Source organism: Fundulus heteroclitus, chromosome 13, assembly GCF_011125445.2.
Source record: "Fundulus heteroclitus isolate FHET01 chromosome 13, MU-UCD_Fhet_4.1, whole genome shotgun sequence".
NCBI lineage: Eukaryota > Metazoa > Chordata > Actinopteri > Cyprinodontiformes > Fundulidae > Fundulus > Fundulus heteroclitus.
In genome coordinates this window covers 8,680,992-8,734,384 of record NC_046373.1, presented here as the reverse complement: position 1 = coordinate 8,734,384, position 53,393 = coordinate 8,680,992, and the positions used below count along the sequence as shown (strand labels likewise).

Below are 53,393 nucleotides of genomic sequence, written 5' to 3'. Positions count from 1 at the left end.
CTGTTTTCTGACTTGGAAATCCAAACTTATTTAATCTTCAGGATTTTATCAAGAATGTCCCAGTGCATTTCCTCAGTCATCCTTCAGCTCTATGAGGTCTGCCAGTAACTGTAAACTGGAAGACGCCCCACACTTGCAAACGTAACTTTTCGTCACAGTGTTTTATGGTGGACACCTTTTTCCTTTTCAACAGGATGTGAGTTCCATTTTGGCCCAATCTGACCAGACTCCTGGCAGCACACTGCCTTGCTCAAACCTGCAGAAAACCTTGAACAAGCTGCAACGTGCTTTTTCTTCAGCAGTGGAGTCTTGCGCAGTGAAGGGTAGGCCATTGGGGTTGAGTGCATTACTTATTGTTGTCATAGAACTAATTGTAGTCGCCCCCGCACAGTAAGCAAGCATAGAAAATGGATGGACGGAAGTTGTAGCTGCTATTTCCAGGTCTTTCTGAAGTGGTCTGCAGACAACTGGGAGTTTTCCTGGTGGCCCAGATGGTGTTCTGGCCCAGAACGCTCAGTGATCGCAAAGGTTTAAGTCGCTCCTAACAAAAAACAACGATACCATTCATGGGGCTAGCTGTGGTATCTAACTGACTGAAATTCCCACTGATTGGAGTCGCGATAGGGAAAAGAAAGACTCCCCCTTTCATTTTCTGAAGCTTTGTCACCTTTCAGACCGCCTGCTCTAGCGATTCATTTTAATTTATTTCCAAAAAAGCTCCAATCCTTCTCCAGTTATACTTGAGAGAGCCATGAGCCCCTTACCACTTGCCCAAGCGCTATAGTCAGGTTCACAGACAACTGCTGCCGCCTCGTCCTGCCAACCCCACCTGCAGTCAGAGCAAAGAGAGCAGAGAGGAAAGCTATCAACTCCTCTCCCTTTGCACTTTGCAAATGTATCAGTTGTAGACCACGTAAAAGGGAGCAAGAAAGTTCAAAAAAGAAAGAGAGAGCAGAGAGGGAGAGATTAAAGAGGAAAAAGAGCACTGGCTGCAGCAAAGAGCACTAAATTGATGTTTTTTCATAAGAGAACAGGTAAGATGTGAACATTAGTGGCAAACAGTGAAAACGTTAACAGCCTATCCTGCGCAATAGTTTAGTAAGGGGGTCAGTTTGACTTTGAGGAGTCGAAACAGACTCAATAAAACAAAAGTTTTAAAGTATTGAACATTTTTAAATGTGGTTAACAAAGAGCATAAGGAAAAATATTCAATGCTAAAACATCCAGGATTTCAGATTTAGTGTACCCTTCATAACCTCCACTACTAAATTGTATAAATATGTAAATTATTGTTGTATTACTGTATTTAACTTTGTTTAGCCTGGTAAAATTCCATAGAGATTAGGAAACTATTTGCTGTCATACAGAATATAGTACAGTATGCATAGCAGTCAATTAGTAACTTTGAATGGACAGATTTTGAATCAGTCTGTTAGAAAGGTGGTGAAGCTAGCAGTGTGAGTTCAGCGCAGCAGCAGTTCTGCAACAGCTCCTGCTGGCATAGAGGTGGTGCACAGCGGCAACAAGGAGTCAGAGCAGGAACCTGCAGGTACAATATAAGAGCACAAAACCCACCTGCAGGTTAGAGTGTCGTGCTGGAGATGACGTGGACTGGGATGGTATAAAATTCCCGGCCTGAATGATTGTCCTGCTCCGCCCCTGCTCCTGGGTCTCATGTTCCTTCTGCTTCCAGATCACAGCTCTAATGTTGCTCACTGGAATATTCCTAAGTTTAGAACTGCAGATGCAATCATAGCCATTGGTAGATTTTGCAAGAGTACGAGTTTTTTTATTTATTATTTTTGTAAAGGCATCTTTGCTTTTACCAAACACATCACCCAGTTTCTTACTTTGGTGATCACAATATATCAGTTGATTATCATGTAACAATATTGAAAACTCTTACATATTTCAGCTGGTATCTTGGCTGCCTCTTTTATGCACATCTTTTTCTTCATGTGTCTAATACAGGGGTCTGCAACCTTTACAGTCTAAAGAGCCACTTTACCTCCAGTCCACTTGAATTAAACTCGTTCAGAGCCTCAAATGTTGTGATCTATATCTGTGATAAAGATCTGCTGTAGGAAATATGATGTCATCATTAAAGAAACGTCCTTTTGTGTTTATTTTGAGGTTTAAATAACGAGGATGGATAGGATGTTGATATTTGTGGATAATGATGTAGAAAAAATTCATAGTTTCCAACATAATGAAAAAATATTGATTTAAAATTTTATATTACTGGCACTTTTAGCATCATTCTGTTATGAAAATTAAAAGCAATCACTCCAAGAAAAACTGCTAAAACTTGCATTTATAATCATTATTACGTTTAAATAGCGTAATAAAAATATAATTTGTAGTTATTAAGAGCCGCTGTGGAAGGTCCAAAGAGCCATTTGCGGCTCCAGAGCCACAGGTTGCAGACCCCTGGTCTAATACTTAATCCCTCCTTAATTCCAGTACAAAAAACTTCATTTGTGGACAACATTAATAATAATAATAATAATAATAATAATAATAATAATAATAATAATAATAATAATAATAATAATAATAATAATAATAATAATAATAATAAATGCAATTCTGTCCTCTGGTCATTTTTCCACTAAGTGAAAAAACAACAATAGCTAAAAAAAAAAAAAACGTGATCCATGATGGCATCAAAGTAGAATAGAATGTACCGAGCCGTGTGAGAAGTGCTTTCAGTACAACTAATGAGTTGCGGTTTTTGTGTGAACTTCAGTTCTTAGAGCGTACGTACGTGTAGTCTCCAAATTGCTTTTCATTCTTCTGTGAGAAGGGTGTGATAGAGGCCGCAGCTCTGAGGAAGAAATTGTTACAGGTTGTGCTAACAGCTGGTCGGATGGCAGCGGTTCAAACGGGGGAAAAGGGTGTGTGTGTGTGTGTGTGTGTGTGTGTGTGTGTGTGTGTCTTTCTCTGTTGTGCCGTCTGCATATTACAGAAACCTGCTGGCAGACACTGTCCAGGATGAGAAGCATCCACTCCGTGATAGGTCTTTTTTGTTTCAGGTGTATTATAGCTCGTGTACATGGCAGCTCGGGACAGTTTCATCAGTTTGAAGAAAGGTTCTGGTTTGGTCTATCCTCCGATTTGCTGGTCATCTTCTACTCTGACATTCCTCAGCCTGTCGCTGGTTCGTTCGTCACCGTGTTGTCGGGCTCATCCACCAAACAGGACAGATCTAGGCCGCGAAGAACAATGAGGTCTGCGGACGGGGCCATCGGCGCTGACCTTCCCTCCCTCCAGGACTTTTACAGGTCCAGGGTCAAAGAAAAGGGCAGCCAACATCTCTTCAGACCTGCACGCAAACCGTTTAGATTTGTGGTTTTGCTTTTGGCCTGAGCCGCAGAGCGCTGCGTGCTGAAACCAGCCACTACAGAGACAGAGACAGGCTCTGATGAACGCAATGAACCCCTCACAGACAGAATAAGCATATGTGCAGGATCACAACCTCCCTTTTTTTCCCCTTTCTCTTTGCATAAAGAAAATACATGCATATAAATACTGCTGCTCACATATTTATGCCTAATGTCAGTATGCTGCGGGCGCTGTAACTAAAGTCAGGTTCCTTGATTGAGCACAAGATCTGGGATCGAAGCCTGAAGGTTCTCTTAGTCGTATTTTCATTAAAAGACGTTCTTTTCCCTTCAAAAGTATTCATACTCAGAACATTTTGTATATTTCATCAAGTTACAGCCACCACAATCAATGTGATTTATTGGGATTTTTAATGCCACATACAGGACGTTCTGCATAATTGTGTAGTGCGAGCAAAAAGATACATGGCTTTCAATGTGGCATGTATTTTTATTTAGTACTTTATAATAGCGCTGGGCGATATAGAATAACTAGCATATCGATAAAATAGAAATCATATTGATCGATAATTATCAACTAATTCAAAACATAGATTTTAAGTGCAGCGCTGGCCATTTTATGCTGGTGCTTAGCGACTTATTTTTAGATACAGGACACACAAACACTGAATTCAAACTCAATCGGTTATAAAAAAAACAAACAAATTTTGACCAAAGCTGCAAGTTTTTTAAAAAAAAGAAAAAGAAAAAGAACACATGCTCTTTAAACTCTTTGAAGGGGGCGGAGCTTGATGATGATGAAGTTGTTTAATGAGTGTAAATCTCATGGGGCTTAACACACAGCCCTTTGAGATGCCTTTAGTGATTAGCTTTTGAGCCGTATTTGTCAGTTATGACTTTTTGTTACTGACTTATTTGCATCTCTATGACTCATAAATAAAAAAAAAGATTTTTCGCACCGCAGATGCTCTTGCACCTGTTCAGTGCTGGATCCAGAATTTGAGCCAATATTAGAAAATAATAACACTGCTTTTGTCCTTACTTCACACATCAGTGTGACATTTTTTTTCCAGAAGAAACAGCATACATATAAAATTGTTTCAGGCCTTTTGACACTGAAAAAATAGAAATCTAGTATTCATTGAAAGATTTCATGATAAAGGCTGAATCATTTCGTCTCAGTTACTAGTTTTCCAATTGTGTTTTCCTATTGTAAGCAAACTCTTTGTTTTTTATCATGTATGCTACGAGGCAGGATTTCAAACCACTCCCTTTGACAGGAACTGAAACCACATTTTTCCTATTTTCCACCCTTTGTTTGAGACTGGTTTTCCCACATGACTGTGTGCATCTACCAAGGGGGAAAAAAAAAAAGTTTTGGTGCGTGTCGCTTTGCTTTGACAGAAAAACAACTGTTTCCAGGTACAGAAACAAATACACATGGAGGAAGTACCTTTCGAAATTCAAGGCTCTGTTTCAAAATCTCTCCCCGGGATCGCCAAGCTTTCGGCACACATTCTCCACATGCTTCTGTGTTTTACAGAGGACTCTCTTTTAAAAGTGTCCCTTTATACAGGGGAAATTGGTTCAAAGCAAGATGTGGTATTGTCATAAGGAGGCGATGTTTACTGTGCAGATCCTTATCTATAAATCCTTGCATTGATATTATCTCTGTGCGGTGTAGCTGAAGTTAATGATCAATCTTAAGTTAAACTAACTGCAGTGTTTTGCAGAATAAAAGAGATTAGGTGATATGGGATGGAGCTTTGAAGCAGCAACATTTCAAAGTGTTACATTTTGATGATAGTAAAAAGATTTCAGCGTTGTTTGGAGAAAAACAATCTTAATTTTAGACCGATTGAAAATGCAAACCTAGGAAAACGACTATTTTTTTTAATAATACAAAAATGTAACATCAACTCTAAATAATTCTACAAGATATTCAAAGGCACTGAAAAAAAGAAATCTATCAATTCTCTCAGTATCATTTGCCTTCATAGCTAAAATGGGAGAGCTTGAGGGGAATCCGTGCCTACCTTTGTCTGCATGAAGGACGAAGGAAGCACGGAGTAACAGAGAGCGACGCTGCAGAGTTTCGGCCGGGATGACAGATGGGAGGGAGTCCCCCAGGTATGCAGGCCACCACCTGTCACAGGAGAGCAACGGTGATGGCACACATTCCTGGTGCCAAAGAAATAAATTGCACTCTCACTTCATGGGAGAGAGAGAGAGAGAGAGAGAGAGAGAGAGAGAGACAAAAATGGAGTCCCGGTCTGCCCCCCCCCCCCTCCCTCTCTCTTGTCTGGGTTTCTCCTGGTTGTCCCTGTTGGCTGCAACCCAAACAGACAGAAACTGCTCAGCGATTCCAAGGTCAACAGCTTTGTTTTTTTCTCGGTGTAACCCGACTTCTGGGGATTTAATCTCCTTAAAGTAAAACACTTTAACGAGAGAGTTTGAGGGATATTATACCAGGCGCTGAGGAACAGGCAAGAAACGCCATCGTTTTAGGAGGGACTAAACATTCTGCTGTGAGAATCTACGAAGTTTCAACTACAAAACTGGACATGTCTCGTTAATCCAGCTCCGTTTATCTTTCCACACGATAAACAGAAATATGCTGTGTGATTGGTGTTACATTATTTAAGATTTTTTTTTCAGAGCATTGTATGCAACGCTGCATTATGCTAGACAGTTAAATAAAGTCGAAACGTCTGGGTTTGGCTTTTTGCTATTTTGATCTGTAAGGTACAAGTCTGTTGAAAGATAAAGATAAAGATAAAAGAGACCTTTATTGTCATTGTAGCAAGCTAATGTGTAGTAGTAAAACGAAACCAGTCTACTGACCCATGTACAGAGGGTAGGGAAACTCTGTACCAAAAACTAAACGGTGCACAATTAGTGCAATACACTAAGAGTGTATTGCACTAATACACTCAGAAGAGTAACAGTTGCACTTGTGCATTGCACATGCCCTACTTTAATAAGGCGACGTATTGACTAGAGTTGCAGCGCTATAATGAAAGCTGTCCCTCTACCTACTCTGTATCTGCGACCCGAGGGCGGTATCATCAGCAAACGTGAGGATGCTTGATGTTAGGACCAGTTGTGATCAACCCCCCCTTTCTTCACTACTCTCTTTCTATTCCACCAGAACAATATTCCTGCCGCTCTCCCCGAGGTCTCTGATCTTAGTCACTGAGCTCTGTAGCAAATGTGGACACAAAGGACTGTGACAGATCATCCGAGAGCTTGAATGCATGGTCCCCAGGATATTAGAGCTTTTAAATGTTGCATCCAAGTCGTGCTTTGCAATTATGATACTGCACAATGATACTGCCATGACTCCTGCAATCCCACTTATTGTGCTTCTCTAGTTTAGATCATATTGAATTCTTCTTAAGAAGCCTGAAAACGGACAAAAAAGGAACTTCGTCCATCCTTATCTGGATGCAACAACAAAGAACATCGTAAATGTATTAAAACCCATTTCTGTCACAGAATGAGCTTTGAAAACGCTTAACTTACTTAATTTTCATATACTTTTTCAAAGTATACAGAAAAAACATGCAAACACCATGTAGAAAGAACCCAGGCTGGGACTCGAACCCAGGATCTTTTTTTTTTTTTTTGCTGCAAGGCACCAGTCCTACCAACTGTGCAGCCATAATTAGATCATTAAAAATGTTTTTGCCAACAAACTTGTGATGGACGGTCTCCACGTTCAGAAGTTACCCGACATCTTGTCCTTTGACTCTGGATATCATCGATGGGTTTAGACAAGTTGATGCATTTATTTAAGGAGATGTAAAATGTAAGAAATTAAATCTAGCATAAAATATAATTATTGGAATCATGAAATATCTTAGGACTGCACGGTGACGCAGTTGTCAAACCTGGTGCCTTGCAGCAAGAAGGTCCATGGGTTCGAGTCCCAGCCTGGGATCTTTCTGCATGCTCGGGTTCTCTCCAGGTACTTTTTCCCTCTAAAGTCCAAAAACATGACTGCTAGGTTAATTGCCCTTAGGTATGGTTGCCACTCCTATGTGTCTCTGTGGTGCCCTGTGATGCACTGGCAACCTGTCCACGGTTATACCCTGCTTCTCACCCACTGGCGGCTGGAGATAGCCACCCCCCGCTTACAATAGACAATAGATGGATGGGATGAATTATTTCAAACATTAAACCGCTGAAACACCTGTATCAGGCGGGAGTCTGAGGAACAGTGCTATTGCTGCTTTTATGAGTTTACAACTGCGCCTGCAATCATTGTGAAGCAGTGCTTTTCCAGACCTTAGATAAGATAGCAGCAGATAACTTAACGATGCTGTAGACTGCTTATCACTGCCACGAATGAGCGCTTCCAGGGCCACTTGTCATACAGAGAGAGAGAGAGAGAGACAGGGGATTGGAGAATAAAATAAAATATGGCAGCCCAATAAATTGATCCCGCGGCAGGACTAGAGCGCAACGAAAGTACTTGGGAACGGCAGAGAGATAAAAGTGCTATCAGGTCCATCTAGTTCCTCTTTAGGATAGCAGGGCTGCAATGGCACCTCCCTTTAATGATTTTTTTTTTTAATGCCTGTTGGTTGCGCTCCAGTTTACTGAGTTTCACCTGTTATCATGAATGGCGGCTTATATAACCCCCTGGACAAGAAAGAATAAAGTCCTCGCCACTCTGCTCCACTCCTTTTGTGTGACAAGCGGCAGCCTAGACATAATTTGGCTCCCCGGCTAGGGTTGGGTAAACCTGATACAAAGGACTCCTTTTTTTAGTGTGTGCGCGTTATCTGCGGCGGAAGAGGCGCGAGCTCCCACGGGGTATGTTGCCAGGCAACCGTAAGCCCCACCCCAGCAGCCGTTCTGGACTCACCTGGGCCGCTGTCACGTGACGCGCTGGGTTCAGCCAATCGGGAGCGAGAACAGGTGCTGCCAGCCGAAGTTTCGGCCGGAAAACCTACTGGTTGAGCGGAGGTTAAGCCGCTCCTTATAAATATGTAAGCCCATTTCCTTCAAGACCTGTGCGAGAGTGGAACCATTTAAACAGGAGCGACAGTAAAGGCCACACGAGCCGGGGTTTTTCTTTATTAGTGCATTTTGAGGAGTCTTTAAAATGGAGAGCTCGTCGACCCTCTGAAGGATTGTTCTCACCGCTAAACCAAGTTCTGCGCTTCGACGAGGAGCAGATACCGAGCGCCAAACGCTTTGGAGTCACCTTTGCACTGACAGAATAAAATTCACCCAGCGAAGTTTTTTTTTTTTTTTTTTTTTTTTTGGGCCCCTTTAACTGTCCCCGTCGTGTTCTGCATCTCAGGTAAGAAGAGGCCGCCCGGGCACATTTCTTTTCTCTCCTCTGCGCGTTCTCCGCATGTGAGTCACACTGTGATTTTCGCTTCGGTTCCCAAAGACTCATTGAACCAGTTTTACAGAGAGAGAGAGAGAGAGAGAGAGAGAGAGGCTAAATATGGTTCCGCGGGTTATTCGTGGGATTAGAAGGTGAAACTTGGTTCCCAGGAATAGAAAGCATCCCAAAATGTAAGACGACGGCGAGTGATGGCCTTCGCTCGAGATGCGATTTAGCAGACTTTTTCCAAAGCTCTGGTTTTTACAGAGGTGCACCGATCATCAAGCGGCCAGACATCGGAATTGGCCGGTTTTTCCGGTCAAGAAGTGATGTCTAAAAAAAAAAATATCTATTTACTAATTGAATAGAAACTATGAACCGCCACCATGTGTTGCCTGTAAATAACCCAATGTTGATGAATAGAGATAATGGATCTTTTAAAGGTAAATGAGTGCACAAGGTTGGCTGTCACTCTGTGCAGAGTCACAAAGCCGCTGCTTAGTTACAGGCCCCCAAAACCATCAGTGGCCATAAAAGCTTACCTTTTAACACAGGCCATAAATCTAAAAAAAAGACTTCTCTTTACATATTGAGAATGAGAATGCTATTACCTTTGGTTTCAAGTGCCTTAGCAACGTTAAACTGGAGGATCTAAAATTGTTTTAAAATGCACATTTAAGATGAAAGGAATTGGCAAATAATAATCTTCGCTTTTGGACTCGTGTGTTAACGTGGTTGCAGTCTGATGCTGCGGGTTTAGCCCTTACTTTGCGTTTAAGTTTGATTTGCTCCACAAGGGCATCCCAGCAAATTGTTTTTTTTTTAAATTTGAAGGTGGGCCTGTTAAACTTGATTCCGATAGACCTGCGTCGAAACGCTGTTAGACGTGCCGACGTCCTTAACAGGAAAAGAGGCTCCTGATAGAATCCTGCTTGAGGCCCAATGCAACACTGGGCCGGCCCTGCCTCAAAGCTAGATATATTTAGTATCAGTGAGGTGTTTAGGAAGCTACTTTACAATATAAAACTGTACTTTCTGCATGTCGAGACATGAAGGTGCACGTTCTAGGTTTATTACTAGGGCTGCAGGAGAGCAGGTGACAGCAGGGCTGAAGAGAGTACAGCAAAGTTGCTGTGGTTTATCGTTTCGAGTGTTTCAACCTCTTTCCATTTTAAGAAATATCAGATAAAGACTAGGGACATGTGCTTTGTTGCATAAATGGGGACGATGTTATGACTCTTTCATTTTCAGTTTGATTCAAAACTGCTACTTCTATTTGTATTGGCTAGAAATAGCCACATCAGTTCATTATTATTATTATTATTATTATTATTATTATTATTATTATTATTATTATTGTTATTATTATTATTATTATAACTTGTATGTCTGATATGCCTGCAAATTGCCCTTATGTGTGAGTGTGTGCACATGATTGTTTGTCCTCTGAGTCTCAATGTTGCTCTGTTGCAAACCCATTAGGGTAAGCAGGTTTAGCTAATGGATGGATGGCCTGATATCTCAGTAATGACTTAAATTTTTTTTTTCTATAAGGGCTATAGTGCAACTTACCAGCAATAAAGCTGGAAATCTGTGTCGGCCAGGAAAAGCCTGATCAGAACCTCTAAGGTTGTAAACATTATTGTTTTTTTAAAATCAGTTATTTCCCAGTACCTGGTTTTCTATGAGATCCACTGTGGTGAATCTGATCAGATATTTTTTTTTCTGAGGACAATAACATATGGAAAAGGGAAATAAATATCCTCCAGGTGCTTTTATAGGATTAGAGGCTTTGAATCCAACACAAAACAATTGTTTTTCTATTTTTTCTTAAAATCTTAGAAGAAGTGCATCAAAGTGCATACTGTAGCTTGATGGAGGCTGAAAACAGTGGAAGTTCTTTGTGGTGCATTGAAAATCCTATTTTGAACTAGCGTTACTCATGTAAATTAGCGATAAAGTAAAAGTGATTCAATCTTTTTTACAGGTCCAGCCACCCATTCAAGATGACAGAGAGGGCCCCGTGGTGGAAGGTGTTCATCCCAAAGAAAAAGGGGGACCTCAAGGAACCGTCGCCCTTTGGCCCAAACTTCGACCCTTTTGGAGCGCCAGAGAGGCCCAAAGATCCATCTTCCGCCTCCAAGACCACCGACCAGACGGTCCCCGCGCAGGGCTCCAACCTCCTCAGCGACGAAACGTTCGACGACTCCAAACTGGATTCGGTGTTCAACGAGCAGACGTGCCGCAGGAACATGAAGGTGTCCCGTTCGGGCCGCTTCAAGGAGAAGAGGAGGCCGCGCTCGACCCTTCCCATCGAGGGGAGCGGGAGGGAGGACATACGGTGACCCCCCCTGACAAGAAGGGTCGTGTGTATCAAATGACTCGTAATATTGCTTTAAAAGAAGGAATGGGATTTAAATAGCCGACGGAACTTCAGTGTCACGAGGCGTTTGCATTGTACTGTACAGAATGTTGGTGATGATGTTCGTGTGGGGTTTATCCCAACTAAGCAGGATTCTGAATATGAACTCAAATGTATTTCTAAGATGATCGGCCGTTTGGAAGGGCTACGTTTACAAATGTTTCATGGCTGTTGAACCATCTTGCACGTGGAATGTCACAAGCGTAACTCAAAGGACAAACGTGAGCAGTGATGGAGCACTTATAGCTTGTCTTGCACGGGCCGGTGCCACATCCCCCCCCCTATGAAAATAGTCTGTAAAGGTATCACGGCATTAACGTGCAAATGTAAAACAGAAAGGTGATGGCATCGAATGGTGGATTCGTCCAGGGTTTACCCCCGCCTCTCGCCCTCTGCTCTTTTCTGTAAGCGTAAAAGACGTAGATGCCTGCTTTTTTTTTTTTCCCAGCGAGCTGACCAGCAGTGGAGAACATGCGCTGCAGGAGGGGTGCACTAACACAACGCACAACCTGCCTGATTAAGCAGATGTTGAACAGTTGAATCTGGTATGATGGGAAACATTTTAGCGGTTTTGAGACCACACACTTTTAAAGCCTCAATTTAACCTTGATGCCCTTAACCGACCCATGCCTATAGTCCTGATTCCCCTTTCTCTGATTACAGCTCATCAAAATCATAATAACTCTTTTTTATTTTAAAAAGTGTTTTTTCTCTATAAAATGAGTGGAATAACCCCTCGGGATACCATAATTGCCAATATTTCTATAAAATTTAATGCAAAGATTTTACTGATGATATATCTATATAAATATATGTAAATATATTTTTAAGATGAAGGATAGTGCCACTTTTTGCAAGGCTTTTTGCAAGGCTTTTTGCAAAGCGCTTGACTCTAAGGGGTCTGAAGGATTCCAATGAAGGTGAATCGGATGCACAACACTTACCAGCAGAAAGCAGAAGCTATTTTTATGAAGGATTCAAATAAATCGGGCATATTTTTTTTAAGGTTTGTTGCAAAGCTGCCAGTACTGAAAAATAATTTGCTTTTGATATCCAGATGAAGATATAAGATGTGGGGATCTTGTTTAAAAAAAGGAAAAAGAAACAAAAAGAGCTGTGTAGTTTTAATCATCTGTGAATGCTTTATGTGAAGGCCAGATGAGAAATAAATGTGCGACAGCTTCCTGTACCACTGTGTGTCTGTTTGTGCTTCAATAACCTTCTTAAGATGAACATTTAAAGCTAAAGTTGGTTTTGGTTTTGCCCCCTCACCTGGACAGAGCGTCGCTCGGTGCTCTTTGGACGGGAAAAAATAAATACGCTTGAGAACAAAAGCTGAAGGTTAGCCGGAAATTCTGTCTTTTTGTCAGCTGTTGATGCCTTATGACTCACTTATGAAAGCACCCAAGTTAAGTAAGTGTTTATACACAGAGCCTGCGGCGTGCGTCAGTCCCATACGCGGATCTTACCTGTGCCGCGGCATTCCTTCGCACCTGCTAAAGCTTTGGGTGTGACTGCATGAAATACGCGTAAGGGTTATGAAGCATTGTTTCTTTAAAATCACATTAGCATTTTTTTGGTTTTGTTTTGCTTGATCTGCAACAGTTGTCTCACGGTAATCAAGGCACAACAGGTCAGACAAGAGCTGGATTGTGAAAACAAAACGTGCGTAAAGGAGGGGATGTAACGGCGCGCTTTCGACACAAGAGGGCGAGCTTGTGTCAACCTTCTGTCGTTGAGAGGCTGAGGGGACGCGACCACAGGTTAAAGCGTCGGTCTAGATCTACGTGTTGATTTCCACTGACTCGGTTGGATCGTAAAACGATTGAAGCGTCTAGTTTACAGTCGCAGGTCCCGCTCTCTCGCCATTGGCCCCTGCGCTCACAAGGTGGGGCTTGGCACGGAGCGCCTCCTGCGGAGCGCCTTTGCTGTGGCTGATCTGGACCAGCGCTGCACAAACTGAGCGCATTTCGCCGTGGAAATACATATAGACGTGAGATAAAGAAGAAAAAAAAATTCTGTGAGAGTTTCTTTGAAGGTGTTTACAGGACCCACGGATTGAACGTTTGATCCGCGGCGTCCGTATTTGCCTCATTAGACTAAAAATAACTTTGTCACGGCTCCGTTATATGAGGCGAGCACCATGAGGACGCTGCTGTGCCGAGCTCTGTAGTACCAAAGCTGTCTCTGCGCAGCTAGGTCGTTATTTCAAGGTAAGGGACGTTTATTTTAATTATTGCACACTTTTGTGCTACAAGTGGATTTTTTGTTGTTGTTGTTGTTTCTGCAAACCCCTAAAGTGCAGGAACAGTTACAAAGTATTCACTCCCCTTGCTCTTATCCCATTTTGCCACGAACTTTAATACAATGTGAGAGGGGGTATAATGTCATAGGTCAACGCAAACTTGTAAAGTGAAAAAAAGATATGATTTAATTTATTTATTAAAAAGATATCATTTTATTTATTTATTGTTTTTATTAATGCAAAGAGTGTGCTGCATTTGCATTAAGCCGTCCAGTTTCCCTTCAGTTCCTGCAGCAAGTATTTTATGGATGGGACTCGAACAGCTAGTGCTTTAATCAGCGCACATCCTCCTTTGCAAAGTATGTCAAACTCAGTCAGATTGGATATAAGCTGTATGGGAATATTAGGTAGTTTTCAAAGCTCGCCTAAGTATCTGCACTGGAATGAGGCCTGGGCTTTGACTGGGCCGTTATGACATATAAACCAGCATTGATCTTGCTGCTCTGTCTGACTGTTTACGGTTGTCGTCATGTGAAAGGAGAACCTTTGCCCCCGTCTCAAATTCCTCGCAGCGCCCCACAGGTTCCAGTCATGGTCTAAACTTCAGCTTTGACCAGCTTCCCCTCTCTCTGCTAAAGAAAGGCGCCACCATGATGCTGACACCATCATGGCACCAATAGTTGTCCTGTCAGTAGGTTCTCCTACCTGAGCTGTGGCTCTCTGCAGCTGCTGCAGACGTACCTCAGGCATCTTAGCTGCTCCTCTGATTCATCTTCGCCTTCCCCTGATAGTCAGCGTTGACAATCAGGGGAAGGCTTGCGGCAGTGTCATCCTCTTTCCCTTGTCAGATCACGGATAGAACAATGCTTGCTTGGTAAGATGCTTACAGCTTGAGATATATTTTTATAAGAACTCTGCTTTAAATTGCTCCTTGTTCCTCGCGATGTTTGCTTTCTAATGTTCTCCAACAAACCCGTGAGACCTTCACGGCACAGCTGGATTAAGGCGTCGTCGGTACTGAAGGCATCTGGTTGCGCAGCATTTTATTTCAGGGTCCCAGAGTAAAGAGACTTGGATACGAATGCTCAGCACACGTATCGGGTTTTTATTTGTTAAAACGATTGAAAGCCGTGAAGCATTTTCCTTCCTCGTCAAAGCGGTGCGCTACTTTGTGTTGCCCTGTCACATAAAATCAAAATGGTTGTGCCCCCTAACAAGCTAGATCGATCGTATTAAGAAGCTAGATTGATCGTATTAGACGCTATAAGTCACAAAGAATGACATATGGACCTCTGAATCCTGACTAGCTGTCACCCGGGTTGTTAGGTTTTTGCTTGCAATCAGTTGGAATGGCACAGCATTTTTATTGTGCTTTAATGAACTCTATTCATGCAAATATGACAGCCAATCCAAAATCAGAACTTGCCCTTTGTTGACGCTTAACCCGGCTTGTCACTATTCATATTCTATTTCAGTGTCACCCTTTCTTTTGATTTTTAGCTGTCTTCCTACTTAAAATGGGTTTGTTTGTGCTAATTTCCCCATTACTAATTAGACCGTAGTAGGATGGAAATAAGCACCGGATTTGTTTTAAATGCAGCATGTTTTTCCTGACTTATAAAGTGCTTCTTATTCAGGCGTAATCTGCAAACAGTCCCAGTTACGCGCCAGAGTCAAACGAACTCTTCTTTGCTCTGAAGAGCCCAAACAACCTTTGGGGTCAAAGTTAAGAAAGGCTGATTCAGACAGTGTAGCACCTGCTTGGCTAAATCTTAGCCGACCGCTGTCAGGCTTCTTGGTTCTTTGTACATGTAAACGGGCCTCATCACACATGCTCCTGGCTCCCGTTATGAAGATGGGAAGAGCAACGGTGGACAACCTGCAATTGGGAAACATGCGGAGCTTAAGCCGTGCACATATAAACACGGAGGACAAGGGAGCTTCTTTTAAACAACAATACTGGTCCTGTTCTGTTTTTATTAAATTGCCAGGGAGGAGCGGGAGCAAATTCCACAGAGGGACGAGTGTGCAAAAACATCAGGATGCGTTCAGTCCAACTTGTCTAAAACGTTTGCCAGTGAGCGGATGTCTCGGAGGCTTTTACAGGGTTAGAACTTGCTGACACCATCCTGGCGCCCAGCAGGGGTGGATCGCTGATTAGGAGACGTCCAGGACGGGGGAGAGAGCTGAGCATTTTCAGGAAAAACGCGCCGTCTTCCTCTAGTCTCTCCTCGACGAGTTTTCCATCCGCTGAGGGCCTTTAGTCACTCAGCGGCTAAAGGGTAGGGGTCCGGTACTTTTCACACAACAGTCCCCATTGTTCCCATCCCGAGCCCGGGCCTCGGGGCATTGTGGTGAAGACGAGTTAGACAGAGCTGTATCGGGTTTCTGGCAAGAGGATGGAGGGCTTTCTGTTTCCTGTTATGTGCTGTATGGCTCTTCCTGTCCAGGAAAAAAAAAGGCCAGGAGGTCATCATATGCAGGCGCCTTTGCACAGAAGCAGCCTATGAAGACGGCATGAAACAGGAAGGCCGGCAGCAGCCGCACTGAAAAAAAAAAAAAAAAAAGCAGCCGCGGTAATAAAGTGTGCATTGTCTTCTGCAGGGACCCGAAGCGTCGGCATGCCAGCCCCGCCTCCTCCCCCGCCGCCCCCGCTGGGGCCCCCTCCACCGCCTCCGCCCACCGCCGCCCTGCCACAGGTGAGCCTCTCTACCTCTACGCCTTTCTCATCCGTATGGAAACGCTTGTCCGCGTCCGTCTACCTGACACCTGGAGGCGGCTGTTGCATTATTGATTGACGTCGGCGAACACACGGAGAAGTGGACACTGGGTGACAGGAAGGTATAAGGTTTCCACGGCGGACTCACCGCTGTCCTCGCTTGAAGCGAGCAGGTGCATGGAGCAGGCTGAAGAAGCGACCGAGTAACCTCAGCTCACTCTGCTTCTCTGTGAAGAAGATGTGCAGGAATTTATTGGAAAAAATAACATACATTCCCTTAGTTCATCTGTTTTTCTTCATTTTGGTCTGATTAGTGTGTTAAGAGTCAGTTCGATCAGCAGTTTATATGAAAATGATCCGATACTCCTCTACATAAGCATATGAAGACCAATTATTTTCAGAAGTAACCTGTTTTGTAGCTGGAGTCCACCTATATGTAATTTCATCTCTGTCTATCTGCAGCTCACCTGAGAGGTTTGTTAGAGGAACTTTAGCGCGTACAAACGGAGTCATGAAGACCGTGGAACACACCGAGAAGTTTAAAGCAAGGCTACATGTCAGAATGGCCCAGTCAAAGCCCAGGTCTGCTTTAAAATGAGAATCTGTGGCGAGACTTCACTCAACACCTTCAGCTCAATCAAACGACTCAGTCTGATTGAGCTGAAGGTGTCTTGCAATAGCCTCGTGAGACCATCCTGATCTCGCGAGATTTCAAGGTTTCACTCGCAGATCAGTCTGGCTACTCTCCGTTAAAGAAAATTTGGAGCCGTTCACCAAAAGAACGTCTAATCAGCGTTGGCGTTGAGGCGGGTTGAGGTGTGACGCAACGAGAAGCGCGACAGTTCAGTCTAAAGAACATGGCGGCTTGAGCCGATGAAACTAGCGTTAGCGTGGCTATCGAGCAAGTTTTATCGGAATTACAGAGTATTTCTTCACTGAAAGAAGAGCAAAACACTGCTCTGGAGGCTTTTCTCAGAGGAAAAGATGGTTTTTGCTCTTCTCCCGACTGGTTTCGGCAAGAGCTTGTGGTTGTGTTTTCGTCGTCGCTGTTAGTACGTCATATGCTTCGTTGATCTGATTGGTTTATTTGGCCTGTCTATCACCAACATAGGCCAATCAGCTAACCAGTATTTTCGCCCCTTCCCAAAATTACTTCAACGGAAGGTTTCCAGATGGATATGCGGAGCAAATCCATCTGGCGGAGTCAGGTTAGTTTTGCAAAGCATGGGCAGAAATTTCCGTCAGGATGTGCGGAGCTGGCAGACGCTTTTAATTTGTAACGCATCAGTTTAAAATCATTTTCCTAATACTTTATGTTATGCAGCTTAGAATTATGCAGCTCTTTGAGTTTTTTGTTATCACATGAAATCTCAACAAAAATCAATGTTGTTTGTGGTTGAAGTATCACAATATTAGAAAAAAAATAAAAATAATATCAGGAGGTATTAATATTTGTGAGGATTTATTTTCTTTTATATCCCACTATAGGGTTTTGTGGGATTGCTTACAAGTATCATTAAGCACATAACTGATGTAAGAACCATTTGTTTTCGGCCCCCGGTGAGACAGTGCCCTTTGGAGCCTCCTCAGCTCCATCCTGGCCGAGGAGGTGGAAGGAATGCCCTGTTGGCCGACATCCAGAAAGGCGCCAAACTCCGGAGGGTCACACAGGTCAACGACCGCAGCGCTCCTGCAGTGGACGGTTAGTCCCACGGCCTTCTCATCTAATCAGGCGGAGGCTTGATAGGGAGTCTATTTTAAAAGGCCCTGGTGTGATGTCTTCTAGCAAGAAGGGCATGAAAGATGAGCGTGTGGGAGAAGGTTATATAGGTCAATGGGGGGGGGGGGGTGTTGTTGTGTGTCTGTGGTCTATATTTGGACACATGCACACAAACTGGACCCAGTTACACTTCAGGAAGGACTGCCTATAGAGGCTACTGAAGCACAGCAGGGAATGCATGTCAGGGATAATCTCCCCGCTCGTTTTTTTAGGATCTGAGTTACATTTTGGAATCATTCATAGGAAGTTATGAGTCGGAGAAAGCGCTGTAAATGTGACAACAAAAATTTAACTTCTATTCACAGAAAGCGCCAAGCGGCATTTCAGTTTTAGACGCAGTTAGTGCCGATACAGAAGTCCCAGGTTACTACACTGCAAAAACGGATCTAAAAACAAGTAAAATGTTCTTAAAGTTAGTCTATTCGTCCTTGATTTGAGCTGGTAAATAAGATTATCTGCCAATGGAATGAGTATCTTTGCCCCTAAAATAAGATCATTAGACATCCTACACTTGAAATAAGATGATGGAGATGAATTGTTCCAATTTTAAGTGGAAAAATCTTATTCTATTGGCAAATTATCTTATTTACCTGCTCAAACCAAGGACAAATACAGTCATTTAAAGAAAATGTTACTTCTTTTTAGTTCTGTTTTTGCAGTGTATAAGTACAGGGCATTCTAAGTGTCTCTATTTAGTATAGCATTAATTCAGCTATTTGGTTTAGTGTACGGTATCTGCTTTTGAAATTCCCCAGTGTCTGCAGCACTAAACCAGGAGCACTGTATATCAGAGAAATAAAGAGAACAGACATAAACTGTGAAGGACTTTTTGTTAATGAGAGACACTGCACTGCAAAAAGGGAACTAAAAGTAAGTAAAACTTTCTTGAAACAAGTGTATTTTTCCTTGATTTGAGGAGCTAAATAAGACTATTTGTCAATGGAATGAGTATTTTTACCCCTAAAATAAGATAATTAGATACCCTGCACTTGAAATAAGAAGATGGAGATGAATTGTTCCAATTTTAAGTGCAAAAATCTTATTAAATTGGCAGATAGTCTCATTTAGCTTCTCAAATCAAGGAAAAAATACACTGATTTCAAGAAAATTTCACTTACTTTTAGTTCCCTTTTTGCAGTGTGCAGGTAAACAGCTTGATTAATAAGATTACCTTAGACTGAAATGACAGTAATATATTAGCCAATCCCAAGTCGAAGCGATTCTATTGCAGCTGGAGACGAGAATATAAGTTTTGATCCGATGCACATCCGAGTTATTTAAGATGAACTGAAGGGTCGAGTTGGGATGTATGTATTTGACTTTACTGACATGCCTTTATTTTTGTACAGCACATCAAGATGACATTTGTCGTGTCTTGATGCCATATTATCTAACTTAATGCTCCATCAATGTTAATAAAATCAGTGTGACTCACATGTTTGAAAATGCTTTAAAGATTTTAAAGGACGACACAACCACACAACCTTTGAGGGCTACGTCAGTGTTGTCACTGGCTCCTGCTTAGCGTACCTTGGTCATAATTGATGCTCTGCAGGCTGCAGTGTCTGCTTGTATTGATAGCTCAGGGCTAACTTCAGAAAGCTACCGTAACATTTTTCATCACAGTTCCAGGGAACTAATTATGTACAGACAAGACGTACTGAAAATGTGACACATTCCTAAACATTTAATAACTAGTGTGTCGGCTGCTCTCTGAACAGCTTTCCCCTACACCTACAGGTTCCTGAGCACAGCATGCAGAGCAGGTCACGTTCCTCAGTCAGACAGGAAGCTGCAGCAGCCGATACGGTCTCTCCTTCACTGTGTTTGTTACTGTAGGGGAGTGGTGGCCTAGTGGTTAGAGCGCAGAGCTTCGGTCCCAGAGTTTCTGAGTTCAACTCCCACAAGCTGCCATTCTGGGTCTCTGAGCAAGACCCTTAACCCCCAATTGCTCCCCTGGCGCTGCACAGTGGCAGCCCACTGCTCCCCAAGGGGATGGGTTAAGATGCAGAAGTGAATTTCTCCATTGTGAGATCAATAAAATAAAATTATTATAAAAAATAATTTAATGGCATATTTGTTGGATTAACAAATAGTTTACACTGCCTATACGCGCACATGCTGTCTTTTAAAAAATGTTCACACCTGCTTTTTGTGTCTCTGCTCTGTCTTCTCAAACCCCCAGCCGGTCGAGGCAGATGACCGTTCCCACTGAGCCTGGTTCTGCTGGAGGTTTTCCTTCCTGTTAAAGGGGAGTTTTTCTCTCCACTGTCGCTTCATGCATGCTCAGTATGAGGGATTGCTGCAAAGCCATGGACGATGCAGACGACTCTCCCTGTGGCTCTACGTTCTTTCTGGAGGAGGGAATGCTGCTTGTCAAGACTTGATGCAATCTGCTGGGTTTCCTTAGAAAGGAAGCTTTTTGACTAACCTGTCTGATTTGATTAGATTGACTGCGAAAAGTGCCTTGAGATGACGTGTGCTGTGAATTGGAGCTACTATATAAATAAAAATGATTGAACACGACATTGCAAAACACTGAAACATTGCTCACGTTAGGTGGGGCTGACAGAACAATCTTAGACAGAACACTAAGAACAGGAGTCTGCAGCTAGGCTTAGGAAACACGGGTAATTAAGGATGCCTTGATTGGACTCAGATCTGATCCCTGAGTGTCAGTTCGATAATTGCAATCTTCCTATAAATCGATTTCTATCATTTTGATTGAATTTAATGGCCACTGCTGAGGTATTGTTCTTCATTAAATGTAACTCTTACATGCATGTGTTTTAGAGCTCAAGTCCAACACTGGAGACGTTGGCGCGTCTCAAAGCTCCTCAGCTGGAATGGCTCCCACAGCACCCGCGATGAGTGGACTGTTTGCAGGAGGCTTTCCCACTCTCAAGCCTATAGGTCATAGAGACTTAGCAGGCAAGACCTCAGGTGGGTTCAAAGTGCCTTGTCCTGAACACACTCGGTTTTTATTTATTTTATGACTCTAATCATGGTTCCTGTGTTGGTCTGGTTTCTATCAAGTGTCTCGGTCGAGCTCGGCCGTCTCTCTGAGGCCGCAGTGGAACCCTCCCGCATCGAGTGACTCGAGCTGCCGTCCAGAGTCCCACAAGACGCCAGAGATCCAGAACTCCTTCCAGCGTCTCCTCACTCCCTCTGCCTCCGCTCCTCCCTCCCCCTCTCACAGCAGGAAACACCCGCCACCTTTCCCTATGTCTTCTCCCCCCACACCTCCGCCCGCCCCTCCCTCGGTTCCTCCCCCACCTCCCCCGCCTCAAGCCTTCCAGGATCGACCTGCCTTCAAGCCTCCCGCTCTTCCCTCCTGCCCTCCTCCTCCTCCTCCCCCTCCATCCCAGATCACCAGGCCAACGTGGCTGCCCGTCCAGCATTCTCACCACGCATCGGTGACGCAGCCATCCACTCCGCCTCCTCCGCCTCCACCTCTGACTCACCCGCTTCCTTCATCCATGCCAGGGGACCGCTCATCGGGTTACTTCTTCTACTCTCCGCCTCCCGCTGCCGCCTGCTCTGAACCGTCCAGGTTCCCCATCCTGCGTGACAGCCCCCTCGGGCCTCCTCCACCACCGCCTCCTCCACCGTTACCTACGTCCTTCACCCCAAGCTGCCCAACCAGCCTCCCACCACCGCCACCCAAAACTGCCCCGGTGTCCTCACCGGCCATGCGCTCGCTGCCTCCTTCCTACCCTTGCAGCCTTCCCACTCGGCGGCCGCCAGCCGTGCCCAGGAGTTTAGGTGATTTTGTTACTTGTTAAAAAAATAATCTTGCAAACCTTTTTTTTTTTGCTCTTGTTTTAAATTGTTTTGGTTAATCATTTATTATTTTAAACATTGTGATACTGTATTTGAGTAAATCTTAGATTTTTGTTCTGGATGAGTTTTAAGTTTGTCTCTATTTCAAATGAAAACTCACATCTCATTAAGACTACCATTATGAATAAAGGTTTAGTTATTATAATAATAGGGTTATTATAATTAATAAACTGTGACTGTAGATATATATATATTTAAGTCATTGCAGTTGCATGTACCATATTCATCGCCTTCTATAAACGGAATAGAGCAAAAAAAAACATTGGGTAATAGATTATTATGACACTCAGGTGAGTGTAAATAAGCTGATTCTCTGATTGTCCTTTTGGTCCTGTCTATTATTTATGGCCTTCTGATGTTCAGTGTAGTGGACATACATTTTTTAAAATTAATCAATCAATCAATCAATTTTATTGTCAACTACACTTTGCATTGCAATCGAAAATTCAGTTCCAGTACAACTGTCCATCACATACACTTAACAAACATTTTGGGGGAACGATTGACTGAGGCCTTGCGTTGCCAAGGAACACAGCCAGTTAAAACCTTTTTACCTAAAAATTTCAACAATTGGAAGATCTAAAAAGTAAAACTGGTATTGCACATTTCCCCCCGTAGCTAGGAGGATAAAAAAAGACAGCAGAATCTCATTATCCAGAGTTAACACGGTCAGTTTTTTTTCTTTGTCAGGGCTGCTGAGATACCGACAATACGTTCCCAGCTCCTACCTGCAAGGTTTTCATAAAAAGAACCAAAAGTTAAACCAGGAGGCAGTGAAAAGGTGCAGCAACAAATACAGTCAACCTAAAATAGTTTGACTTAAAAAGTGCTTGGATTGACTCCATCCGTCTGTTCACTGTATGTGAGAGGAAACAGAAACTGCTCTTTGCGGACCTTCCTGCAGAGTGCAGGTTGGGTTGTTTGGCAGCTGTCATTAAATCCAGTGGTGTGGGTTGTGTAACCCTGTAGTCTGGGTGGGCTTTGGGAGTTTATGCAACCTCTGTGCTTTTTCTCAGAGTAACAGGTAAATATAAAAACTATCCGGCGCGTGTGAGCTGGCTGGAGATGAACCCATGGTGTCTTTGCATGTGACCAGATCAAACTGCTGACACGGTCCCCCTCTTCTCTCTGACAGGTGTGAGCCGGCTGCTGGCTCCGCCCCCTCCTCCACCGGCACGTTCCCCCAACACAGAGTTGACCACCCGCACTCTTCCCCCTCCGCCACCCCCACCTCCATTCAGCCTCAGGAATGGACACCACAGTCCGGGTAAAGTTTCAGCATTTTACTGCGTCCTAAAGAGAGCATGTACAGTTATGATGGGGGGAGAAAAGCACACAACATTTGAATTGTAGGGTTTGATGTATCTTGGATTTTTGGGGAGTGCTTAAGTTTTTCTGAAAGGCTTGGTTTTGTTGTTGTTTAATAGAAAATGTCCTGGAAAGATCTGTCATGCGTGATTTTATATACTAGATGTTAGATATGAAATTATGTAATTTTGTAGCCTCATAAATATGGCTCTTCTGGAATGCGTCAGTTTTGCTAATTGATAAATAATTTTTTTTTTATTTGTCAAAATTACTAATAGGTTGATGATAGGTCAATTTAATAAGCACCTTAAATGAGTTTATTTACGTGTCAATGAGATAGTAAAAGCAGAATGAAATATTTAAATATTAAATTTAAATAATCATACATAATAAATACAATTATTCATAATTGCAAAAGTAATTCTGGATTTATGTATTTATTATTTTTCTAAATGTATTTGTATATTTTTTTAACCAGTGGCATATTTATTATAGTATTTGTTTTGAACTAAAAAAAATGGTTACACACTTATTCAGTTATTAAACAATTTCTTTATTTATTGATTTCTTTATTTGTGGCACCTTTTGACCTCCGTAAGTAAAGGCTTAAAGACAGCTGTGAGGTGAAAGGTTTACAAAACCTACACTATGCCTGGTAAAGAAGGGACAGCTAAGATGGGACACTCCCGGTTCTGTAAGCCTATTGGACCTTTTGCATTGTGATAGTGACTAAAATGAACTGACTCCATTTAACTATAGAGAAGTCGTGAAGTTTTGTGAAGATCATGAAGTTTTATTGGATCAGAACTCTGATCCGATGGAAGTAAAACTAACCTGCACATTTTCACTGATAGTTGCATCTTTTCTCTCCAGTGGATGACTTTGAATCCAAGTTCCAGTTTCACCCAGAGGAAGACCTCCCCCCACCTGATGAATTCAAGCCTTTCCCTCGTGTCTACCCAAGCAAAGAAAACAGGGGTAGCTCACTCTGAACACACGCAGTACCTTGCAAAACTATCCACTGCCCTTTTCCACATTTTGTCACGGTAAACCCACAAACTCTAATGTATTTTAATCGGGATTTCATGGGACAGACCAACATCAAGTAGTGCACAGTTGTGGGTTTGAATGAGAAGGATGCAGGCTCTACAAAATTTTGAACAAATGAAAATTTGGAACGTATGACATGCATTTGTATTCAGCCCCTTTTCCCCTTACTCCCCTTTAAAAGAAATCCATCACAAACAGATGCCTTCAGGAGTTCCCTAAGAGAGCACCTGTAAGCAAACAGCACCTGAGCAACAAAGCAGACAGTGTTGTGGAGAGGTTTATAGCAAAGTTAGATTACAAAACAACACCATAAGCTTTGAACATCTCACAAAACACCATTCAATCCATCATGCCAAACAAGACAGCAACAACTGCAAAGCTACAATAATAAGACATAGACACCCAAGAGAAGAGAGCATTGAACAGACAAAAATGGACTTGATGAAAGAGTGGCGAGAAAAATTAGAAAGCCATTCTGCTTGTTAGCATCAACCATGTAGGGTACAAAGCAAACGTGAGGAAAAAGATGTGTTTTTTTTTTTGCTGTGTGTGTGATAGAAATATAACGTTTCAGATGCCCCTAAACATACTGTCCTCGCTGCGAAACATGGTGGTGGCAGCATCATGCTGTGGGGATGCTTTTATTCTGCAGAGACAGGGAGGCTGGTCAGAGCTGATGGCTGGATCAGTGGAGGTACATACAGGGCTGCTTAAGACAAGAAACTGAGCTGGAAATTCACTCTCTTGTGGGAAAACCCACCGTAAAATACAGTCAGAGATTAGGTTCAATCCGTCCAATCAGAAAGGGCTAAAGGTATTTTGCGAAGAAGAATGGACATAAATTTCAGTTCCTCAATGTCAGAAGGTGGTATAGATATACCCCCAAAAGAGTTGTAGCTCTAATCCTGTTCAAATAAAAAATACTTTAATATAATAAATGTTATACCAAATATTGACTCAGCAGGGAGGAATACAGATAACTGCCTCTCTTTTTTACAATTTTACCTATAAAAGAACATTTAAATTATGTGTTCTTTTCCATCGACCTCCCATTTACTTAACTGGGTCACTTTTTGTTGGTCTCTTGCAAAAATACATTCCAATTAAACACATTCAAGTTTGTGGTTGCAACCCAAAAAAAGGGGAAAAATGTTCAAGGGGTGTGAAAACTTTTGCAAAACAGCAAATCATCTTTGCACCTTCTCCCAGCCCTGCAGCCTCATCTTGTTTGCCTTCTCTTTCAGTGAACCCCAAGCCCCCTGGGATCAGGACACACCTCAGATGACTCGCTGGGCCTCCGTCTTCCTTTCTCGCTCCGGCAACGCTCCTCCTCGGTCGTGTGACGGCTCCAGATCCTCGCGAAACAGCCACAGACATCTCATCTATGTTTAGCGTGCGCGCGCGAGTGCTGCGTGAGCGTATGAGGGTGTCAAACAGGGTCCGGCCTTATTCTGACTGTGCGACCTCTGACCTTTTCCAGCACGGAATGTTTTCAATGTGTGTGAGGAGGAGGGCTCGACAGACCGAATGATCTCTACACATTAAGTCCACGGACAGCTTTACATCTTCTTGTTTTTTTGTTTATACGTTTTTATCAGTTTAGACATTAATGGAAGGATGGAACAAGAAGATTTTTGTCATCATGAATGACCTCGACACCAGATTGTTTACTGCCTTTATAGCCACAACGTTTTGAAGACATACAAACTTGTCTTAGACGTAGGCGTTCTGCTGCGTTCAAGTAGGATTTTATGCAGAATTTGGTCAATTTCACTTTTTAAACATCTTAACTGGCTGAAGAAAAAGCACTTTTTTGTGGTTGTGCTGCAAGTCGCTTTAAAAAAGACCCAAAATGTGCATTCAGACACATACAGATTAGTGGTGCTCCTTTGAGTTACTGCGACTTTTAATTTTAGAAACTGTTTTAGGACAGACATAGTAGTGGTTGGGGGGGGGTGTTTGAGGTTTAGATTTTATTAACAATTAATAAATGATTGGTGCTGCTCTCATCTTTCCAATAGCCGCCAGCCCAGAGTTTAACACTTGGGAGGACAGTGTCACCTGCTGGTTAAATGTGAAAGTGTCAGCAAAATTAACCAAAGTGGACACAAGCGATTTCATCCACACAGCTCTACTCCATTTCCGGTCATGTCTGGTGTGGAAGGCTGATCGGAAAAACTAAATAAAGGTATTTGAAAATAAAGTGTACAAACTTTTATACCCCATCTGTGGTGAGACCATATAGACAAGTGAAAACCCAGTGGTTGGTGTTTTTATTATTATACTACTAAAACTACTACAAGAACTAAAAGAAAGTGGCAAACGTTCAAACAAAAGTGATCACATTACAAAAAAAAAATGTATGCTGAATACAGCATAAAGGACAGTAAAATGAACACATTTTCCAGTTTAAAAGCAAATTCAAGATCATTTTGTGCAGTCACAGCCATTTTTGAAAAGTTTAAATTTTGCTTTCAAAATAGATTTAAAAAAAAGATCTTTACAAAACTATCAGGGTAAGAAACCTAAGAAAAGGGAAAGGGAATCTCTAGTCAGATAAATTTAGGCATTTTTTAAGATGCAATGGAGTCATTTCACGTACTGTTCCAGTGAGAAATTTACAGAATTTTATCATAAGTCTTTATTTTGGGGCAAATAGGGATGCATTTAAACAAGTTTTCAAGGGGGAAATTAATGCAATGCATCCAACAAATAATTGGAGTTTTAAAAACATGAATCTTTAAGAATGACCATAAGTCTTATTAAAAATAGTAGAGTCAATTTAAACTGGTTGATTCTCAATATAGACCTAGCTTTTACACCTAATTCACCAATAAGCTTTAGGGACTGTCTTGTCAAAGTAAAAGGTGCATAACAGCTATTTTCATGTAAAAAAAAGGAAATTATGATAAGAGGAGTGGTGGTAAAACATCCAGCAACAGAATTTTGCTAAGAGTTCATTGAAGGTCAAGAAAAGAACATGGTTTCTCTGCAACTATCTGACATCCAACCAATTATCAGTGGGGGTGTATGTATATATTGAAGGCAGTTTGTATAATTTGCAGGTTCTGTTGATTCTTCTGAACTTCTGATTGTTCTAAAATGAAATGTCTTCGATTATCCTATGGTATGTAACTAAAACAGGCCCAATATTTCCTTTCTTTGCTATTCTTGGTTTTTAAGTACCTCTATAGCTCTGTACCAACTCACATGGATCTGTGAGGGTCTAAACTCAAACATTGTTAACCGCAGATTTGCTTTAGTAGGAGTTTAGGTCGGAAAACTTCGGTATAAAAAAAAAAAAACGGTCTGCTTAAAATGTACGAGACAAGCAGGTTGACAGACTCCACAGGCCCGTACTGCTTTAGATAACCTGAGAACCTCTGCATTCAAGCATTTCCAGCCGCCATGTCACAGTTCGTCATGTTTGTACGTGAACTCTCTTGACGATATGAAGCCGTCCTTGTTTTTGTCCTCTTTTTCAAAGATATCCGCCGCCATGTTCTCATGTAGCGTGTCATTGGACGGGTAGCCGTAGCGCTCAAACTCCTTCTTCAGATATTCTTTCACCTAAAACAAGCAAACAGAGGGAGGCGTGCGGTGAACAAGGAGTAACGGAGATAAGAAGAAAAAAAACAAGAAGTGAAATATTGAAGAAGTAAGGAAGATATAAAATAAAATAAATAACTTTCTGCCTTGACATATTTTGACTAACTACAGTGGGGCAAAAAAAAGTATCTAGTCAGGCACTGATGGTGCAATTTCTCCTACTTAGAAAGATGAGAGGGGTCTGTAATTTCAATCATGAGTACACTTCAATTATGAGAGACAGAGAAAAAAAAACAAGGAAATCACATTGTAAGATTTTTAAAGAATTGATTTGTAAATTTTTGGTGGAAAATAAGTGTTTGGTCACCCACAAACAAGCAAGATGACCCGCCCTAACAGACCAGTAACTTCTTCTTTAAGAAGCTCTTTTGTCCTCCACTTGTTACCTGTATTAATGGCACCTGTTTGAGCTCGTTATCTGTATAAAAGACACCTGTCCACAGCCTTAAGTAGTCAGACTCCAACATCAACCATGGCCAAGACCACAGAGCTGTTGAAGGATACCAGGAAGGAAATTGTAGACCTGCACTAGGCTGGGAAAAAAATAATCTTCCAAACAGGTTTGGTTGAATAAATCAACTGTGGGGAGAGAACCCAACAGATTTGTGGAGCATTACTGCTTTCGCTACAGTGCTCCGCTTGATATATATTCACAAAACTTTATTAGATATTATTTTAGGATTATTTCAAGTTCAAGGGACACAGACATGGAAATGAAAAAGAGAAAGAAAGGAAGAGAAAAATATGGGGCAAAATGCTAAAAGCGAGAAAAGGTGACAAAAACAGAGTAGAGGAAAAAGAGGGAACAAGTTAACATCCTTGGAGTCTGCTTCTACACCTGCAGAAACGGATATAAAAAGAACAGCAAAACCAACCAATAAAGTATTACAGCTACAGACAATCAGTGCCCTGATGACATGACTGAAAAATATGTGGTATTATTTAATACAGGACAGCACACAATAGGCCCACCTCATAATGGATAAAAAAAAAATAACGTTTAGATGCTTTCTCAATGTCTGGTCTTAAATTCAATTAATTGCCTTAGCTTGACCTTAAACAGGCCGTTCATGCTTGGACCAAAGTTCCTCCACACTGCCAATTATAGCAACCCTTGATGGCAGTTAGGTTTATTAGGTTGAAGTGGCAATTACTTCTTCACATAGGGTCTGGTTGGTTAATTTCTCCCCCTCTATCTGAAACATTTAAGTCAATAAAAAAATAAAAAAAAGCAAAAGCAGAAGAAATCTGTTGGAGTCAAACAGTCTTTCATGGCACTGAACTTATTGCTTGAGTTCACCTCATGTTTGGAGAGCCTCCAGTCGTCATTGAGGTCCATCTCCTGGAAGGACTCGTGAGACCTCGGCCCGTTTCTGATTTCGAGCAATTGAACCAAGAAGGTCAGCGTGCTCTCGGGCGGGATTTTACCTGGTCGCAGATGACATGGCAACAAGTCGGTAAAAAACAAAACTGTCAAAAGATTACTTCAACAAAACTGTGATCAGATTGTTTTAGAAGTTGAGCCAAGCTTTTGGATATTTTGGTGTGTGTGTGTGTGTGTGTGTGTGTATATAAAAGATGGTTAGGTCCTTTAGGGTGAAGGTTTTGGTTAGTGTGGCTTGTGCTTACCAGACTAACAGCACAGTATTGTCTGCATGCTCCATGCTGAGTCAAAGTAGACGAATGTCACAGAATAAAGCCTCTATTTAGCAAGAAAGTCCTGGAAAACCATTGAAGTCAAGGCAAAAAAAATAAATAATTAAGAGAGACTAACCGCTTCCAGCAGCATGCATTGGAGACGGAGTACAGATGAGGTCTCGTTACCTTTCCCTTCTTTCCCATAGGCCAGGGCTGGAGGTATCACCAGTTTCCTCTTCTCTCCTGAGCACATGTCCTGCAGCCCCAGATCCCAGCCTTTGATTACTTCCCTGATCCCCAACGTGAACCACATTGATTGCTCACCGTGCGTCTGACTGGGGGAAAAAAAAAAACGTAATAACAGAGAAGCCATTTAACAGTGTCGCTTTCCTTTACGCAAGACAGTCAGGAGTAAGAGCTGGAAATGAAAACAACCTGTTTGCTTGTATTTGCACTTCGTATTTCTGTGGGAATAAGTACTTTTTTATAGATATTCCGTGGAATTTTCTAAGCAACGCGACAATGTATGACCTTAATTAGGGGATAAAACTTTTTTTTAGCTTTATTAACTAAACGAAAATTTGATTTCACATGCGTCATCAAAAACTATAAAGCAATATTAACGGTTCTGAGTGTCAGGCACTGTCTTTGGTTCCCGTTTGTGTTATTTGTTGGGGCATGGGGGTGCTATAAGATTCTCACAGTATAATGACATAGGGTAAAAAAAATAAATAAAAGAAATCCACAGTCACTAAAATTCCTTAAATAATATACACCTCAAAAATTAAAAACATACAGAATATATTTGAACGAGAAATATTATTTATAAGAATTTAATAAGAAGAGCTGATTAGCTGGTTTATTGATCAGGCTATTGGCTCAACTAGTGAAATTGCATCTGATTGTTGGACAACTGTAGTTTTATAATAAAATGTTTCCAAGCATTCCAATTTGTCATTCCTGTCTCGTAAGAGACGATAAGATGTAGCTGGCGGATGTTTCAGTCAGCTAACCAGGCAGTGTGCAGCAACAGGTGGGCAGTGAAGCATTCGTCACACAGCCGCAGAAGACTGGTCAGTCTCATTAAAAGTAATTCAAAGTCTATTAGACTGGACTTCCTGTATCTTTACTTTTATAAAATACTTATAATCCCTACTTCTAAAACTCTATTTTGGTTGTGGTTTAGTTTTTTTTTTTTTTTTTGGGAGGGGTCATACAACCACCCCTTCAAACCTTTTTGTTAAGTGCCCTTTAAGGGGCTCCAGGTACTTTTGGGGGAACTCATCCTTTGTTTTAATCCCCCGATGCCTACAAACAAAAGAGTAACCAGAAACTTGGCGCACAGACTAGCTGATCAAGAGATTTTCAGTTTAGGAGTGACTAAAACTTTCTTTTGTTACATAAGGGAAGAAAAGTGTTCTAGTCTCTCTTATAGAACATGTTAGAACTTCGCATGATCCACCCGGAAAAAAACATCAACATCAGTTCTTCTCCCTGCTTTGTTGTAAATATGACGCCTTTTTAATAAACACGGAGCCAGCCACGGACACTCTCCGTACCTGGAGTAAAACATGGTCCCGTTCTCAAAGTAGCCGTCATGATGCACCAGCAGCATGTCTCCGTACTTGGACTTTCGGTGACAGATGAACGGCCTGTGCAGAACCTCTATCTCCACCTCAGCCTCCGGCAGCTTGCCGCCGCTGGCCGACGCCAGCATGGAGGAGCCGAGCAGGCTCAGCAGAATCAGCAGCATGCTCACACGCTAAATGTCAGCAGAAAGACGCAGATCATCAGAAAAAAAAACATGAAGCACAGAGGCTGCCGCAGCTTCTCCTCTACGTGGCAGTGACGCGCCAGTGTACACAAGCGGCTGCAGGGCGCTTTCCCCCCGATTGGCTGCTTTTCACGCAAGCCCCGCCCACAATCTCTAGTTCTAATGTGAAGATCTTCATTGATGTTTTTCTTGTTTATTTGATTTGTTTTAATCACATTTACACTCAGGCGGTCATTCTTCATACTGCTTCAACAATGTTTATCTTCATGTTTCTGCTAAAGGATATTCATGTTTTCCTCTTACTTGGAATAGCAAGGATGTGCAGCCCATAGACATAATATAAGAGTAGACGCGTCATTGGGCGGGTTCTGCCTATGCTGCGATGCGTCAGAGCGTCCGCCATCTTAAATGTGGCAAATCTGCAGTTACTCAGTCACTTAAACAGTATCGGAGGGACTTTAATCTCTGAATATACTTTGTATTCATAGTATTTTTTTTGTTGTAATATTACAAGTTTATTTTCGTATCCCTTTAGCTTCATTCTCCTGAATTTATTCTCCTAAAGAATAAAAATATTTAAAATAATCTAACCTGGCCCTATTACTCCAGGAGTAAAATTGTGAGTGTGTATTCTGGAAATGTTCCCCCTTAATTCTCATGATATGACGTTTTTATCATAACATTATCACTTTTGTGTTTGTTTGTTTATTTTTACTTCATTGACCTAGGACTTTTTTCTCTCATTTTATTAATTTTACCTCTTTAATACTCACCCAAAAAGTCTGTTCCTAAAGGTTCACATGTGACACGGTTTTATGAAATAATGAAGACAACAATGTTTAGATTTAACAAATCGATCCTCATAACATATACACACACAAATATAAATATATATATATATATATATATATATATATATATATATATATATATATATATATATATATATATATATATATATATACATATATATATATATATATATATATATATATATATATGTGTGTGTGTGTGTGTGTGTGTGTGTGTGTGTATTTATTGCAGCTCAGGAATGAGGCATCTTCTCTGATTCACGTTCACAATAACAGAACTGAACTTTTTTCTGCCACATACAATATGGCGGTGACGTTGACGTGCGAACCTGCACCCTATGACGCGTCTACGTATATGATGTCTGTGGTGCAGCCAGTGATCTTAAAGGGGAACGCACTTTAAAAGACAACACCCATACGTCATTTACACCAACGCCAAAAATAAGACAGAACTTCACCATCTTTTGTAATTTCGCATCTCAGATTCCATCATACCATTGTCTCTTTGTAAAAAAAAAAAAAAAAGGGGGGGGGGGGGTTACTGACAATTCCTCTGTGCATCATTCTGACTAAAAAGCACTCATGAATGTAATATCATGTATATTAAGCTACAATAGATGAGGCTTGTTACCTGTAAGTGGAGAACAATCATATTTACCGAAAACAAAAATTAGTAAATTGAGTTACTGAAATAAATGGACCCTTCCATAACATTCTAATTTACTGAATGGATCTGTAAAGGAAATGAAGAAGGCTGTGTTTTTAGGGATGTATGAAGCCTCCATGAGTTCAGACGTTGAGCAAGTCCTCTTGAAACTGAAATTAGAGCTTCACCACTGTCTCACATTTTCAACCTTGCACTGATTTTAAATGAAATCCCGTTGCACTACAAACATGCCCAATTGGTATCCTCCTAATAAAGATGGTGACCCTCTGAACAGAGAGCAAGACATGATATATATTTTTTGGCCACCAACTCTATCCTGTCACCTTCTCAGTCAGGCTTGGGAAGAAGCCACAGTACTGTTACCGATGTCATTAAGTGAAAAACGGGTAATAATGTATCAGTGTTTGAAAACAGAATACTGAGACAATCTCTAATCCTTTCTTGGAATGTGAAGTGTCCATGAAATTCGGGTCTCATGTCGAATAACAGTTGTCTTTTGGAAGCCATAAAGGCTCTAATTTAACTCTTAAAAGGTATTATTTTCTACATTAAACACCCACAAAATTACTTTTAGTATCAGCTTAAATCTAAGTTTACTTTATTTTATGCTGGATGGATATTTTTTGTGAAATGCCCTGCGTTGCTGGAGAAATAGAGGCAAAAATAAATAAATAAATAAATAAATACAATTCTGAATATTTGCAAGAAGCTTCGGTGTACAAGTGGCTGTAGAACTTTTTTCCTCTGATTGGCTGCTTTCCACATAAGCCCCACCCACACCCCCATCCGACTCTAATGTGAAGACCAAGTCTTTATTGATATCATTTTATCATATGTACACATATGCATTCATACTTCATGCTGCTTCAGTAACCACATGTTATTTCTTCCTAAAGGACATTCATGTTTTCCTGTCGGATTATTTGCTATTTCTCCGCTAGAGGGACACAATTTTGGCTACAGCGTTTAACAGTGAAAGCAGTCTGTTGTGCAATTATACATATTTGCATGCAATGTCACCACATTACAGTTCATAAATACATGTTTTGCTTATACATTGCACAGGAGTAAGGACATACAAATGCCTCAGACGTGCATACTACAATACGATGCCGTTTTCCAAAGTCTTGTATGAAAGAGCAGGTAGCTTATTTACGCATTAACAGTCGACAGGTCTTAAACAGTGTAAGTATTTGATATGATACAATTGTTAGATTCTTAAAACGTTTCCCACTCCAAATCTCTGATGATTTTCTAACAGTGCTGCAGCCAATGGAGCTGATCTCTGAGGTACGTTCAAGACCAAACCTCGAGGGAGGCTACACATCATGTAAAAAAAAAAAAAAGATAAATAAAAATAAATAAAACCAACTTCCGTGACTTTTCATGCCTCGGAGCAGACGCAACCGCGGTGCTTCGGTGCAGTCTCTCAGCGCATCACTTATTTCAAAGTCTGGATTCTTCAGAGGAAACCTGAAGTACAGTTACTGCATTCGGAGAGGCCTTCTGCATTCAGGTGAAGTACTTGCAGCTGGTGGAATCAATGAGGCAGGACTCGGTGCATTTAAGCTGCCCAAAGGACCTGCAAAACAACATAGCTGTTAAAAAAGGAACATGATCACCTGTTTAAAGCAGATTGGCTAACATAAATGTAAAGCAGGGTGGTGGTTAGCTTGAACAAAACACAAAACAGGTAGTTCTGGTGAAAATACATGAAAATATGTCCACCTCTGCATCTGCTGCTCAGTGATGTTTTATTTTCTGTCTGTCTGTCTGTTTATATATCTCACGCATAAACATTTATGCAATCCTCTACCAGTGATGATCAATTCATTCTTGGGTCCTCATCCAACCTTGTTTGTCACAGCTCTGTTTGCTTTAAACTTTAGATGAATCATTGCTCTGACTGTAAATTTAAGTTTGGTGGAGTAGCTATTTTATCAGAATTATCTGGGTGTAGCTCTGTTCACCATCCCATAAACCTTGGACAGCCACAGTGTCCCTACCAAGGAAAATCATCTTCACTGCACGAGGTTGCTACTACCTAAATTAAGTTGGGCTTTTTCCTAAATATCCAATATGATACACTGGAGTTTGTGGTAGTAATGTGTCACAATGGGGTAACAAAACAACAACAAAAAATAGGGAAGATTCATTCTTTTGATTCTTTTCATTCCTTTTCAAGGCACCCTGGTTACACAGCAAAAACAAAACTAAGAATAAGTAAAATGTTCTTAAAATGAGTGCATTTGTCCTTGATTTGAGCAGGAAAATAAGATGATTTGCCAATGGAATAAGATTTTTGCACTTAAAATAGGAACAACTCATCTCCATCATCTTATTTCAAGTGCAGGATGTCTAACTATCTTGTTTAAGGGGTCAAAATACTAATTCCATCGGCAGATAATCTTATTTACCTGCTCAAATCAAGGACAAATACACTAACTTTAAGAAAATTGTACTTATTTTTAGATCTGTTTATGCAGTGTACGAACAGCTTGAACCAGGCTGTCCTGTCAACATGCTATCCTGAGATCTAACTGTTGCTTTAACTGACAAATAACCACGTAAAATGCATTGGTACATGACTTAAGAATCAGTTAACATACCCAGGTAGGTAGGATTTGCAGGTCTGATAACCAAAGTCTTTCCCATCGCACTCTTCTATTCCCTCGTGTCGGTATCCATCTCCACAGTAGGCCCACTTACAGTCTGCAGGGGGGAAGAGTGAGAACGGAACAGGGAGGCAGAGAGAGGACGTTACGGATTTCTTTGGCACAGCAACCTGCGTTCGGTGATGCCAGCGCAGCATTTTCCTGCTAATTTAATTGGATGGAAGCAGAGTGTAGCGAACGGTTGGCAGGAAAAGAGAGGAGTGAGGGATTAATGAAAGATCAAGGAAGGCCTTTTAGAGAGACTGCGCCGCATGAGCGCAGGACCCAAAGGCGGGCTGTGGTTTTTGCTCTGCGGCATTTTGTTTTTGTTCAACATAATAAACCGAAATAAAATAGAGATTATGTTCTGGGAAGGGGTGAGAAACCGAAGCGTTCAAACTCACTGAGGCAAGCATCGGTGACCATCTGGTTCCCGTCATCGCACTCCTCCCCGTGCTGGACCTGCACCTTCCCGTCCCCGCACACGCCGACCCTCTCCGGGACGGTCTCCGTAGACTGGAACGGTTGAAAAGGCTGCGGGAAATGTGGACCAAAACTGTTTTGTAGAAACTATATCAATGTGTTATGCAGACTTTAAAATACTCTTGAGTTAGCATCAAATTTTATTCTCATTTCAAGCTGGTTTTCAGTACACACGTAGGAACGTACAGAGCAGAGGGTAAGTATTACTTCTTTAATTGTTTTTATATTTGATTATATTACAACCACAAACTATTGCACTGAGATTTGATGTGCCCAAAAAGAGGACCATTACATATATGTGAAGTGGTAGGAAAAAGGAAATGTGGTTTTTTTTCTTTTTAGGTTTCTTTTCCCAACAATAGTGTGAAAAGTGTCATGGAATCAGCTGCCTTCTAAGACAACCCGGAACAAAACCGAGTGCAACAAACTGAACTTTTTGGCCTACATGCAAAATACCATGTGGAGAGGAAAACTGACACGAAACCTAACCCTACAGCAAAAACATGGTGGTGGCAGAGCATCATGCTGTGGGCACATTTTTCCTCGGCGCAGACAGGGCAAATAGTGGGAGTTGGTGGGAAGATAGTTGGAGGTAAATACCGTGGAAAAAAACCTGTTACAGGATGCAAATGATTTGAGTCCGGTGGGGAAAGGATTACCTGCCATTACGATAACAAACATGAACGTAGAGCATATGGCTTATATTAAAGCATATTCATGCATTAGAATGGCCCAGTCAAAGTCCAAGCCTTATTTCCAATTGACGCCACATGTCAATCAATCCTGGAGGCAATTTGTCTCAAAGTGAAACGCCCCTTACCTGCAGAAGCTGCAGGCGTTTTTAACTCTGACCACATTGCCCGGATGTTGGATTTCGTTAAAAGAAACATTGGTAAAAACGGTTGAACATCAGCAGGGAAAGCGCAATTCAGACACATGTTATCCCGAAACCTTTAGAGGGCAGAATGCAGTTTATTCCTTTCCCCAAAACCTAAAAGAAGTCTAGAAAACTGTAAAAGACGGATAAAAGCATGCAGCCGACCTCATGAGCAGCTGAACACATCAGTGATCAACAGGAGCTGCTACACGTTTGTCTGTGACTGCAAGCAGATGTTAGTGGTTAAATAGGGTGTTTTCACTGACGTCACTGGCCAACTTCCGGTCCGCCATATTGGGTGGCACACTTCCTTATCTCTAGTTGTCTTACACGTATTATCGTATCGCGAATGGATAAGTACGCCAGCACGCTAGAGCGACCAGATAAGGACGTATATCTGAGGAAATGTTCCGTGATCGACCATATGGACCCGTATGCCCTCCACGGTGCCTTGTTTAGCCGTAATCCAGATGATTGGCCAAATGTAGAGCACGGCGACATAGTGCATTACCTGGTGTTCAGTGAAAACCCTCTGCACACTCTTGAGGAAATGAGAGCTTACAAGGATCTAGAGGCTCACAACCAGTTCACATCTGGTTATGTACATCAAGGAAATCGCCATCATACGTGGACGGGTGAGTTTTAATAAGATGGTAAAAATGTAAACAATCCGACGCAAATGTGTTGCACCGCCCGCCGGCGGCGGGCGGTGCGCGAAGGCGCTTGGCTGCAAGGCCGATCGACGCCGCTCGCGGCTTTAATTATTTAAGCAGAACAATGACCAGTGCAAAATTAAGTTGTATTTACCGTATTGGCGCCGGTAGGAGCTGCAGATCATAAAGCCAGCAAACAGTGGGAACACAGCAACTCGTTCAAAGGTAAGCTGCGTACAGACGGGTTAGCACATGCTAACCGTTAGCGCTAACAACCACTCGCGCATGTAATGTACTTTTAACTTGCTGCTATGTGTTTCAAACGTTTAGAACACACTCTCATTGACATCGGGATACTGTGGAAAGTTATGTTCGGTCTTACAGCCGCGATCCAAGCGAGCCGACGATCTCTTTATCTCTGTAACTCGTTCAAAGGTAAGCTGCGCTCAGCCGGGCTCTGGCTCATGCTAACCGTTAGCGCTAACAACCACTCGCGCATGTAATGTACTTTTAACTTGCTGCTATGTGTTTCAAACGTTTAGAACACACTCTCATTGACATCGGGATACTGTGGAAAGTTATGTTCGGTCTTACAGCCGCGATCCAAGCGAGCCGACGATCTCTTTATCTCTGTAACTCGTTCAAAGGTAAGCTGCGCTCAGCCGGGTTAGCACATGCTAACCGTTAGCGCTAACAACAACTCGCGCATGTAATGTACTTTTAACTTGCTGCTATGTGTTTCAAACGTTTAGAACACACTCTCATTGACATCGGGATACTGTGGAAAGTTATGATCGGTCGACTTACAGCCGCGATCCAAGCGAGCCGACGACTCTTTGTTATCGCTAACAGTTGTTCTCCGTGGTTGCGCCTCCAGGCAGGAAAGCGGTGGAAAATTAATCTGTTTCTATGTTTTTCCCATGGCGATCATGTGTTGCGCTGTTACAGCCCACAATACAGCAACGGTTTACCATGGTTGAAATCAAGTTAAGGTGAAATTAATCAAATTAAAACACGGCTGAGAGAGGGAGTACAGTATGCGGTAGTAATAGGCAGTAGAGGCGGCGGAGGCAGTCAACATGACAGCCGTGGAAAGTAATAAGTCATAACGCCCAAGCCCTATTATTAATATATTCTTCTTATATGTTTTAAATACTTAACAGTTAATTACCTGTGACAAAGTGAGCACCGCAGACTCTGGCGTATTCCAGCTTAACACCGTCCAAATCGGACCTGGATATCCGTGTCAGCCATAGGTGACGGCGTTGTTCAGACAGCTGTTTTGTTTTTTCACACTGATTCACTATTACGGCTGGTAGGCGATAGAAAGCGTTGATCTCCACCTCCACGGGCCGTGCAACCAACCATTAAACACGTTTTCCCCATTGTTCACTTCCAATACTGCCTAAGGCGTCATACAATGCAGGTCAACGGTGCGAAACGACTGCCACCCAATATGGCGGACGCGCTGAGTAGTCACGTGAGCGTGACGTCAGCTGAAAACACCCTATTAAATGATAACGCATTTTCTGTTTTACGTGTTTTGCGTATCTGTATCTTGCACGTTTTTGTTCCATAAGCTGAGTTTTTGTCGGCTATGGTCCGGTAACAGGACTTCCATTTTGGACAAAGCGTTTAATAGGTAACCAAGAGTAAACGTTGCACTCCTAATACAGAATTTCACTGTAAATTCTTGCCATGGATAGCTTGATGGCAGCATGAAAACATCTGCTGCAGTAACTATTTTAAATATGTTTTTTTTGTAAGTTGGGTACCTAACTGGGCCTTTGTTGTTGGTTTGTCTGTGGTTATCTTGACATAACTTCACTGACTCAGATTTACTACTTGTTTGAACATTGTTGGTAGACAAGGTTAAAATGCACCTTACAGCACTGTGTGACCTTACAGTTGCTTTGTGGCGCAGGAGCTAGCAGTTTGCCCTGTAACCGGGGGGTTGCTGGTTCAAACCCCTGCTCCAACTATTGTTTTTGCTATCACGTAAAATAAATAGTGGTTATAAAGTCCCAAAAGGAAAAAAAAAATTTTTTTTTCACTATCCTTGTTACCTGTATGGGGCTCCAGCCTTCTTTGTCCTTATAGTAAAGCATCCTCTTATCTTTTCTTAACACGATTGCGTTTTCCACGTGCAGCCGCTCCATCTCCTCTTCGCTGTTCACCACAAATATCTGCATGAAGAACCGGAGGACACTCACAAGCTCAGCCGCCACGCACAGGGCACACGTTGCGCCTGCGTCTAGAACGTCTGAGGTCTCACCGCAGTGAGCTTGCTGCTGCCTCGTCGCTGTGTGTAGTAGTTTCCAAAGGGGGCGTGGTTTGACCCGAGTGCAGCGTCACAGTCGCAGCGACCAGCCGGTCCTGGCAGGCCCTTCTCCCCCTTCTCCCCCACCAGATAGAGACCTGCGAAAGGAACGCGCACGGATAACGCACACGTGTGCGGTACGTTATGAGCTGGAAACAGACGTGTGTACGTGAGCTGGTCCCAATACCGGAGGCTGGAGGTCCAGGTGGTCCAGGGAGGCCATTGGGACCTGGAGGTCCTGGGGGCCCCATGACTCCTGGTGCTCCCGAGTGGCCCTTCGTGCCCTGCAGGCCGGTATCACACACACACATACGCGTCACTTTAATTGTGTTTAGTACAACTGATGTTGTACTAAAAAAGGTTATTGCTTTCTTTACCTGTTTGCCCCTTTTCCCTGGTCTCCCAGTTGGTCCTCTCTTCCCTGAAACACCCGGCTCTCCCTTTGGGCCCACCTCACCCTTAGAGAAGAGCAAATTTCAGGTTTCCTGCTCATTTGTCATGTAAAAATTCCCCCAGACTTCCAAATCCCCTAAATGCATTGTTAAAATGAAAAAAAAAATACAATGGCTCACTATATCAAGGTTCAGAGGATTTATACGGCGGGCAGGTTTATCACCGTGAATGTAAATAAGACATCATATGCCCATTCCTATTTCTTTTTGTATTTTTATTCTTATTTTTCTCTTTTTCTTTGATCCACTGTATATATGAAGATTCACTGTATATAACTGATGCACCTTTCCTACTTTTGCACCTTCTCTTATGAGCCGATGTGGCAAGTGAATTTCTCCAATGTGAGATCAATAAAGCCTATCTTATCTTATCTTATCTTATCTTATCTTATCTTATCTTTTAAATATGGTTGACGGAAAGAAAAGAGTAAGGGAGGATGAAAGGAAACATGAAAGAAAGAATGAAGGGACAAAACAATGAAGAAATGACGGAAAAAAATGGAGGTAGGACACGTTATTTAGACGATAAATACTTTTCTATTCTTATATACTGAAAATACTGAAGTCAGTAGGAAGCCAGAAATTAAAAGAACATTTAAATGTATTCTTCTTTACTTTTTAACCCTTACCTTCTGCCCAAGCATGCCAGGCAAACCAATTGAACCCTGAAAAAGAGAAGGAAAATTGATCAAACAAGAGACTGTAGGGCAAAATGTATAGTTAAACCAATGAAGTCATGAAGATAAGTATTATTGGAGCATTTTCAGTAAACCATTGTGAATCAGATTTATAAAGCCGACTTTTGAACTCTCAGCTCATTTAATTAAATGTTCAGGTCCACCGGGGCACAGCATGAGTCTAATAGTCCCAAACAGATGCACCGAATGCAGAGATACAAACTCTCCAGATGATTTCTGGGTTGCAGTAGAAACAAACCTTGTCCCCTTTTGGTCCTGCTGAGCCACGGTCCCCACGGTCCCCCTTTTTTTTTTGAAACAAAAGATTAAAATATGTTATATTTCAATTAAAACCACAATGCAGTTCTCTTCAAATTATTTAAACCTTTCTGACTAAGATTTGTTGCATGAAGACACAACACATCAAACGTTGAACCTTAGGAGCAACATTTGTGAAAAGTAAATGCTGATTTTCCATTTTTAAAAGCAATGACTCGGTGCTAAACGGTTGCGTTGATCTTTTCAGGGCAGCGTCGTTTTGGGGACCGGTGAATACCAGTGAGTACAGTACAGGAAGGAGTCTCGTCTAAATTATTTGTTGCACATCCAATGCATTGCAGAGACGCCTCGACGTCGATTATTAATAGACATCGCCGCCGCCGAGTGTCTTTTCCAGTAATGCTCTGCAAAGCCTCCACTGCACCCACCTCCAGCTTCATTTTGATCCTTTTAGTTTCTTCCTCAGCCTATGGACGCCACGCTCAGCTGAATTTAAATCAGTTGAGACGTACAAGAATACGAGTTGTTTTTAGGTTTTTAGTTTTTTTTCAGTTTTATTAGCTCGCCTCTGCAATACCTTTAGGATTATTTTCCTGTTTCAAGTGTGGTTGAATGAGTTTGGAGGTATTTGCTTTCAGTCACAATGAAGGTAAATATTTCACAACCCGTTTTCCTCTTCATACTTTCCACCTGCCATCATTCTAGTCTTCCTTCTACGCGACAACTTTTGTTCAGAATGCTCTTTCGAATAGCTTTCACCAAACTTGTAACCTGACCGTCCCGTGTTTGTGGTTCACTAGAGGATTGTAGCCCAGAATATTTCTGCCCATGAGGCTCTCTGCGGACTGTTTCTGAGTCTGTTGGACGAACCAGCCTGAAAACGATAATCTACTATTGTTACCGTCCATGAATCTAGCCCTTGGGCCCGATGGGGCTGCACATAAGGTTCCGTTGTGTTAATTCGACGTAACCTTTTGTTTTCGATCACCTTCTCATATTGCAGCAAGCTTCTGTCTGTTTTGCCTATAATGCACCTGCCATTGGAGATCCAAACCCGACCTATCATGCAAAATTACTTTCAAACTGTTTTGGAATTTAGTCCAGAAGTCAAAGTGAAGTCTCCTCAGAGACGCAAGGAGACCCTCTTATCGGTTTCTCGTTCAGACTGGCCTCAGCTGACGGCCCATCTAGTCTCTTCAGTTGGAGTTCTTTAACGCTTTCCTTAAAACAAGTATTTAGAACCCCAAATATCCACGTATACCATTTAGCTTTCAGACAAACAGAGACGTCTTGATGAAGTTTAATCTTTAATCAGTTCATAACACTCTGAACATTAAAGTAAATTTCCTTTAAGGCCCCCTTAGATTTTATGTTTGTTTCGGTTTATGCTGTTTCTCCATTCAATTTATCACTGAAATATATTGGTGAGATTACAAATAAATCAATTATCTATCTTTTTAGTCTCTGGATCCAAGGTAATTATTCAGTTGTCAACTGAAGCGTCATGCTTGTTATTCTGAGTCCTCTTATTCCTTTTCATGAGGTATGCAATTAAGGTAAGGAAATGGTGAATGGAAATGGTAAGGAAATGAAAGGGTTTAAAGAACGAGACTGATAACATCTTGATAGATAAATATAATTAGGTAGGTTATCAATTAAAACGCTTCAGGAATCCCTGGTTTAGTGAGGCATTATCCATTTTCTACACTTCCTAACTTCTTTTGGAAATGGTTACAGTTTGGCAGAAAGAACGTTGGTCTGTAAACTTACCTTGTCGCCTTTGTACCCAGGTAAACCCTAAAAAGACAAGCGGGGAACATTAAGGCCTACTTTTAGTTTACCTGACTGCTTTCATGTCGGAAAGATCTCTCTGACCTTTGTTCCCGGAGGACCTCGCAGCCCTGGCAAACCCATGAGCCCCGTCTCCCCCTTTTCTCCCTTGTAACAAATAAAGATCAGGGACTCTCAACATTACAGCTGTCTATGACAACGGTTTCTCTAGTGTGGCATTGTAGATAAGTATGCCAAAGTACATAGTAGCCCGTGTTTGTATCGGCAGGGGAGGCCACGCCGCTTACCTTGGGTCCTTGTGGACCAGGAAATCCTGGAAGTCCTGGTTTCCCCGGAGGACCCGGAGCTCCAGGGCGACCCTGCAGAAAAACAAACCTTGGTGCCAATAGAGAAACACTGAAACATTTTCTGCTCTCTGTTAAGCAAACTTGTTACAAGACACATACTACAATCCCTCAGAATCCCCCCCCCCCTATTTAATTTCACATTACATCCCCTAAAAGAGCCCCATGTCTTACATGAGACACTGTGGCAGGCAGCATGCAGCAAAGACAGGGGGTTGGTAAGAAGATGGACCCAGGGCAATTTTGTATTTTAAACAATTTTGAAAAGCTATAAACTAAAAAAAAATGAAACACAGTGTGGTCTGTGGTTGTAACATGACCAAAGGGGAGGATTATAGATACAAAAGCTTATATCTTTCCTTAAACATCATATATAATGTAATAAACCCAAACAGGTCTCTTATTCATTAACCACACTCATTTTTGACTATGGGTTTTATTCTTCTTCCCACATCTGTTCTTTAGATTTAACATTGGTATGGTGTGAAGAGCAAAAGGGTTGACAACAGCATTGAGGAACACAAATAAAGCCCTAATTAATCCCCCTCTACGCCTCTCCACTAGCCGAACAGCAGAGGCATCCTCACATCTCGTCCACACCTGAACTCTCTTCCAGAGCTGCAGCCGTGCCTTCGCTCGGCAGTCCGCGAATGAGGCTGCGGCGTCCAGAGGCACCGTGGACCTGCCGCGTGATTTATCACGGAGAGCGAAAGCACTCAGGGAGATTAAAACGCACAAACGGAGTGCTGGTGGAGGGGCTGGATCAGCAGGACTTGGGTTCGGTCATGGCGGGCGAATGGGCTCAGGCCCAGGAGAGCTGAAGAGTAAGGGAAAACGAGCAGAGACCTACAGGGTACTGAAGGACGCTCCAGGACGATGGGAGATCAGGCCTCGCCGCTGAGATTAATGTTGCACGACCCATTTAGTAACGGGGGGAGTATTCTGGGTATATTGATAAATAAATCGGATCACGGAGAGCGAATGCTTGGAGGAGACGTGACAGGCAGAGAGGGGCATAAAGAAACCCTGCAGGCAGAGAAGACATGCAGGAGAGAAGCCGCCTACCCTTTGCCCCCGACGTCCAATTTCTCCCTAGAGGAGGACAAATGGAAGGACGTGGGATGTCATTAGAGCACAGGTGAACGCAAGGACAACTTCCTGCCACAGGAAACCGAATTAAACGCAATTCTCAAAAAAAGCACACACCTTTTTTCCTTTTGGCCCCCTGATACCAGGTAATCCAATTTCCCCCTGAAAAAAAAATGACACAGACACTTTTATCCGGCTTGCATGACCGATACGGTGCACAGTACATTTGCAGCAGGATCAATGCCAACCAGGTTAGCTAAATTTCTGTCAATGCTCGCTCAACAATGTTTCCATCTTCTGCCCTAAATTTCTGTAGCCAACCAATGCAACCTGATTGAATCGGACTAAAAATGTTATGCGCAGTGCCCTGCAAAACGATTTACACCCCTTGACCCTTTCTATATTTTGCCCAGTTAGAACTGCAAGCATCCCATCCCATGAGGCCCCAAATTAAAGTCTAGTGTAACACTTTGTCTTTCAGAAAGTCAAATGATTGGTAAACAGAGTCCACCTAGTGGAAGGAAGGAAATATTCTGACACACCGGCCAGCTTGGGGATAAAGTTGTGGAGAAGGTCGAGGCATGGTTAAGTTTTAACTTTATTTCAAGCTTTGAACGTCTCACGGAGGACTGGAATGGGACAACGGCAGACATATCAAGACATGGACGTCTTAGACAACTACCCTAAACTGGACATGTGGAATAAAGTGTTCTGGTCAACATAGGACCACAACTGAACTTTTTGGCCTACGTGTTTGGTGGAAAACTAGACACCGCACCAGTGGTGGACACAGATCCATTCACCGCTCACAGCTAATGGCGCAACTGAGATTTTATCTGTTTTCAGAAGCGGACCGTTTATTTTCCGCTCAATTCGTTTCCGCTAACGTTAAGACCGCTAAACGCTGGTTCACACGGTAAGATTTTAAAACAGTCGGACGTTTTTTTTTTTTTTTTTTATTCCCGAGGGACACCACGCGTAACGATGAAAAAAAAAAATCGTAGATGAAACGGGTTGTGGTCGTACAGTGTGTGAGGTGTAGTTGTTGTTGGTTTTTGTTAGATTTTTTTGTGTGTGTGTGTGTGTTTTGGATCCCTATTGGCTAAAGTAGAGACGATCAAGTAAACAAAGAACAGTATACAGAGCGTCTCTACAAACCGTACCCAAGGGTCATTTACAGCACAGAAAAGGGTTGAAATTGGAGAACAAATTAACAGTTTGAATTGCCTTATGCTTAAAATTAAACAATTCAACAAAATAGATTAAAAAAAATTTTGATTATTTAGGCATTGATTTGAGATGTGGTACCCTGTGACTGAAGGTAATCTTTGGAACGTGGGTTAGGGAAGCTAACTTTCTGGTTAGCCGTCCCCACCGCTGCACTGCGCACCATGCTGAGCGCACCATCCTCGCGGTGAGACATGGCGGCAGCTGCATCACAATTGTGGGGACCAGTGGCAGTTCTAGACCAAATTTACCAGGGGGGCCAATGTGGGGCCAGTGTTTTTTTTCACAGGGGCACATAAAAGAATGAAATCATAAAACAGGGAAATATTTAATCGCCTAATAATATGAAGTGAGACACTTGTGGCTCTGGTACTGCAGGTTTCAGATCCCTGATCTAGCAGATAAAAACTGTGATCCTAGCTCAATACAGCTGAAGCTAAAAGTAAAACACCTTGATTTTTAAACCCTTGTTAGGGTGAAATTGTAAAGGTAAAAAAAAAAAAAAAAATTGGCCAAAGTGACAAATCAGGTATGGTTTCTTCACCAATGCATATAATCGTAAGAAGTTTATTTAATTTATGTCTTTAGTACAGGGGCCATAACAGGGGCCAGGACCATTTCTATAGGGGCATTGGCCCCTGTTGGCCCCTGTCTAGAGCCGCCCCTGGTGGGGACTGTGCCTCTACAGCAATACATCGAGGTTTGTGGCTAAATGCAGAAGGGTTCAAGAGACAGAAATACGTTTCCAAGACGCTGTAGATATATGACTTTGAGATGAGGCCTTACCTCGCGGCCCTGTGGTCCTGGAGGTCCTGGTGAACACTCGTGAGTAACAGGCTGCTTACCATCCAACACTTCGCCTCCCAAAACATTTCGTTCTAACAAGCTTGGCTCGTCCTTCATTCCACCGATCACATCAGCAGACAAAGCAGAGGTATGGCTTTTCATTAAGTGGTCCATTGTGGGAATTAAATTATAAGCATATGAGGGGGAGGGTGTGGCATGCAAACTTACAGGTGTGCCCCTCCTCCAAAGCCGAGGAGGAGGAGGGAAGAGCGGCGGCGGAGGAGGCGACATGAGACAACAGGGGTCAAACCTCAACGCCTCATCCAGGAACCTGAGCGCCGGGAGGCCGCTCCTCTGCATCGCTGCGGCGAAAAAAAAAGCTCATGTGACAAGCTTGTCTCATATACCTTTTAACCGTTCTGAGACGCGCACACACAGCTGATAGCCTACCTGTCCGAGGCGAGAGGATGCTGTCCAGGTAAGAGTGCTGGGACACGGTCCATGCAGGACACAGGAGAATGGGAAGAGACAAGGCGATCTTCATCAGCTCCATGCTGCTTGCTTACTGTCCATTAAAAAAAAGAACACAAGGATTCATGAGCACAGGCGCTGATTCTGCAGTCCCCTGGCAGCTGTCACTTTTTCCTTTATTCCTCCCTCCAGGGTGTCACCATTTGGGTTGCTTCAGAGCCCCCCCCCCCCCTCCCTCTACAGGCTGTCTCTGATTTATAAAGTTGTTGAAGCGCCTCACCGCAGCAGATGCAGCCACCGCTGTAATTCCAGCCGTGCACATACTCTCTCTGTGCCAGAATTAGAATGGGGAGGGGGGGAAACTCTCACACATACAGTAAACACACACACACACACACACACACATATATATGTCTCACACACACACAACTGTAGTAGCTAATGCTGTCATGGGTTCATTCAAACACCCAGTGTTAAACGCCTGCTCATATTTCACTGTGCGGGCCAATCAGGGCTGTGGTTTGCAGGGAAGACCCCCGTTTCTACCTGAGGTTCCTCCACCATGTACCAACAGCAGCCACAGCAAGGGACGACCCAACATTAGCAAAGTAACATCAACAGGCTCTCTCCTACCTTGCTCCGGAATCTGGTCGTGTCGCACCTGCAGACACGCTGTCTGACGCTCCTCTCACCTAAACCAAACGGAGCGCTCTGCGCAGACGCAGACACCGAAGGCTGCACGCGCCGTCCAATATCTAGGAGACTGATTAATCGGATCCTGGTCCTCAGTAATGCAAATTTCAATTTTTTTTTTCTTTGAACCTCCTCCTCCTCCTCCTCCTCTGGCGCTGAAAGCCCCGCGTAAAACCAGGCAGCAGTGGCGGCTCAGTCCCGCTGGATCCACCGGACCAGACGCGTCTGTTGTATCATCCGGATCCACTTCAGATTGGCAGGGAGGGATCTGATCTGCCACTTCTAAGGAGCGGAGCGCCTGCACAGTGCACACGCTGCTCTGGCGCGATTTGTTGCCCCTCTAACGGCCTCCTGTGAGAATAATGGCGCCCTCTGCTGGATATGTCGGAGTAGGAAATAAAATCAAGTTTTCCGAACTTGAAACCACTTAAAAAAATAACTACGTCGTTATGAATGACATATTTCTAAATGTGATCATGCACGGATATTCATAAGGTACATAAATAAATGCATCATGATAAAATTATAATGGATATTTTAAACATTTCAATGTTGTAAAGCACATATTAAACAAATACACATGGAGATCATTAATAAACATTTTCAATTATTTGGTTTTTAATAATTATTTCACAATTGTTTCCTATAATTTGGTCAGTTGGCCTTATCTATGACTGAGGGTCTATTTGACAAGTCACCGTGAGACGTTAGATTTTTGCCTGAGCACAAAAAATACAAAATATTTAAATAGTTAAAATAATAATTTATGGTGAATACAAGGTTAGTCATTTACAACTAACAAAATGTATGACTTGGGTGTTTGATATCTGTGTATTTCATGATACGGATTCCATCATATGTATTTTTTTTTATCAGACATTTAAAAATATGTATTTTACAGTTACTTATTTGTTGGTTATTGAACCTATTACATGCTGGTATTTATTATTTTCGCAATTAAAGCAGTGCTTCAGGGTCTTAGTATCTACACAATGTATATTAAAAATCTTTCCTCACTGTTACCCACTCATAGACAAACACTGATCCTTGTCCACTCTCGTTTCTCACAGTTATAGCTGTTTAAAACATTTGGATGAATGCTCTGGCCTTAGATGCAGGCATCTTTTGTCAAGTAAATTCCTTATACTCATTTTCTGACTCATGCAGAGCAACACACATCTGGCTTTCTGGAATAGCATGTTCGCTTATCTTTACCATTTTGAAGAGTGACTCAGAGTAGTGGTTTTTAAAAGCTGACTCCATTTAGGACTGTGAAGAGTGAGAACTTGAGTTTTTCTTGATCAATACAACAAACTAACTGAAATGATCATGTCATAGCATATGCTGTGAAATTTCAGAGATAAATAAAACCGTATTTAAAAATTGGTAAAAGCGATGTACTAGCTTTTGATGTCTGTGTTTTCACCATCCTGTTTAACTGACTTATTAGAAAGGCGTGTTTCCCCACCAGCAGTCTAGAATACAAGGGTCGGTTTGTTGGGGGACCACTTGTCCCATTCATTACATATTTATTAGCTATTTATTTCTATCAATCTATTAGTTGTGTCAAAAAACACTATTTGGTTCTGGATTAAATTGATCTGTTCCACCACTAAATAATTGTGTTTAAGCTGGAGGTTGGCCATTTCCAACATATTTAGTTTATCATTACAATAAAAGAAAATATTATTTCAATGCTTTTTCATGCATCTTTAGCGCTGGTGCTAATTAAGGTGGAGGGTACTGGATAAGGAAATAAAGAACAAAGCTGGTGATGTGGAAATACCACCTTTCTGAAATCTGGTTATAGTAGATCTTTTAACGTATTCCCATTTAGTCTGGGTAAAATTCAAGGGTATGTTGAAAAAAGGAGGAAATAAGGGGGATCATTTTGAATTACAAGAAAATCACTGAAATGTAATCACCATTTTCACCTCTTTACCTGGTTATTTTTATGACGTGTTAAATTGATGCAGAGAAAATGTGTGTCTAAGTAGCAGATTTGGTTGATTTGGTGAAGCTTTCTGTCCTCAAAGCAAACAGAAAAGGGAAGAATGACTTCATGAAGAGGGCAATGTCATCCCCACTCAAGGTTCTGGTCTGTAAATAATTCACGAAATATGGAAAAGGATCAGAGAATGAATCCTGTAGATTGAACAAGAACAAATTAAAGCAGACACAAAAATAAAAGCGTGGCAAAGGTGCAGCTCACGAGCACGTGGCCGTAAAACTTGTGCTCTCTGGAACATCCACAAACGGCAGGCGATGTGACTCACAGCCATTTAAAAACAAGCAGTTGTAGGAAAACAAAACATCATGGTGAGTCAGCAGTTTGGGATCCTTTTGACATCCAACTTTTTAAAAGCAGATCAGGAATAAATCCCCCAATTATCATTCAAAGAGCCACATTTATTTCATCAAATGTGAACTCTGCACATGTCCAGTCTGGGCTCATTGGGAGGTCGCGTGCTTCAGGTAGGCAATGAGGTCTTCTCTCTCTTTTTTCTTTCTGATGCCGGCGAAGATCATCTTGGTACCTGGGATGTACTTCTTTGGGTTTTCAAGGTAGACGTTCAGGGTTTCCTCATTCCAGATGACGCCTGAAAGAAACGTGAAAAATGAAAATGCTTGCAGGCCCCCGTAAAAAAAAAAACACCGTCCGTCCGCGCCCTCAGACGTGTGACGGCAGTCTCGAGGTTTTATGCCCTGCTGCCGGAGCATAGCTGAGAGTCAGAATCGAAAAGTCCCAGCAGCCCCTTGCCTGTTCAGGCCTGCTGTTCTCACGGTCCTGTAAAGAAAACACGCTTCCTTTCATCATGACTAACAGGAACTCGCTGGTGAGATGAACAGCTCTCAGCAAAGGTCTTGTAGTTTAAGATAATGGCACATAAGAACATCATTACAGAGAACAGGACTCAGAGAATAGGCTTTGGGTTTTTTAAACATGACTAAAATTTATGGTATAAAAGAAATATTGCCTCGGAGGTGGCAGTGTGGCGACCTCTGGAAAGCCTTTAATCCATAACCCCCTCTCCTGACCAACTCCTCATTTTATACATCATTTGAAAGTTAAAATGTGTGACATTTATTTATTCAATACTTAACATAATGCCACTCATAACAAATCAGATCATATTTAAATGTCGACTTAACTCTCAGCCTTGATCCTGGCTACCCCTCTCCCAATATATTTCATGACAGCATCATGAAATCTTTAGATTCTGTTATGAACTTATAGTTGTGCGATAGCAACAACTTTCCCCGAGGCGCCCCACTGGACAAGGGGGCATCCTCTAAAGCTACGAGCCAGACATCTCTGTAATGTTCGGTTTTGCTGTTTGTTTTGCAGTTTCATTCTGAATCCGCTTTTCATCGAGATAAAATGTACCGTCCCAAAAACAACATTCAGTGCTCGCGTGCTTATGGTGGCGTTACATGAGGCTTAGGGAAACTGAGTTCCTTTAAGGACAAGATTTCCTGTTTCATTTTCTCTCTCTACTCCTGTTTTTAGTAAACATTTTGTTCCTTGGTGATCAGAAAAAGTGAAGTTGTCAAAGTGAAGTTGTTAGTGCGTGTTCAGACTAAATGCAGCGTCGAGGTTTTGACAAATTATAGAACTATTTAAGGCTATAAAAGTAGGTTATAACTAACTACATCCCTTTTTAAATACTTTACGTTTGTGAAATCCTGCTGTGGAAATGCACACTTTACCAGGCTGTCTTTTTACTGTCAGTTCATTTGCTGGCAATAAATAAATAATAAAGGATAAATGAATATGTTTTATTGCAGTTTCTTTCAGCTTTGAACTAATATGTTAGATTTATTACCATTAAAAGAACAAAACATACAACTCCAATGAAATGTGGTGTCAATTGTCTCCATTTGTACGTTTATAAATTTTCAAAATAATTTGAAATACTAAACTCAAAAATATGCCATAAAGAGTAAAAGTTGCTGCAAAATCCATAATGGAACCTCAATAGAGATTGGCTTCCATTTTTTTTTTTTTTTAATAACGTCTCTGTTTTTTCCATCAGCTACAAATTTTGTACATGGAAGCAGCTTACTGGCGTCTGGTTAGCCTAAAAACTTTCACCGGTCCACACCTTTGTCGATGTTGGCCTGAGTGTAGGAGAACCCAGGCGCCTGGCCCGTCTTCCGTCCAAACATCCCCGCGAGATTAGGTCCCACCATGTGGCGGCCCCCCTTTTCCACTGTGTGACACTGGGAACACTTCTGCACAAACACCTTCTTTCCTTTCTCAACGTCGCCCATGGCCAGCGGCTGGAAGGGGAAGAAGCGACAGCAGGAGACACAATCAGCCACATTGAGCAAATGGGGTTTGCCTACCCACCGTCAGGTATGTGTTTTTCAGCAAAGTCTCTGGGCACACCTAAACTAATTTAGTCTGACCTGAAATGTCATCAGGCTTACAGTAGGTTGACGTGTCGGGGTGACAAATAAAAGTTGCTTAATTTAAAAATGTTTTGAACATAAAATAAATGTCTAAAAGAGCTGTCATGATGCAGGGTAGCTAATAATAACTTTAGAGAAAATCCAGAGGAAGACCTTACCTTCAGATAGGATTGTTTCCAATATAGCTTCAGGCAGGAGTTGGCGCCTTCTGTCTGCAGCTTAATCCTTCAGAGATTTTCACTTGCCTACTATGAGAGTCTTGCTTCCTCGAGTTCTTGTCCTGCTTTAACCGCAAGGCATCTGAATGAAAACTTCTAGAGAAGTGGGGGTTGGTTAAATCAGGTTTTAAGAGGCTGTAGCAGTTGGTTCCCACCCACTTTCAGGGACAGGTGTGCTAATGCATAATGATAAAATGCTGTGTCATGATTATAAGTCGTTGTGTGTTCTCCTCTTTTTTTTGTCTCTTTTTCCATCTGCGCCACTGTCCCATCTCTATTTACATCTCCTTTCATCAACACGGATTAAAAGGAGCAGCAGGAATCCCCCCGAGGTTGCTTTGCCATCGTCTCAGTGTGAATGTAAGTCTCACCGTATCATTCCTTAGTGTCTCCAAGAGTTGACTGCCTGGGTGTTTTCTGAAACCAACCGTTTCCAAATCTTCAGATCATTCAGACAAGAACTACAATACAGGTAAATCTAAAAAGAAGTCTGAGCCAGTCATCTCAGAAAGTGAAACGGTTATTTTATACAGCTTAATTTTGCACAGAGTAAGATATTTTAAGCTATTACAGGTATAGAGAACCTAAAATTCAGTGTCTCAGAAATTGAGAATATTACATTAGACCAGTCAAAGAAGGATGTCTTAGAGCACAAATGCCTGGCTTCTGAAAGTTATATCCATTTATAGGTACTAAATACCTCCTCCTGCATCAATTACTGCATCAATGCGCTGTGGCATAGAGGCGATCAGCCCGTGGATATGTGTAGGTGTAATGGAGGCCCAGATTGCTTTGATAGCTGCCTTTGGGTCATCTGCCTTGTTGGGTCTGGTGTCGCTCATCTTCCTCTTGATATAGATTTTCTATGGAGTTCAGGTCAGGGTAGTTTGCTGACCAATCAAGAGCAGTAACACCATGGTCCCTGAACCAGCTTTTGGTACCGTTGGCAGTGTGGGAAGGTACCAAGTCCTGCTGGAAGATAAAAATCAGCACAAGGTAACATGAAGTGCTCCAGAATTTCCTGGAAGATGGCAGCATTGATTGTGGACTTCAGAAAACACAATGAGCTACCACCAGTAGGGCACCCAAAACTATCGCTGACTGTAGAAACTTCCCGCTGGACTTCAAGGAATGTGGATTCTAGGCCTCTACACTCTTCCTCCAGACTCTGGGACCTTGAAGAATTTACTTTCATCTGAGAAGAGGACTTTGAACCACCGAGAAAGAGTCCAGTCTCTGGTTCAGGAGTGGCCTGACATGAAGAATGTGAATGTGTAGCCCATGTCTAGTATCTATCTGTGTGTATGTCTCTGTGTTCTTGATGCACCGACTCAAGTCTCAGTCCACTCCTTGTGAAGCTCATCCAAATTCATGAATGTATTTCAGTTGACAGTCCAAGGCTGCAGTT

General features: G+C 42.2%; 5 protein-coding genes across 6 annotated transcripts; 2 read left to right on the top strand and 3 right to left on the bottom strand.

Annotated features, from left to right (window-relative positions):
• Positions 1-8,278: 8,278 nt before the first annotated feature.
• On the top strand, positions 8,279-12,299 carry LOC105934281 (proline-rich protein 15). Its single transcript, XM_012874193.3, has 2 exons — positions 8,279-8,658; positions 10,676-12,299. Exon 2 carries the CDS (start codon positions 10,695-10,697, stop codon positions 11,031-11,033), a length of 339 nt encoding a protein of 112 aa, XP_012729647.1. The 5' UTR covers positions 8,279-8,658; positions 10,676-10,694; the 3' UTR covers positions 11,034-12,299.
• A 606-nt stretch (positions 12,300-12,905) lies between these two features.
• Positions 12,906-26,258, top strand: wipf3 (WAS/WASL interacting protein family member 3). The gene is made up of 8 exons (XM_012874200.3): positions 12,906-13,323; positions 15,960-16,054; positions 17,644-17,776; positions 20,648-20,797; positions 20,891-21,619; positions 22,833-22,964; positions 23,879-23,983; positions 25,300-26,258. Exons 2-8 carry the CDS (start codon positions 15,977-15,979, stop codon positions 25,338-25,340), a joined length of 1,368 nt encoding a protein of 455 aa, XP_012729654.2. The 5' UTR covers positions 12,906-13,323; positions 15,960-15,976; the 3' UTR covers positions 25,341-26,258.
• Positions 25,658-31,279, bottom strand: LOC105934287 (peptidyl-prolyl cis-trans isomerase FKBP14). Its single transcript, XM_012874199.3, has 4 exons — positions 30,862-31,279; positions 29,489-29,637; positions 28,965-29,092; positions 25,658-27,625 (listed from the first exon to the last, which is right to left on the bottom strand). Exons 1-4 carry the CDS (start codon positions 31,053-31,055, stop codon positions 27,467-27,469), a joined length of 630 nt encoding a protein of 209 aa, XP_012729653.2. The 5' UTR covers positions 31,056-31,279; the 3' UTR covers positions 25,658-27,466.
• Positions 31,280-33,353: 2,074 nt separating this feature from the next.
• Positions 33,354-47,718, bottom strand: LOC105934294 (acetylcholinesterase collagenic tail peptide). 2 transcript variants are annotated; one of them, XM_012874207.3, is made up of 18 exons: positions 47,292-47,718; positions 46,638-46,752; positions 46,416-46,549; positions 46,188-46,298; positions 44,292-44,336; positions 44,151-44,177; positions 43,029-43,100; positions 42,826-42,888; positions 42,721-42,747; positions 40,931-40,975; positions 40,624-40,659; positions 39,920-40,000; positions 39,730-39,826; positions 39,498-39,640; positions 39,289-39,408; positions 35,614-35,743; positions 35,165-35,267; positions 33,354-34,137 (listed from the first exon to the last, which is right to left on the bottom strand). In XM_012874207.3, exons 2-18 carry the CDS (start codon positions 46,738-46,740, stop codon positions 34,068-34,070), a joined length of 1,407 nt encoding a protein of 468 aa, XP_012729661.2. In that variant the 5' UTR covers positions 46,741-46,752; positions 47,292-47,718; the 3' UTR covers positions 33,354-34,067. The 2 variants fall into 2 exon arrangements, with proteins under 2 accessions (XP_012729661.2, XP_036000894.1); XM_036145001.1 differs by lacking the exon at positions 47,292-47,718 and adding an exon at positions 46,939-47,010.
• A 2,021-nt stretch (positions 47,719-49,739) lies between these two features.
• Positions 49,740-52,071, bottom strand: LOC105934284 (cytochrome c). The gene is made up of 3 exons (XM_012874196.3): positions 51,926-52,071; positions 51,458-51,635; positions 49,740-49,951 (listed from the first exon to the last, which is right to left on the bottom strand). The coding sequence occupies exons 2-3, from the start codon at positions 51,624-51,626 to the stop codon at positions 49,803-49,805; spliced, it is 318 nt and encodes a 105-aa protein (XP_012729650.2). The 5' UTR covers positions 51,627-51,635; positions 51,926-52,071; the 3' UTR covers positions 49,740-49,802.
• Between the last annotated feature and the right edge of the window lie 1,322 nt (positions 52,072-53,393).

Bases quoted from the DNA above. Each gene is read 5' to 3' on its own strand.
- LOC105934284 (XM_012874196.3), bottom strand. From the start codon at position 51,626: ATGGGCGACGTTGAGAAAGGAAAGAAGGTGTTTGTGCAGAAGTGTTCC. The intron at 49,952-51,457 runs GTGTGGACCGGT...CGTTTCTTTCAG, and splicing joins TCAGGCCAACATCGACAAAG to GCGTCATCTGGAATGAGGAA.
- LOC105934281 (XM_012874193.3), top strand. From the start codon at position 10,695: ATGACAGAGAGGGCCCCGTGGTGGAAGGTGTTCATCCCAAAGAAAAAG.
- LOC105934287 (XM_012874199.3), bottom strand. From the start codon at position 31,055: ATGCTGCTGATTCTGCTGAGCCTGCTCGGCTCCTCCATGCTGGCGTCG. The intron at 29,638-30,861 runs GTACGGAGAGTG...TTTTTCCCCCAG, and splicing joins GGGACCATGTTTTACTCCAG to TCAGACGCACGGTGAGCAAT. The intron at 29,093-29,488 runs GTAACGAGACCT...ATCTGCGACCAG, and splicing joins CTATGGGAAAGAAGGGAAAG to GTAAAATCCCGCCCGAGAGC.
- wipf3 (XM_012874200.3), top strand. From the start codon at position 15,977: ATGCCAGCCCCGCCTCCTCCCCCGCCGCCCCCGCTGGGGCCCCCTCCA. The intron at 16,055-17,643 runs GTGAGCCTCTCT...CCGGTGAGACAG, and splicing joins CCACCGCCGCCCTGCCACAG to TGCCCTTTGGAGCCTCCTCA. The intron at 22,965-23,878 runs GTAAAGTTTCAG...TTTTCTCTCCAG, and splicing joins GAATGGACACCACAGTCCGG to TGGATGACTTTGAATCCAAG.
- LOC105934294 (XM_012874207.3), bottom strand. From the start codon at position 46,740: ATGGAGCTGATGAAGATCGCCTTGTCTCTTCCCATTCTCCTGTGTCCT. The intron at 44,178-44,291 runs GTGTGTGCTTTT...GTCCTCCTCTAG, and splicing joins GGGGGCCAAAAGGAAAAAAG to GGAGAAATTGGACGTCGGGG. The intron at 42,748-42,825 runs GTCAGAGAGATC...TTGTCTTTTTAG, and splicing joins GAGGTCCTCCGGGAACAAAG to GGTTTACCTGGGTACAAAGG.